This window comes from Pezoporus flaviventris, unplaced genomic scaffold (genome assembly GCF_033815535.1).
Source record: "Pezoporus flaviventris isolate CSIRO_AGI_PZ_B2104156 unplaced genomic scaffold, CSIRO_AGI_Pfla_v1 ptg000081l, whole genome shotgun sequence".
NCBI classification, from domain to species: Eukaryota; Metazoa; Chordata; class Aves; order Psittaciformes; family Psittacidae; genus Pezoporus; species Pezoporus flaviventris.
In genome coordinates, this window is record NW_026892629.1 from 148,166 (window position 1) to 219,566 (window position 71,401).

General features: G+C 41.1%; 2 protein-coding genes and 2 long non-coding RNA genes across 8 annotated transcripts in view; 3 read left to right on the top strand and 1 right to left on the bottom strand.

Moving 5' to 3' along the window:
- Positions 1–435: 435 nt before the first annotated feature.
- Positions 436–845, bottom strand: LOC133280354 (uncharacterized). The gene is made up of 2 exons (XR_009747131.1): positions 524–845; positions 436–487 (listed from the first exon to the last, which is right to left on the bottom strand). It is a non-coding gene; the product is annotated as an uncharacterized LOC133280354 (long non-coding RNA).
- A 6,844-nt stretch (positions 846–7,689) lies between these two features.
- Positions 7,690–14,455, top strand: IL22RA2 (interleukin 22 receptor subunit alpha 2). The gene is made up of 6 exons (XM_061474885.1): positions 7,690–8,835; positions 9,730–9,880; positions 10,724–10,902; positions 11,856–12,025; positions 12,441–12,619; positions 14,118–14,455. Exons 1-5 carry the CDS (start codon positions 8,724–8,726, stop codon positions 12,594–12,596), a joined length of 768 nt encoding a protein of 255 aa, XP_061330869.1. The 5' UTR covers positions 7,690–8,723; the 3' UTR covers positions 12,597–12,619; positions 14,118–14,455.
- Positions 14,456–37,379: 22,924 nt separating this feature from the next.
- IL20RA (interleukin 20 receptor subunit alpha) lies at positions 37,380–58,842 on the top strand. Of its 5 annotated transcripts, none has more exons than XM_061474859.1 (7): positions 37,380–37,442; positions 50,749–50,878; positions 52,594–52,772; positions 53,446–53,621; positions 55,219–55,363; positions 55,926–56,065; positions 57,409–58,842. In XM_061474859.1, exons 2-7 carry the CDS (start codon positions 50,805–50,807, stop codon positions 58,333–58,335), a joined length of 1,641 nt encoding a protein of 546 aa, XP_061330843.1. In that variant the 5' UTR covers positions 37,380–37,442; positions 50,749–50,804; the 3' UTR covers positions 58,336–58,842. The 5 variants fall into 5 exon arrangements, with proteins under 5 accessions (XP_061330843.1, XP_061330848.1, XP_061330844.1 ...); XM_061474864.1 differs by having other exon boundaries at positions 37,384–37,442; positions 50,749–50,864; XM_061474860.1 differs by lacking the exon at positions 37,380–37,442 and adding an exon at positions 37,647–37,752.
- Positions 58,843–65,509: 6,667 nt separating this feature from the next.
- LOC133280339 (uncharacterized) overlaps positions 65,510–71,401 on the top strand; it is an 8,331-nt gene continuing 2,439 nt past the window's right edge. Inside the window, exons 1-3 of the long non-coding RNA XR_009747126.1 lie at positions 65,510–66,691; positions 67,117–67,179; positions 68,790–68,935. This is a non-coding gene — a long non-coding RNA (uncharacterized LOC133280339). The remainder of the gene's footprint in view (positions 66,692–67,116; positions 67,180–68,789; positions 68,936–71,401) is intronic.

The window sequence follows — 71,401 nt, forward strand, 5'->3', positions numbered from 1 at the left end:
TTCTGGATATTCATGTATCATACCTTGACACAGGATATCGAAGTGCCAAACATTTACAGGTTCAAAATCAGTTAGTATCTGTGCCTTTTATAGGCATACCAGCAGCCCAGTATGACATACGTGAAAGGTTTCACCACTTCAGGCTCTCTCAGGTAATTTTATCTTGTTATGGCTGCTCAGTATTTCTCCCTTCCTGTCTCCTAAAAAATGATTTGGGGGATGATGGAATATAAAATTCCAAAACATTATATCCTGCATAAGCGAAATTGTATCACAAAACTTCAGCCTAATACCTGACAGCGTTTCTAAGAATTTCTTAAGTTCTCATTTTTGCATGGACATTGTAACTTTTTACTTTCAGATCTTCAGTTAACAGTGAAGTATTGTGGTGATGCTGCGTGCTGGCACAGAAGTATCAAGTTGGGCTTTTATGGGTTTTCTGCATAAATCAGTAATTTAGCTTAATTGCCCTCTGGAAACAAGATATCTTGTGTCTTCGTTGCTTCAAACCAGGGCACAAGACATGCATACTTGTATGTAGTTTTTCACTTGTTAATATGGCAGGAAAAGAAACTTGCATGAGAAGAGCTGTTTATTTTTCAAGGCTAGAAATAACTGGTTGTTCTGAAGTGGTGCCATGTAAACAGTTTAATATTAATAAATAAAAGCTATTATACTTGGTTCAAATGAATAGTTTCACCATGTCTTAAAAAAAAAAACCCAACAAAGAAAACCAAAACACCAAACCAGACACAAAGCACCTTTCATCTTACGAAAGGAGTGAGCTGTATAGTTTTCTTTGTTGTGGTTTTAAAAATGCAGTCCTTTAATAATGAATTCCTTGTTTATTAATACACTTTCTATATTCTCTAAATGGATGCAGTCACTGGGCTAAGTGGGACCTCCACGGGTCCACAGTTTATTCTTCTCCCCCAGAACTGCATCGTTCCTGCTACCCATTTGTTTAAGGATTCCACAGTCCCATCAGGCAATTTATTATAGGCGTTCTTTACACCTAGAAAGTATTTTCTGGTGTTTAATGCAAGTTTTCCTGACTTCAGACACTTCATTATCTACAATGGACCTGCTGAACATAGTTTCATTTTTGTCTGAAATTTGTAGCTGAACTACTTGTAAATACTGTAAATAATAAATGCTTTTATGTTGAATTAAAAAAGAATTTCAGAAGACAAATGTGTGTGCTCGACTTTTTCTTACTTTTTTTGTACTGAAGACTAAATCCATTTTTGAAGCTTGCTCAGTTCAAGTTATGTATGTAGCATATGCTTAAACATGATTGAAAATTAATAGAAAACACTGTTGAGGATACGTATAGCATGTGTTTAATTACATGTAGCTAGTCACTGTATTCTACTAACCAGAGGTACTGGCATAGAGGAGAAGTAATTTTAAACTAAGTTGGTTTCTCATTTGTCAAGAAATACTTTGGGTAAAATACCACTTGGTCCAGGCAGCAGTGGAAGTCTGACTTTGAGGACAACAATTTGCATCCATTTGTTTTGAAAGAGGTGATACTTTTGCCGTACTCTGGTAGGGGATCTTTGAGAGGTACGAGGGCTGACACACAGGAGCTCTGATCTGCTGATTCTGGCCACATCATTGGCTTTGCAATTTCTTTTTTGCCCCTTAGTGTTGTTGACGTAGCCTACAAGAACTTCAGTTCTATTGCTTGAGCCTGGGGCCTCTCCTCTAGTTCTGTTTTAAAATTGAGGGTAAGGATTAAGTGGTCACACCATTTGAAGAGATTAATGGCTACAGAGCAAAGAAAGGGCTCCCTTGAAACTCACCTGTTACTGTATTTTAAGTTTAAATGATCACAGAAGTCTTGCTTGTATGGTGTTTACTTCCTAACTATGAGCATGTGCATCCTTACACATATCTTGGAAATCAACTATTTGTCTTGAAGTGTCATGCTAGTTTAGTGTTGTGGTTTAACCCCAGCTGGCCACATAGCCACTTGCTCACTTCCCACTGTGGGATAGCGGAGGAAATCGGAAAAGAACCTGTGGGTTGATTTAAAGACAGTTTCATAAGTAAAGCAAAACCTGCACACGCAAGCAAAGCAGAACAAGGAATTAATTCCACACTTTGCATGGACAGACATATGTTCAACCATCCCCAGGACAGCAGGGATTCATCATGCATGGTGGTTGCTTAGGAAGACAGGATAGCCAATTATGCTGGAAGCTAATTTTTCATTTATTTCGGGGCAAAGCAGTTTTGTTTTCTGCTGTACAACCACAGCTTAAAAGAGGACATGCATTACATGCAGAGCAAGTGATGAGCAAGCAAACCAGGTTCTTCTGCCAGGCAGCTTGCTATGTCTTCTGCAAAATTAATTCTGCAGTTGTCAAAATACTTGCAGCATGCGTGCAGTAGAGCAGTAAGCAATGTCAAGTCTGATCTGGTTCTTTCCTGTGCCAACATCTCTTGAATAGTGCAGACTCTGAAGGGTTGCTTAAACAACAAAAAATACAAAGTGAAAGAATAAAAATCTAGTATTTTCTTTGGGGTTATGATGGTTTTGTGTTATGTTTTCAGTGTTTTGGTGGGTTGGGGTCTTTTAACAGCAGCTGAGTTAATTATAGGAAGGGCGGATGGCATGTGCAGTCCCATCCCAGAAGATGGGAACTATATGTAGGGGTGTGTGCTTCTGCTGCGAGATGTGGAAGAGTTGAGGCCTGGGACAACAACAGCCACAATTGCAACGTGCTGCAGATGTGATTAAACGTGGGATTCTAACAGGTAAAGAAGGGTTGCAGAAGCTTGCTTGAGTGGCTACAGGGCACTTTGCCATTCCTTAGTTCCTTCTTCCATGTTTGTTCATCCGAGGAATCACTCTGGCCTTGTATCAGGTGTTAGTATAGTTTCTGTTGCCCCCTGCCCAGGTCTGAATAGAAACCGGAATGAAACACTGCGAGTTTAGGTGATTAATTACTAAGAATTACTTGACCTGCTGCTTCCAGGGTGTGTAGCAAAACTATCAATTTTACTTGAGATGCACCAAAGTTCATCTCCTGTAAGAAAAAGAACATGGGAAAAAGCTTTTTGTCAAGTAAGTATCACAAGGTGATCTAAATTTTTCTGGTAAAATGGTCACATTGGAGTAAACTTGAAACTAACACCTCCGAGAAGTGTGAAACCCAGTCGCACTGAGCACAAAGAAGTCTGTCCTGAAATGCTCAGCATGGTGATTCCTGAATGCCAAGAGACTATCCAGACAAAATCTGAGACATTGCTTTTTAAAAAAAGGCTCATAAAACTACAGTACATTTACAAACTCAATTTGGAGGTGGTGGTGGTGAAGACTGTTGTCAGAATAGAGCCCTGGTTTGGAGTTTGTGCCCCTTGAATGATACTGAGAATTTGAAACACAACCGCAGAACTGAGCCACAGGCTGGCGAGTGTGACAATTACAGACTTCCATTTGCAGAAGAGATGATTGAAAGGCAGTTTCTTGTTTTTTGTTTTTTGTTTTTTCCCTAGCCAGGGCTATCTGGAGCGTACATCTTTCCAGGTTTTATTGCATGAGGTAGCTACCGGAAGTGTTTGCTCCTTCTGCAGCCCAGGCTTTGATGACAGATACGGAATTAGGCATCCCAGTTCCTTCTGTCTCCTCCCCCAACACGTGCCTGCCAGCCTTCCACCCTTCTTGTGCTGTGTGGTGAGTCAGCCCAGCATGGTCTGTGGGCTGGGCTGGACAGGGCTTCAGTGGTCAGGCATGGAAAGTTCCAAACACCACCTACAACAAAATGAATGTGTGGGTTGTATCCCAGCCACACTGGTAATACTCCAGGCATCGCCTCAGCTGCATTTGGTGGCAGTGTGTCGGAGAGAGCAAGCATTGGCACTATCAGGCTTTGAGCCTTCCTTTCTTTAAGTTAGTAAGTGGATCAAGAAAGCATGAGTGATGTCTGTGTCCTACTTCTCTAGGCTTATCTGTGGCCTCTGCTGGCTAAGTGATCACCTGGCACTTTTACTATTAAGATTACCTAAGCAAAACCAACAAACTATGGATTATTCATAGAATGGTTTGGGTTGGAAGAGACCTTAAATATCTAATTCCAACCACTGCTGCCACAGGCAGGAGACCTTCCATTAGACTAGGCTGCTTAAAGCCCCATCCAACCAGGCCTTGAACACTGCCAGGGATGGGGCAGCCGCAGCTTCTCTGGGCAACCTGTGCCAGTGCCTCACCACTCTCAGAGTGAAGAATTTCTTCCTAATGTCTAATCTAAGTCTTCTTCTCCAGATTTCTTGCAGGCCCCCTTTAGGTACTGGAAGCTGCGCTAAGGTCTCCCAGGAGCTTTCTCTTCTCCAGGCTAAACAACCACAGCTCTCTCAGCCTGTCTTCATAACAGAGGTGCTCCAGCCCTCTGATCATCTTTGTGGTTTCTGGATTCACTCCAACAAGTCCATGTACCCTATATTGGGAGCCCCAGAGCTGGATGCAGCCCTGCAGGTGGGATCTCATGAGAGTAGAGGGGGAGAATCACCTCCCTCATCCTGCTGGCCACATTCACCTTGATGCAGCCCAGGCTACTAATCCCATATTAATTCCGTTAATTCCAGCATATTAATTCTATGCGTCTCTAAACTGGTAGGATTTTTATCATCAAATCATCTGCATATTATTAGGTGAGGCACCCAAAAGCTAAGGAAAAGTGGGTCTTTTCTCAATGGGCTTAAACAAAGTACAGCAGTCTTTAGTGGTAGGGAAAAAAAAAATCACAGGGCTTTGCAAATGAAAAAACCTGACAATTTTTAGGAAACTTGCCATTTAGATACCAGGCTTTGAGCTGTTTTGAGGGTTGGTATTATCTATAGTTCCTAATGAATGCTAGCTCGGTTACTGACTTCCTGGTACAATTCAGCATCTTGTACATCATTAAATAAATATTGTATGTGCAAATAAAGACTTGCTACACAGCAAGCCTTCAGCAGATCTTCATCTTAATTATGTTCCAATGCGTCACTATCAAAGTGCAGCACGGCATTGGGAGTTTCTAACTGTAATCTTTAAAATGTTGACCCGACTTTAACAGCGAGAGTCAAACAGTTTGTACCTGTGGGCAGGAAGCAGTGCAGGCACGTACTGTGCAGTGAAAGTTAGGCTTGCTTCCCCAGAAACAACTCTAAGAACTGATGTGATGCAATGCCTCTTCCCTGAAGGGCAGGGAAAAAAAATCCAGAAAGTCCCTCCTGCCTGGCTGAGGGGGTTTTCTGTGGTTTTATTTCTTTTTTTCTCCTGTATTGTAGTTTTTTCCCTGTGTGAAGTAATTTTGCCAGTCCCCACTGAGCTGGTGAAGGGCTGTCCTGCCACAAACACACCAGGAGCTGAGTCCCTTCAGCTGGGAGAGGCAATGACTGGGGAGGGGATCTAATTGCAGTTGCCAGTGATACAAACATTGGCAGAAAAGAGACTTGTCCGAGGCCCCGAGTCAAAGCACAAAAAGCATCTGTCAGAAGTTACAGTGGGGGGATCCCACTTGGACATGTGAGGGAAAAACTCATGCTGAAAGTGGTAGTGTGGGATAGAACTGCTATTAGCCCTCTGAGCACTAGGGTGCACCAGATGATCTCTAGAGCCCCCTCTTAAGACAGGTTTTGCTGCGAGTCCATGCTGGCTACTTAAAAAGAGACTGGAAACTACGTCTCCAACTGAGAATAGTCTTTCAGTCCAGAATTATATGAACCACCCATTTTTTATTGTCAGTTTGCATGAAGTGACACGTATGAGAGAGACTTGTCTGGCCTCTGCCAGTTACTAGAAGTAATCTCTGTGTGCTTTGGGAGTTTCTTCCCTTTCTTCATCTTCCCACAACCTCATTCAGGTGTGTAAGCGAAACCCACCCTCACATCCACTGCAAATATCAGAGACTGATACCTGAAAAGCCAAAGGTGGTGCTGCAGAAGCAGATCCAGGGTTAAATTTTCTCCTCCTGGGGATGGGGAACAGCTTGTTCAAAGGAAAAACACAAACCACCAAAACCAGTGAGGTGGTGCTATCAGATTGGATGAGTCAGGCAGCTTCCAGCAAGAATATATTTGACTTTCACCTCTGTGTAGCAATATCCAATCCTCAAGAGAAAGATGTCAGCTTACCCAACATTCAGATATGTTTTTATTCCAGGAACAGAAAATTCGCATGCCCACAGTTCTATGTCAGTTCACTGAAACACCAGTACTGCTGTTTCACAAAGGTTTGGATCAAAAAGATACTTCAGTGTATGCTACCTATGTGGACTCTGCTGGGGAAAGTAATACATTTGAATTTTCCATCTTTTCATAAAGTACTTTTCAGAGTATTCTTAAAAAATTTTGTTTTACAATGCACATCATCTATAGTGTTCCTCTATTGTTTTCATTTTAAAACGTACAATACACAGATTCTGCGAAACTCAAGATGTATGAACATGTCTGTGTATGTGTGTGTGCAGCTGGTACTTGTTTGACTGCAACTATCTTTACTGCACAAAGCACTGAAGAAACATGATTGAAGTTGATGAGTGGGACAATGTTATGATGCCAGTAACCTGGGGATTACCAGTGGCTGTTTCAATAATCACAAGAACTATGTAAAGAGTTACTGATTACCTCAGAGTGCCAAACCCAACTGCAGATAAAGAGCTATCAGAGTGAGGCATGTGGGAAACTCGGAGTTTTTCCATGGGATAGGCATTTCATTCCCTGTTTCACCACATGGCCAAGCTGCCTTTTCCGAGTGAGACCCATCAGTGCTGGGTGGGCTGGTCTTCAGCTCTGCAGTTGTAGGAGGAACCACCATCATCACCAATTCTGGCAAAGCTCCACACTTCAGCTCCTTACAATGGGCTGTTATGTGGAGTACGGGAAGGTGTGTTGGTACAATTCAAGTAAGCAAATACATAACCTATGACTAAACCTTGATGACCTTTTAGTCTAGTAATCGGTTTATAAAAGTTCCCTATTCCCGCACTTGAGTTCATATAATGTGATGAAATTCTAATTGCATTTGGTGTGGGGAACTACTTAAAGGTCACTGAATTTTGAAAATGTGTTGGGAAATGGATAGATGAAGAATTCCCAGTTGGTGATGGCAGGGTGGCCTTTCTGCCTTCTACCTCCATTGTGGGGTTTTCATGGTTTTAATTTTAATTTCTTTAATTCCCTTAATGGGGTTACGTAGTTAATTCAAAGCTACACAGCTAGTGTCTGAATATATCTGCTGCAGGTTTGGTGCTTGGATAATGAGATATAGCATATAGCTGGCCAGCCAAACTGAGAGTCCATGCCCATGTATCTGACAAGGACAGCTTCTTGATTAGATGATGTCCAATTTGCTGAGTATAACCAGATGTCTTTGAATAAAAAAATACCTTCATTTGAACCAGGACTTGCACTTTTTTTTTGTCCTGACAGGTGTTTTGTCTGCAGCTTTTCCCAAAATAAAGATGATAAGCAAATTTCTGTTTCTGCAGACAGGTAGTCTTCATGTCCATTATTTCTTTCCGTGTGTTGTTATGTAGTGCTGTGCTATGTCATACGAAATTGGGAGGTTCTCTTCTTGCTTGTCAACACTAGCTTGCAGAAGGAGAATGCATCCTGACTTTTGCCCAGCTGCAGTGGTGCATGAGTGGCAAAGTACATGTGGATGTCAGCAGTGGGAATCTTTTGGGGAGGGAAGAGTGAGGGGCAAGGCTAGGCAGGACTGGCAGCAGCCTCCCAGCTGCCACCAGAGGCACCATGCTCTTCACCAGCAACCGCCTTGGCTGAGCTTTCCATGCATTCCAAGAGCACAAAACCTGGCTCCCACCAGGCAGGTGCACATGTGGCATTAAAGCATTTACAAACACAAAGCAATACTGCTTTCATCAGGGAGCCCTGGCATCCCCAGCTCTGGGACCAGGCTCACAGGGGTGCACCTATTTGAATGGCAGGATTTGGAGGACAGCTGTGCTGAACGTCAATATCTGTGCAGGCAATGTTGTTGTGCACTTGCACCAGTCAGGCATAGGACTCCTGGCAGTCTGACAGTCCAGCAGAGTGGCACTTGGAACTGATGGGCTGGGCTTGCCTCCCTGTTCTGTGCCACCCTCCCAGCACCTCTCCAGCAGCCAGCATGATGTGAACATGCTGTCCAGCAGTACAGCTGGCAGAGACTTCATGGCCCTTCATTCCTCCAGTGATGTATTCCTAGACAACATCCTTCCGCAAATGCACCTGCAAACTCTGTTTGTCTGCGTATCCCCCTAAGACAGGCCAACTAATCAGGTGACATCCCATGGGTAGGTCTTTCACATGGTTACCGCAAAATTTCCTGTCTTCTTCAGCTCAGAGTGACCAGTGAGCTGAAACATAAATTTGATAGATGATAGATAGATAGATAGATAGATAAAAAAAGAACTCATAAATAAATGAATAACTATCTTAGCATGGCAAGCAAGCAATCTTGTGTGACAAATTTACAGGATAAAGTAATATTGCCAGACATCGTTTGGGAATTAGTGTCTAAAAATGAAAAAGACCTTTTCCATGCTGGTTTTCTTCATAATTAGTTCCAAACTTCAGAGTGACCACAGCTGCCAAGCAAGACCAATTGCAGATGCTTAATTTAGAGTAACTCATATGTTTCTCAGCTAAATTAAAAGAAAGCAAACCAGGCATTTTGGGAACTGCTGAAAGGGGAACTGGAATGTTTAATGATTACTTCCTCATAAGCCATGCCCACAAGAGAGATGCTCTTTATTCATGGAGCTGCTCTCCTGAGGATGAGAGGGATCATGCTTTCCTCCCTCTGCTTACTGATGCACCTGCTTCAGGAGAACATAGCTAGTAAGTAAAGGCTTTCTGCTCTTTACCTACGTAGTAGGGTGGGGGACTATGGATCTTTTACTGAATATGTGGATGAGTCAAGAAATCTCTGGCTCTTTCAGTGCTTTCAAAATTCCAGTGATTTCAAAATCAGTCTGTTATTTTGTCTTTTAAGTCTCTGAAATGCAGATAAAACAAGCATGCTGAGAATTAAAATGATTCATATCTATATTACCAGTTTCAGTTCAACTACTGCAAGTCATACCTGATTCTGTTATATGCCAGGGATAAAGATGCAGTCATATGGGTCATGAAACAAAGAAAAAACATTGGGATTTGGGTACTTCAAAGAGATTGTTAACTGATTTTGCCATTAGTAACCATCAGTTTGAAAACAGATTATCTTCAAAATGGTTAGACAGCTTTATCTTGTACTGCAGACTGGAAAAGCAGTGAATCTCAGGTTATTTTTTACTAGGCAAGAGCTGATAAACACAGCTGTGACAACACAGCTATAATCCCTGCAGGTTAATGCTGACATGTGGAGGAAAGAGCACTTAACTTTACCTACTGATGGGGCTGCTTACTGCAGGCTTTGTGAACTGATCTGAAGGGCTTGTTTCCTGGGATGTCCATCAGGCATCTTTCACAGTAGCAAAATCACTGGGAAAAATAAGGAAACATTAAAAAGCAAAAACTCAAAAAACCTCCACAAAACCAAACCAGATAAAATTGCTCTTTTCATATTACTAAAAATATTTGTTCCGTAACTATTAGGTCTGGTCAGTGTGACTTTGACAGTTTTGAACATACCACAAAGCCAAATAAGCTGCAGTAATACCTGCTGCTTTAGGTACAAAGGCTTATGTCAGTGACAAATGTGATATATTATCATTCCTTATCTTTTATTTGCAGCAATTTTAGTTTTGGAAAACCAAGACCTGCAAGATTCAATTAAGCCGCAGAAGGTAGAGTTTCATTCATTAAACTTCAACAACACTTTGCATTGGCAGCCTGGGAGGGCCAGAGATGCAAGAGACACCGTCTACTTTGTGCAGTATAAAGTGTAAGTACAGGGGGAACTCCAGCCTCCTGCTGGACTGGGGCACATCCATGCTTGACACATCAAAGGGACTTCCCGGGTGTCACAGGATATTCTCCTTATACTGGAGAGAATATCCCATGACCTGGGGAATGTCCACATCCTGCTTGGCTGCCAGCTCTCGGTTGTTGCTGCTCTTATCAACAGCCCATAAGGTGCGGATGAGCAGACCAAGGCAGCAGGGAACAAGCACCTCCAGCAATATGCTGTGCATCCTCATTGCAGCATAGAGGTGCAGAAAAATGTAGTTTGCAGAGGACTTCTGGAAGCCACTGGGTCCAACTGCCTTCCTGAAGCAGGTCTCGCTAGGTCAGGTATTTCTGCAATAGGACATATAATGTATTTTGGTGGCCCACCTTACCCACAACAGTGCTGCAGGGTCCCTCATGGCAAACTTGAGGCAGTGCTAGAGACTTGTCCTCATAAGAGGTACATTCCTATCCCTGGCACACTTGGTGAGTGCCCGAAATCGCTACTGCCTTTGAGAAGCTAGTTGGTGGAAACTGGGATTCTGCCCATCATTGAACACACTGGTTAAGCCAAAGTGGTCCCCTCTCCAGAGGGGCAAGTGTGCAATGTCTTCCCGCAGGGGTGGTAACCATATCTCTGATTTAGGTTTCTTTTAGAAAAGACAGACACCAGTAGCTCTCAAACACCCTTGAAATCAGTCTTCCCTGTTATCAAATTGAAGGGAGTTAATTTCCACAGGGGAAGGCTTGTCAGTACCGCCAAAACAGACAGCTAAAAATCTGTGTGACCCAGTCAGCAATACCTATAGCTTACATCCTTCCTCATCTTTCTCCATAGGTATGGGCAGAGCACATGGCAAAACAAAGCTGACTGCTGGGGGATTCAAAACCGTGTCTGTGACCTAACAAATGAGACCTCTGACATCCAAGAGCCTTACTATGGCAGAGTGAAAGCTGCACTGGCTGGCATTTATTCCAACTGGAGCCTCAGCTGCAGATTCACTCCCTGGAGAGAAAGTGAGTGCAATCATATGGGTCTCTGAGAATGTAACTGGATTTTCTGTGGCATGGAATATATAATTTCTGTTCACAGTTTGCAAACATGAGTAATCCTTTTCTAGCCACAAAGCAGTACCCAAAGAATTTGCGAGTCAATAGCTCTTCAGTGAAGTGTTGTGATAAACACTTGAAAGCCAACAAATTATGGATAAGTAGCCACTTATCAATAATTAAGGGATCAGCAGTGCTTGTCTGTCTTTAACCTACCCTCTTCCTCATGGAACTACACAAATTCTCTTCAGCCATTTCTGAGCTGCTAGAAGAACTGGACACAAGATAGAAAAGAAGGAAATGTTCTCTGCTTCAGGGGAAAACAAAGAAGAGAACTGAGAGCTGTGTGGCCACCATTCTCACATTTATGTGTTTCCTGATTGCTGTGTATTTAGAAAGGACATGCACAAAACTTTTTGTTAGTACAGTCATAGTGTGGCATAGTATGTTAGAAATTGGAGGACTGTTAAAATACTGAATAGTACCAGCATACCTACCAGTAAGTTCCCCATGAATTAACCTCACTGGTCAGTGCAAAATTGAATTGTGAATGTCAATGCACTTCACAGCCCTGAAGTGCAAACTGCCTTGAGCCTCCTGTACATATGGCTCAAGGGGCAGGGTAGAAAATCAGGGCAAAGAATCCAAAGCATTTTCCTTGACCAGCCTGCAGTCAGCAATGTGCAGCATTAAGAGATTCCAAAAAGTTTGGCTCAAAATGAGATCTAAAACACAGGAAAGTTCACCCACAAAATAGCCCAAGCAACAACCACCAAGAAGTAAGGACTTTGACAGTAAATACAGCATAACATATTGTTGGTAAACAAAAGCAGTAAATTGTTGAATATATTCAAATTGTGTTCGGTGAAACATTATTAATAAACTGTAACTGTGTTCATAGCTTTGGTTTTTCATCTTAGCTGTGATAGGACCTCCGACGATAGCTGTGGCTCATAGCAGCAAATCCATAATACTAAAGCTCCAGGCTCCACGTTCTCCTTATAAAAGGAAGAGAGGCAGCAAGATACCAATGACAAATTATTATGATCTGTTGTATCAAGTCTTTGTAATTAACAACTTGATAGACAAGGTAAGTGCATATTCAAATATGAACCCTTTACCATTGAAAAACCAGGAAAGTATGGGCACACTATTCTTATTTTACATCTGAAATCGTCTTCTGAGATAGTGAGAACATTGATGACTGTGCAAATATTTAAAACCAAAGTAGATTATTTTTCAGGAATTGAATTTGATTGATTTGAGTTGTAATTCCTCCCTTAATTTTTTCCTTCAACTTAGTATTTCATACTCTAAGACATAGATTAAAAAACTGGGACAGGAGGGGAATTTTCTTTAAAAATAATAAATAAATTGCAAATGCTATTGACATTGTGCAAGTCCATGTGCTGCTCTCCATCCTCTATTCTTATCAAACTTTACTCACAGCACACTTGCTAGGGTAATGTGCTTGACTGGCTGTTTTTACTCCACTCTGTCTGAAGCAACACAAGGTCCTGGTGTATGAAGGAAAACACAAGATTATTAAAATAGAAGATTTGAGGCCTGGAGTCAGCTACTGCATCATGGCTAAAACATACGTGCCAATGCTGGACCGCAGCAGTGCCTACAGCAGCAAGCAGTGCACCATGCTGCAGTGACAAGATTAACACCTCTGCGACAGGTAAGAGGTTCATCACCAGCTGAAACTGGAGATGACTCTGGGAGTCAAGAGCTGTTCCTCACCAAAGGCAGTTACCCTCAAAAATGAGAAAGAAAAGTGTAGCATAAAAACTGCCATCTCGTATGACAATATTAGCCAGAGTTCTTACATCATCTCAGCTAGTTTCACACCAGGTAAGAATGATATGGCCAAGGAGATTAGAGGAATGGTGTGGATAATTATTTGTGTGCTGATATGGTCCTCAGAAATGCCTCCTGCTTCCCTTTCTTTAAACAGTTATACACAGTATTGCTTTCACGGGTTTCTTTTGCTGTCAAGTAATAATTAACTAGGAAAATGAGTGCCCTCATACCTTAGGAAAGTGCAATTCTCATGCAAGCTCTTCAATCCTGTTCAGGAATTTTTCTGATGTATAATTTGGATGAGGCTATCCTCTCTTTTCATGGCATTCTTGCAGTGTGATGTGTTTAAAAATAAATCAGTTATCAAATTTCATGAGTTTCCACGGGCCAAATGCAAGAGCTAGCTCAACTGGCTGGGCTGAAAAATCTGTTTCTTTACTTGCCTGTATCACTAGACTGTCTTCATGTATCATATGCCCAGCAGAGAGATTTACTATCAATTCTGCCTTGCAGATGCTAAGGCGCAGAGTGTATAAAGACCTAAGTCACAGAACCAGCTATGTTGGAAAAGACCTTTAAGATCATCAAGCCCAACCATTACCCCAGGACTGCCAACACCACCACTAAACCATGTCACTTGAGGGCCTCATCTACATGATTTTTGAACACTTCCAGGGACGGTGATTCCATTTCTGGGAAGCCTGTTCCAATACCTGATCATTCTAATATACAATCTAAGTCTCCCCTGTCACAGCTTGAGCTGTTACCTCTTGTCCTGTTGCTTGCTACTTAGGAGAAAAGACCAACTCCCACCTTGCTGCAACCTCCTTTCAGGTAGTTGTAGAGAGCAGTAAGGTCCCCTCCTGAACCTTCTCTTCTCCAGACTAAACAACCCCAGTTCCTTCAGCCATTTCTCATGAGACTTATTCTCCAGACCCTTCACTAGCTTTGTTACCCTTCTCTGGACCCAAGCTAACCTCAGTGTCATCTACCTTAGCAAGCTGAGATTTGGGTCCTTCCTAGGGGTGATGGAGAAAAACTGGAACAGCATTAAAGTCTGAGCCTGTATTTTTGTTCTCAATTCAGTATTCTAATTATCACAGATTTTCTTCCTTCTGCTTCATAATATAATACACAATGTTGGTCTCTCTTGATACCTCAGTGGGTCTAGGCTAAGGAGAGAGTCAGTTTCTAGGTGATACTCCTGCATTTTTGCTTGCTTTCCCCATTCTGTGAAAAGCTGAAAGCTCAGGTTAGAGCTGGTACAGGAGGTACAGGAGAGACGCAGGCAAATGGCATGTGTTTAATTTTTGGTTAAATTGAATGCTGTCCAGTTTAAATGCACACTCCAGCAGCAATTCTCTTTCTCTTCCCAGATACAAGGGTAACAGCAGAAGGTGCCTCCCATCACAGATCCAGCTGTAAATCAACATCTTTAGTCCATGCTTGGAATACGTACTCGGTTCCTTTTTAAATTAACCTTTGTTGCATTAAAGGATTTGATCATCACAATCATTTTATGCTACAAAAAGGCACAGGTTTTTTGTATGCCCTATATTACAATTTACATAGTATACATTTGTATTTACAAAGGAAACAGTCTTGCAATATTTTAAAAAATATGGAAAAAGCAGTTGTGAAAGTATTCTGAAGATTGTTCCTAGGGATTTTCTGTTCTAAGCCTTGGAATCAAAATACAATTTATAAAATATAAGTTTCAGATATTTTATTTCTTCTAGAACAAAGGTGGCAACAAAAGATGAAAAAAGTGTCTTTTCTTTAAAATAAGAACTATACAATACAGGAGTATACCCCATGCTCACAATGTCTTCATAGTAACCTCAACGTAACTGATAGTGAAACCAGTATGTGATTAGGCAGGAGCTCATTTAAACGGAAACAGAAAAGATCAACACTTTGAGTCAGTGACAGGCAGTTAAAGGGAAGAAAGATATATTTCAGTAAATGATGAACAAATGCTGACCATCATTTGTGATTTCTAGTAGTCTTCATCTCACAAGGGAAAAGAATTCTTGGGCAAGGTCTAGGTAGATGCCCACTAAGCCACACCAGGATGAAGAGGTGAAGTGGCTTTTCCAGATTGCAAGTTCTATAAGTAATGAGAATCTTAATACTTAAGTGCATTCTTTTATTGACAATTAAGTGAGGGGAAGTGGGAGTGGGCAAAGAGGGCAAAGCAAGCCCTGGGAAAACCGGGAGCCCCTTGCTACATAATCCACATTTCCCTTAATTAACATGCACAAAGGTGGATTAGTTCAGTTTAAGTAGCAGACTTGGAGTTCACTTAAGCCACATCCAAAGCATTTTTCATGGTCTGTCACTAACACCTCACTTGGAGGCAGCGCTGCTGAGAGCTGCATAAGGGTGCTGGCAGTAGGAGTTTGCGAGGAGATTCTGCTTCAGTAAGTGAATGCTGGTCAGCCTTTAACAAAACAAAAGAGGTCTTTATGTATAAATATTTCCACCATCTGATTGTAACACATGACATGTTTGAATGACTAGATTTGCAGGTGTCTAGATGTGTGCACATACCTAGTCCTTAAACCCAGGTTGCTTTCACCACGCTTCCCTTTTTTGCTTCTTTCCCATTTTTCCAGCTGTTTTACCCATCCCATATCCCACAGTTTCTTAATTTAGATCAGTTTTTTGGGGGAAGCAGGGCTTATTAAATCTCTGTATAGTACTTAGCACTATGACAAGTCTTAGATACAGCACTGCTCTGCTGTGCCTCTTGCGCTGGGCAGAACCACAATAAAATAATCCAGGCAAAATGTTAAGAAATAGCCTTATATTTCAGCAGTGATAACTTCAGCCACTTGTGGGATATCACAGCCTGAAAATATTATCTGTAGTAATTCGAATTCTTTCTCAAATTCACTTCTCTCCTAAAGGGCAACTCATGTTGCTGTTGTTACACAATGATGAAGTTTAAAGTAACATCTACTCACCCTAGTCAGAGGACAGACTCTGACAATGTCAGATGCACAGGATGAAACTGGTTAAGGTTCTCAAATCTTATAGAAGACATGAAAAAAAAAGAAAAAGAAAAAGAAAAGAAAAAAAAAAGGAAAAAAGAAAAAGAAAAAAAAAGAAAAAAAGAAAAAGGAAAAAAAGAAAAAGAAAAAAGAAAAAGAAAAAGAAAAAGAAAAAGAAAAAGAAAAAAAAAAAGAAAAAGAAAAAGAAAAAGAAAAAGAAAAAGAAAAAGAAAAAGAAAAAGAAAAAAGAAGAAGCAGAGCCATAGGAGTACCTGAAGCTTTCAGACCTGGCTAGAAGGACAGCAGCTGCCATGCTATGGATCTAGGGAGAAGCTGGACACCTGAAAGTTTTTCAATTTGACAAAATTATAAAAAATATGTAGCATGTATACTAGGAAAAACAATAAAAGGTCTGAAGAAGTCTCACACTGTTATGTTTGCTAACCAGATTTCACGTCTTCAGCAACAACGGAGGCTTACAGAAAGCAGCACAAGACTTGCAGGAACAATGCACTTCCATTCTTACGGTACCAGGATTCATCATTGCCAATCATAATGTTCTGCAAAAGCTAATTTTCTCTTCCCATTTGAAATGCATATATCCTTTCAGCTCTGCTCTGACATGTAATTTTACTGGGGGAGGGTTTGGTAAAATGACTGGTGCTGTATTTTTTTCTCTGCATCAGCAGTAGTGGCATGCTCCACTGGGCTTGCAAGACGGGGCTCCTGAAGGGAGAGGTACTTTGTTGTAGCATATACTGGCTGGGTGGTCTGCACCCACAGCTTCTAGATAGCCCTAGTAATGCTGTAGCTTTTAAAAACAGCTTTTCTGTGCCTTATTCTGTATGCTGCACAGCTGCTTAAGTGTCCGTGAGGGTGGAATGGAGGAAGAGCTCTCTAAACTACAGCTAGGGCTTTTCTGCAAGCAAGTTATTTTGGAAATACCTGGAAAAGTGAGCTTCAGCCCTCCTTCCCCTTCCTCCTGCGGACACAAGGAGACCATCTGCTGTAGGTCCACCCCTCCAGAGCTGCCTGGGCTAGCACAGGGCTCCGCAGTGGTTGGTCCACACGCACATCACTCAGTGCAGGACACCTTTACACCGCTGGCTTGACTCCTTCTGGCTGTAAGTTTGCAAGACCCAGCTGAAAACACCCTTTTCTTGTTTTTTCAGTCACTTACAGAGAAAGCATTTTCTAACAAAATGCCAAATGCCAGGTTTTGGCTTTGATTCAGGAAAGAGAGAACTAAATGCTGACCTCTAGGGCTATTGCATAGAGTGGGGAAGACCAACCAGTGTAACAAAAGTGGGACTTGTGCAACTTATTTGGTAAGCCCTCGACTGCCACCTCACTGGGGGATATCTGCAGTCATGGGCAGGGCCCGTTGCAATTGCCTCATCTGGCCAGACTCCATGTCTCATATGGACAGCTGAGGGTCCTGCCAATGAGAAATAGGTATTATGTCTTTTAGAGTTTGCAGTTTCTGACCTTTGCTTGAAGTGGAGCCCATCCCACAAGGGCTACCCTACTTTATTTCATGACAGTTTTCTTATCTGTCAGATGGCATAAGAGCTTATCTCCCACTGTAGATGGCTTTAACTTCACATTCTACTGGCACTCAGAAGAGCAGTATTCAGCTACCAGAAATTCAAGAACAAGGCTCTGATAAAGCTGATAGAACAACAGCAATGGACCAGATGCTCCAGCCTTATAAATTAGGAGAAGATTATGCATAACCAGCTGTACCATATAAATGCCCAGTTTTATATGATGCCATGATCCTCGGTGTTTATCATATGGTCTAGCATCTGGCCAGTCCTATTCATATCCCCCATATATCTGCTGTAATCAGATGTGGACTTGAGGTTTATTTACTTGCATGACTTGATCTCAGCTAAGAACTGCTCTCATGGCCAAGGAATGGGGTGCTGTTGTGAATTGACATTAGCTTCTGTCACAGATCTATCAGACATTATCAAATATTCCAAACTGCAGGGAATTAATTTTAAATAGGTGGGGGTGTCTGTGGATTTTCTATGGATTTCAATTTTTGCTACAAAAATCAAAGATACTAAAGTCTGTCTGGTAAAACAGAAGAAAGACTAAAATATAATCCAAAGTCCTGAGACCTGCTTTGCCACTAAGGACACAAACCAAAGGTACTTCTGCAGAAAAACGGAGTGAAAGAAATGACGCCGGTGTTCATCATCATGAAAGTTACAGTCTGCTTTGCAACTTCCTTTCAGAATCTTTTATAAAATGCTTCCAAAGGAGAAAAATAAAATAAAATATATATATATATATATATATATATATAATTCAATTCCCCAAATGATTAAATCAAGGGAATGTGAAGAGACGGCAGAAACTGAAAGCAATCTCAGTTTGGTACGGCTTTATAGCACACTTATTCTGAATAACTTTCTGAAGCTGATTCTCTCACCTGCTGAAATAATGCTTCATTCTAATAAATATCACAAAAAAAAATATGCCAAAACTACAGAAGAAGACTAAATAAGTTAAATTCTTTCAGCTGCACAACAAGATGTATCATCATCATAGAATCATAGAATAGTTAGGGTTGGAAAGGACCTTAAGATCACCTAGTTCCAGTCCCCTTGCCGTGGGCAGGGACTCCTCACACTAAACCATGTCACCCAAGGCTTTGTCCAACCTGGCCTTGAACACCACCAGCGATGGAGCATTCACAGCTTCCTTGGGCAACCCATTCCAGTGCCTCCCAGCCTCACAGTAAAGAACTTCTTCCTTATGTCCAATCTAAACTTCCCCTGTTTAAGTTTTAACCCGTTACCCCTTGTCCTGTCACTACAGTCCCTAATGAAGAGTCTCTCCCTAGCATCCTTGTAGGCCCCCTTCAGATACTGGAAGGCTGCTATGAGGTCTCCACACAGCCTTCTCTTCTCCAGGCTGAATAGCCCCAACTTTCTCAGCCTATCTTCATACGGGAGATGCTCCAGTCCCCTGATCATCCTCGTGGCCCTCCTCTGGGCTTGTTCCCACACTTCCATGACCTTTTTATGTTGAGGACACCAGAACTGCACACAATACTCCAAATGAGGTCACACGAGAGCAGAGTAGAGAGGCAGGATCACCTCCTTCGACCTGCTGGTCACGCTCCTTTTGATGCAGCCCAGGATACGGTTGGCTTTCTGGGCTGTGAGCGCACACTGAAGCCAGCTCATGTTCATTTTCTCATCAACCAACACCCCCAAGTCCTTCTCCTCAGGGCTGCTCTGAATCTCTTCTCTGCCCAACCTGTAGCCTAGGATTGCTCCGACCCAGGTGTAGGACCTTGCACTTGTCATGGCTAAACTCCATAAGGCTGGCATCAGCCCACCTCACAAACATGTCAAGGTCCCTCTGGATGGCATTCCTTCCCTCCAGGGTATCAACCGAACCACACAGCTTGGTGTCATCGGCAAACTTGCTGAGGGCACACTCAATCCCACTGTCCATGTCAGCGATGAAGATGTTAAACAAGACCGGTCCCAGCACCGATCCTTGAGGGACACCACTCGTTACTGGTCTCCAGCCGGACATTGAGCCATTGGCCACAACTCTTTGCATGTGGCCATCCAGCCAGTTCTTTATCCACTGAGTTGTCCATCTATCAAATTGATGTCTCTCCAATTTAGAGACAAGACCATCCCTGAATGCACAAGGCCACCATCTCCTGCCAATTTGCTCTTTGAAGTTGTTTACCACAAAAAGATAGATTTCTATATCATTGTGTCTAGATAGATATCTATCTAAAAACAAATGACATGTGCAATGTACTTTGTGTCCTCAAGTTTTGAAACAGAAGAGGCTGGGGTCAAGCAGAAACAGTGGGAAGAGCTGAGGAGGATTCTCCAAAGCAGGAAACCCAACTGGGAGACACAGGCAGATCTGTTATTGTATACATTCTAGGCATGTGCCTCCTTGCTTTCCAAGCTGTGCTACCACCTCAAAAATGAAGCAGAGCCACAATTAAGCAAAAGCTGTGCACTCCTTTAATGTCGGCAAACACAGCACCTGTGATGCATTGGAGTAAAACTGGCCAAAATGACTTAGTCTGGGAAAGAATATTTTCCCTATTTTTTTTACATGCTGTATATTAAAGACAGCTGAAAGCACCAGCTTATATTACCAGCAACCATCTAAAGGAACATTATGTTGTTCATTTTACTGTGACTGACCATTACAACAAAAACTATCCTGCTACTTCCAGATAAAGTAGGAAAAGTAACATTTTAGAGATAGGCTGTCAACATGACCAAAGGAAAGAGCTGTGTATCGGTGATCTCAACACCTTGTGAACTGTGGCCAGATATATGACCTCTCAATGTCCAATGGTAGCCAGTCATTCTATGAGATAAGGTGACGAAATGAGCCAAACAGGGAGGGCAAACTGAAAAGCAGAGAGCTTCAGTAGATTGTCCATAAGCCCCAGCACTACATGTGAATAGGATCTATGAAAACACTTTCAGACAAATATTTCTAATGAAAAACTGGGATTTTACTGAGAATAAAACCCCACACTTATCAAAATATCTTTCATAACATTATAGGTTTCAAGGAAAAAAAAACAAACCCAAAATAACTTTCTTTTCTTTGTGGCGAAAAGTCTGTGTCCTTCATTTTCCATGCTGTAAGATTTCCAATGTGATGTCTAAATTTCCTAGAGTAGGACAGGAATGGAAATTTTCCTTGACAGCTCTGATCAATTTTTATCCAACACATCCAGTCAGAACTCGCACTCCAATCAGTGTTTCTTCTCTGAAAGCTGAATAATTCAATAACCCTCCTGGAACGCAGCATACACCTGTGATCCAAGGCAGAAGGTAAGAAAGATGTTGCTCTACACAGCCTTCAGTCTAAGAGGGATAGTCACATCAGAAGTTGAGGCTACGCCAACCACATTCTGCTTCTTATTAATTACACCCCTGTGATTTCAGGGTGTATCAGTATCACATTGACATAAAACCAAATAATCTCCCCCACCTTGGGCCAGGCCTCTCCCCTGCAGCAGGCGCTCCTGCAAATCTTACAAAATGTCACAAATTTCACAAACTTTCACAAATTTCCTGCAAATTTCACATTTCCTTGCTGCACTGGCTAGAAAAGAAGAAAACAACAGAAACAATGCCCAAGAAACTTCTGCAATGTAATCATGGGGTTCAGACAGCTTACTGAGATTTCCATGCATCAAACTGAGTACTAACTACCCACTCTGCATTTCATTTTATCTGCTGAATAGTGCAAACCAGGGTGTACCTCTATAAATAATCATGATTAAAATAAACTGTTTAGTGTTTACAATCCAAATGTCACTGCCAATGAAATTCATTTCTAATGTGTTTCAAAACTTGAGCAACCAGTGGGCCAGAAGAATGGAGTGGAAGATATTACACCTGTGTTACCTGGTTGGCAACCTGCAAGCAGGTACCACAGAATACAGAAACTAGCTGTTTGTATTAATGAATGTACTCTATCAATGATAATATTTATATTGTATCAGTAGTAATATTTTTGAAGTGTAAACTGTTTCTGAGGCATGCAACAAATCCAAGTAGGTTTTTTGTTCCTGAAACAGGTCTGCTTTTATTTTCTCAGAAAAGATAGATACATTTCTATACAGTGTTTCTCTACAGATGCTAAAAAACAAAGCTGCAAAGAACAACAGCAAAATCCCAAATCGCAAGGCAACCCTTTCTAAATAAATCAGGGAACTACAAATAAAAGTCTGACTGAATCACACATAGGATTATACTGACATATTGTGGCAAGACACTAGTAATGCAACACCTTGAACGCTTTGTAACTATCTGCTACTATCCCCCCCTCTCCCGTTGAGGAGCAGAGAGAAGTCTCAGTCCCAGACTGAGGACAAGTAACCTGAGAAAATATATAAGCAAGACCTCATCACTGGCTACTTCCAGTGCTTCCAACTATTGCTTCCAATAAGGAACAACTGAGTCATTCCCATATCTTACTACAGTGAAAAGCGGGAGAGAGAGAGAGCACAGAGCTACATCTGTGCTTTTGGAGGCCTTCAACCTCTAGGCTTTCAGCCATCCAGAAAGGTCTTTGTTTTACAAAAAATGATCCCATGATAGTGACTCAGATGAATAATCTTTCCCATATCGCTACTGCTTTGGGAAAAAAAAAAAAAAAGTCAGAGGAAAAGGTGCATGCAGACAAAGTAATTCCCAGAACTGCAGCAATGAATAAGCTATCCGGACTGAAATTCCCCTTGGCCAAGGTGACAGGCAGTCAGGCAGGACATCCCCAGCCTGCAGAGAGAATTGCAGTTTTAAAAATTTCAGCCATTTCAGAAAAGACAGCTATAAAATAACTGTGAGCATGGTCACTGTGTACCTCTTTCCCTATGTAATCTGGTCACTGAGTGAAACCCCTCCTTTGTCTTCTCAGTAAATGCCCTAAGCCTTTCATAATAAAATATTGTCGGCTCCATCTAGTGATGCCTGGTACTAATTTTCCCTCTTGTATGGACTTACAGAGTGACAAGAAGTAGCGCCAGAGAGCTACAACTCATCCTATCCAGAGGACAGCTCTGGAAAGGTTTGTTTGCATTCCCATTTTTTATATGATTTCTTTAAAAGGTGATGTGAACTGAGGTTCACCAGCCACAGTTTCACCACACCATCAGCTGCACAAGCTGGAAGACTTCCTCAGAATTACTTGATGCACCTTATTTTTGGGCTATGAGAAAAGTCTGAAGCATGGAGCTCCGCAAAGTCCACAGTCATCTAACGCAGCAAGCCAGCTGGCAGAGCTCATGTTCCCTAAGGTAAATGGAAACATGTTCCCTTGAAGAACAAAGTATTCAGAGCCTATTGACTCCAAACTAGTCCAAATTATTTCAGTGAGAATTAGTCATCTAAATACCCCTAGTTTGAGAGTGCCTTAAAGACTTTAATGTATTTATCTTTGCAGTACCCACATGAAATTGGGAAGAGCTCTAATCTGGTCTATAAAGATCTTCAGAGGCGTCTGTAATGATATACAGGCATTCAATCACCTTTGAACTGAGCGATTTGCTAAAATTACTTAGAAAGATTATAGGCAGTGCAGGGAGCTGGACCTTGTTTTCTCTGAGGACCTTAAATACGAGACTGTTGTGACACCAGCTATCGCTCAAAACCAATTGCCAAACTAATACATGAATGCCAAAATTGAACGTTAAGTATTCCTTTGCAATAAATATAATGATGGAGTTCATATCACAGTCAACAGGTCAGCCTGAATCATAGGTGCTAAGTCATTTTAAGGAGAAATAACCATTCTGGCAGCATTTCAAAAGATGCGGGAAGTTACAGAATGGCTGGCTCAGGAGCATGATGTTCCCTTCTCTTTGTCCATCCTAAAGATGGATCCCTTTTTTTGCTACTAGGAAGAAAACACTGAAAAAGCAGCAAGATGTTTTCACTAAACAAAAAGAGTCTGTTCTCTTCTTCAGCAGAAAATGCCACTCATTTACTTCTAAGGCAAGCAAAAATGTGGATCCTCAACATACAGCTTCAGGTGTTTTAAACACTGCTATGTCCTGGCTTTTTAACCTCTGTTGTAAATAAAACCAGATTCCTGTTAATGGCACTATAATGTCTGAAAGGAATCGCATGAAACAGCAGCAGTTTCGACTCTGCTGCACCTTATGTTGGTATGAATTTAGTTTTGCTATTCAGCGTTACCTTGCACTGTACTTAGCTCCTCACACACAAAGGAGCAGAAGGCTGCAGAAGAGCTGTGACTACTTTGGTGAGAAACCTGCAGTCCACAGAAATGAGCAGGCAATGCCTGTTCTGCCAGTGGAGGAAATGTTTTCTGGAGGTGAACCACATGTGGTATTATTACCTACAGTAAAAACAATAATTTTTGTGTGGCTGCTGGCACCTGACAAAGTTGTTTCACATCCCCACCACTGCCTCATGTATAATTCTCCTTTCTGTCCTGACATAAATGTCAATTGTCAGAATAAATATAGATACAAGTACCAAATGTCTTGAAGCCACTGCTGCCTTTCCCTCTCAGCAGCTTGCTGCAGAGACAGCTTCAGGCTCCATCCAGGTTCTTCAGCATGTCAGGAATACAAGAGAAGGGCAAGAAAGCAGCAGTCAGGGAGTACCAACAGGCCAGATTATAACAAGGGAGGAAAGACACAGAAGATTTCAGAGTGGGAGTATGGCAATATGAAAGAGATGGTAACAGCAGTGGGACTCCTCCCCAGCAAGTCAGGCACTTCACCTGATATTGTGCACTGTGCTAGGCATGATGCCTAGAAATCAAATATTACAGTGCTGAATACTGCAATGCTGAATGTTGCAATGTGTTTGTCCTATTTATCTCCCTGCCCATGGAGCCCTGGCAAAAGGACAGATTTGTTTAGGTCAAAGCTTACACAAGCCATGCGATGACTAGCAATCCTCTTCAGGAGGCAGACAGGAAGTTAGGTGTCTCCAGAAGAAAGCATCTTGCTGCACGTAAGCGTACCTTGCTATTTGCAATACGGATATGTGTAAGCATTAGCTTGAAAATCGTATCACTTGAAACTGAGAACCTGCTTTGAAAGCCGTGAGCATTTCAAATCTGGCCATTTAGGTACCTGAAGAGGCAAAGTGCCTGTTTTTCTTCTTGAACTTCTGTATCTCCACGGAAGGGGGAGTGCGACGACATCCCCGCTCCTGACCGACTGCAAACCTCAGGGGCTGACAATGTGACAATCTTCTGGTCTCTCAACACACCTTGTCCATGTGAGGAAGTTTCAGTGGGTGACCTGTGAATTTGAAACCTCACGAAGTTTCTCCATACAGCGGAGTCTACACGCCAACTGTTTTTCAGTCATTTTTATGGGACAAGCTTAGGTCCTCAGCTCCTCCCCTGATACGCTGAAATTAACAGTATGCAGAGCAAATGTAGAAGCTCAAAATCTGATTTCCCATGGGTGAAACCTGTTACGCTGTGAGTACACATGCCAGTGACAGAAGATAACTGGTGAAACTCAGATGCTCGTGGCGCTCGCAACTGTTTAAAAGATCTATTAGTGAAACTGGTAAAAACTTTTCCACAGCAGCAAAACCAGACAAGTAAGGACATGTCTTGAATGTAGTCCAGAAATAGTACCTAGCACAGAAGTTTTCTTGAGGTGAGATATGTCAGGCGATGGGCAAGTGACAGTATACCTCCTGTGTGATGAAAACAAACCTCGGGGACCATATAAAGGTAATAATAGTTAAACACTGGAGGGCAGGCTTAGACATGAATAAGATAATTTTTAAAAGAGAAACCTGTACCCAGTACCTACCCAGAGGTTTTATAGAGAGTTTTGTGAACATGCACACAATTCAGGCAGCCAGGTAGCTGCCTGGATACTTGATCACCTCTGAAGTAGGCGCTCTCAGCAGTCCAATCAGTCTCTGGCTTTGGTCCTTCGGTAAATGCCCCACTTTGACACGTGATTTGCTGGAAAGAGGTGTCACCACAGCTAGAAACAAGTTTATGTTTGTTCTCAGTTCCTTTAAAGTCAGCCTGTTACTCCAACTTCTTGTACTATTGCTGCTTGTTAGAAAGCACGGTGAGAAAGGAGGAAGTACAAAATATCATTATGAGATTTCCATGAGATTGTGAATGTGAGGTGAAAGTCAGCTCAGACTGACACACTCTCAAACTTTATTGTTATTTGAGGAAACATCACAGCATCAATCAAGCAGAAAACTCCCCAGGTGTTTTCTTATGGTTTTAAATCGTCCCAGCAGTCTAATGCAATGGGACTATAATTTCTCCCTGTAGGCAGATGGCAAGACAACACACAAAGCATTGTAATGATCAGTGTGAGATGCTGCTACGATATGAATTAAAGCCCCTGGACCATAAAGTCTAGGATTTCATAGAGATGAACTACATTATGGACTACATTATGGACACACGCTTTCAGTGCGGACTCATCAAAATTACCAGAAATTAAGATCATGCTTAGCTGATGGGCATTTTTGAGGTTGATCTGTCACTCAAGTAGCTTTGTTGACATCTAGCTGCTTTCTCTTGCGGGAAGCCCTGTCAGGCTGAGTCCTCTGGCATATTCTTTCAAACATTAAAACACATCCTATGAGTTAAGTTCAAATCAATTGAATTGAAGTTGTACCTTTGAGCAACCTTTTTCAAACCAAATGTCACACAGGGGACTAGAAGTTTCATTTAACTCCAACATGTAATTTCAATTTTAATAGGAGTCCACTGTAAACATACACCTGGGGCAGAATGTAGTTACCTAAATCAGGACAGCAAGTACGTTTTAGGTACTGAGGTCTCTGGATGCCACTGCAAAGGAGACTTTGGGTCTCCCTATAAAATATAGGTCTCCCTATACATGTTCTTGCAGATGTCCTGAATATGCAAAGGTGTGGTAAGCTGGGTATCTAATATTATCTGCTACCAGAGTGCTGCGTATTAATACTACTGTCCTCTTAGGTGGTGATGTATTTTTCTCCTGCAAGTTCTCGGCTGAGGTACAGCAAATCGCACATATGAAGCACGCATCCTTGTTCAAATACACTAAAGACTGAAGTCAACACTGCAGTCAAAATGAGTGCATGTCCTGCATCAGCGTTTAGGTGTGCTCTCTTATGCTGACTTCAGACTAGCTAGTTTGGATGCTGTTAGCAGAGTGGTCTTGAAAATGCCCCCAAAAGCTAACCACATAAGTAGTGCAGCCCATACAGAGCTCCATATTCCCATAGGCACATTGCTACAGGTATCTCACATACCTCGGACAGAAGTCTAGATGCCACCATGGGATAGCACAATGAGTGCATAGCTCTGCTCACGAGGTGTGGACTAAGCCACTGTTCTGAGGATGTATACGTGTCTTGTCCATGTCTATGTTCCTCAGGCTGATGTACTTTACACTGCTGTCCCACTGTGGCTGCAGTGCCACCTGGCCTTGCAGAAAACCTGTTCTCATGGCTCCAGTCTGGGAAAATTTTCCCCTTCCCCTGCACAAACCATCCCTGCTAAGTATAGATACTTTTGCTTACTTGAAGCAGCCATGGTAGACCAGTGCAGAAGCCAGGATACGAGACTTAAAAAGTTAATGATCTATCCATTATGCTGAATTTTATGCAGCAGCACTAATTCTTCCTATTCAACCATCCTTTTCCTAAGAGCTTGGGACAATACGAGAGACATGTAAGCCTAGCTGATTTATTGCTTTCATGCAAAAGGTCAGACTAAGGTAGACCAGCCACTGGAGTCTGTTGCCTTATAAACTTAGTAGCTGACAAGCCACTGGTATGGCTTGTCACATAATGAGCATGCCTTCAAAATATCCTTTGGCATAGAGAAGTTACTATAAAAATAACACTTGGAGACTTTCAGTAAGTTGTACTTCACTTACCTGTTTTTTTCCCAAAGCAAATGGGAAAATAGGTTTTATTACCTCCCAGCATCACATTCCTTCTGAAATGAAAGCTAAGACTTTCTGATTTACCATATCATCTACACATACATCGCATCTTCATGAGGGGGGAGCTCAGGAAATTTACCACGGAAGGTAACTCTACAGTAAGACTGAGGACAAGATTTCTGTTATTGAGTCAGAATACCCAGTGTGAACAGAAATAAGTAGTAAATATTTTTCCTTTGAAATAAACAGGCATATCTCTCACTTTTTAGCTCAAACTAGAGTTTAGGCTATTGAGAACACATATATCAGTATACACACACCCGTACAAAAAATGGCTTACTTGTGTAGTATATATAATAACATATATGCATGTAATGTAGATATGTATTTATTGTACATGAGCATACATATTCTCTGCAAACTGAGAGACACAAAAGACTCCAAGCCAGCACTTCTGAACTTCTCTCTGTAGGAGAGTTACGTCCTGACAGCAAGATAAATGAAGTGGCAGCTGTGTTTATTCTCTAGCGCTCATGCTAGTTTAGTACCCTGATTAATGATGAGTGCTTTACTTAGTCTAATTTATCTCTTGCAAGCCTTTATATGCTGCTCAGAACGCAATGTAAAGTTTATGTGCAGATGCACCCACACAACAAAATGATTCCATATTGAAAGTTAGTTTAATTCCAAAGTGAGTCCCCAAGGACCCCATCAGGGATGCAAGTATCTCAGTGTGCCTTGACTTCAAACACCCAGTACGGATTTGTTGGCCATCCACAAAAGTTACAACATTGCAGTAAAAAGGCACAGCAGATGTTGTGAGAAAATGGTGACGTCCAGTTGCTACTTGGGTAAATTTTTTAGTTCATTTGGACATTTCAGAAAAAGAAGGAAAGAAGCAAGGATACTCATAGAGAAAAAAAAACTTATATCTTGAAATCCATCCTGAGAAGACATATGTATCTAAGCAAGTTTGGAGACTCTAACCTTTACGACTCCTTTTGGCTGAAAAAGTGATTCCATCCCAGAAAAAAAAGTAGACGTGGAGGAAACTTCATGGACTGAGTCTCCTAAAGTAAAAAACAAATGATGGAGTGCTTTCTAAAAGATTTTTAACTGTATTTTCACTTTTAGATAAATAAATATTTTATGGGATGAAAGTACTTGATAAAACAGCATAATGGGGGATCATCAGGAAGAGTTTCAGCTCCTCTTCATGGGTTATTGCAAACCCTTTCACTAATGAAGAGCATGTGAGTGAACTCCACATGAACGGAGCACCAAAAAGCTGCAGAAGCTTAGAAACAGCTTCTGGTGCCAGAGTGGGTAACAGGAAAAAAACCCCACTTTGTTATAAAGTCAAATGCACACAGTTAGGCAGATGTGAACTCAAAAAAATCCTCAAGCTTTCAGTACCTCCATCAGAAATTGGGAATAATTCTCAAAGTGGCATCTTACAAAGCAGGAGGCTTATTAGTCACAAACCAAAGGACCCTTTATATGGAAAGGCAAAAATGAAAAACAAAGGAAAGTATAGTTCTTCACATCATAACAGCAAAGAAGAGAAACCAACTTAGACCACAACTCCATTCTACACATTTAGGTAATTCTTGCTTTTTGGTGAGATTGATGTTGCTATCTGTTTGGCAGGACACTACTGAGACCTGCAAAGGGCTTGCACATCTTATCAGCTGGCTAATTGGACATTAATTTTGAGGCTAATCTTACTCAGAGTTACAACTTCAACTTTGACTGTGTATTTCCTCTTTGACACGTATTTCACTTTAAACGTAAGCTGATGCTTTTGAGTACAACTTTCCTAAATAACACTGCTCTAGGGCAATGAATACAGATATTCCCCTATTCATTTTTATAATTAGAGCTGGTATAGTAAGCAAACACAAGATAAATTTTATCTTTAAACTCTTCAAAATTTTTGTAGCAAATACAAATTTTCTAAAGATAAAATGCATATAAAATGTGTTTTATATGACATTGATGTTGATAAATATGAGTAAGTTGCAGTTTCTGAGAGTCAGTTGTTGACATTTAAAAAAATAGGTTTAATAGAATTTACAGTGACTAATGTATTCATGCTATCAAGCATTTTTGTGGTCGTATCGATTTCTTTATCACTGCATGGAAATCAAGTAGCAATAGTGCTTGTTTCCTTCAGAAGTTAGCAGTCTGAGTTACAGCTAATGCTTTTAAAATGATACCATTATGCTTCTTCATAGGCTATTTCTTCTTTCAATTTCGTACAGCAGCAAAATACTTGCATACCTCTAAAACCTTGATTTTAAAGGTTAACAGTCTAGTACTGGAGTTAAGCAGGTGCGATAACATCAGCAGAAACTTTATTCAGAAGTTATGTGATTTACTCATTTTCTGAACAGTTACAGTGGAAGCAAAATTTCTGTTTAGGTTATTTGCTGTTACTACTATAAATTCAAAATCATCCTTTAGCCTCTGAAAAACTAGGCTGTGATTTATATGTCTGATTTCTGACCAGTAACATCATTAAACTCTTGCAATGTTAAACTTCTCCATATGCATACATTCACTGTGTTGCTGCTTCTGTGAGCTTTAAAATCATGCTCTGCTTCCACAGGCTTCAAGGGATTTACATGCATTATAGTAACAATTATTGCATGAGCTTGCACTAGAATACAGTTCATGAATTAACCTATTAATTTATTTAAATTGCCTTGTTTGTCCACAGTATAATGTCTACAATCATTGCCAATGTCTTCGCAAATTAGGAGCTAGCTGTCTTCAAGAAGTCGTGTATCATGTTCTGTTCCCAAGAAATTCAGTCATGGGTGTGACTGTCCTGAGACATCCAGCTGCAGTCTTCATGAGGGATTTCATCAGATGAAAGATGGCAACTCGCCTCCTTAAACTGGATCCAAAGCATAACCAGTATATTGCAGGCAAAGCCTTATTGCAGCTGGAGAGTTTGATGGTGAAGAAAAAAAAAAAAAAAAAAGGAAAGAAAAATCCAAGGAATTCTTTTTTAAAACTCCAAGCCAATTAGCACTCATCCAGCTACTTTAAATGCCCTAGCCTTCTATTACCTCCAGTCACAGCAAATGCAGGCTGAACTTAGGCAGTATCTCAGGAAGTCTACACTGCAACAAAAGCAGCCATCAGGGTGCTCGGCTTTGTATCACACTTTGCAGGAACCAGCACAAACCACATTCTTACCTGTTCTTTTAAATCCTCCAACTGTAATTAATGTCCTGAATTAATGGACTAACCAGGCCATGGTCTGAAAGGTGATCCCCACAGCAAGCACACTGCAAGTACAACTCGGATGCACCATGCCTACCTGTGTGATGGTCTTTCAATATACATGTCTGTAGTGAATGTGTTCTGTGTGTGGTGGCTCCAGTCTTATTGTATGTGTGATGATGAGCCCTGACAATGTAAGTTACCCAGATTTAGGCTTCTGTAATACTTAAGACATGACTGACTCTGGGTACCTAGATTAATAATTATGTGTAGCTTCCTAGCCACTTGAGCAAGGGCAAAATCACAAGATCTCCCAAAGTGAATTGGAGGCCTCCATTTGAGGAAGATATCTAAAAAAAGTGGTGTTGTCAAAATATGAACACTTGAACAGGTGACTGAAAATCAGGCTTTTTAAAGCTTTGGCACATTATCCATCGAAATGTGGTAGCACCCAAAAAAACCCTCCAGCCTTAAAAAACCTGCAGCTGCTCAAAAATTATTTGTAAACTTAGAGTAAGCCCACAAATACATGTGGGCTTACATACAGATGTCTGACCCAAACCCAGCTGATATTGCATCATTCTTCTTCTCAGGCCAGAAATGATATGAATAGTAGCAGGGGATATAGCTAAGTTTCTAGGCCAGGTGCCATAACATGAAGGGCAGGTTGTATTCTGAGGACACAGAAAGGAATACCTTTACCTCCTGTTTCAGGTGTTTTCTAGATGCATTTCTGTTCTACAAGGCTGTATCTTAAGGCTACAAATGTGTCAGACAAAAAAGTTAAGAAGTCCGGTTTGCACGATAGGCATATTCTTTACCATAACATGATCCTGGTTTTCTGGAGATTGATAAGAGTCATCCTGGGAGTCATGCTTTATCCTTGCTCCTTTGTACAGCAGGATTGTGTCTCACTGTGCTGCTTAGCTATCCAATAAATTAATGAAGAAAAAGGGGTGAAAGAAATAAAATGGCTTCACCAGCTCAGTGAGACCTATATGTCTTACCGAATCATTAGTTTCCCTTACTATCCCTCCCCAAGAGCCAGCAGAGTGATATACAGTTCATGGTCAATCCAGTCAAGCTTCTCTCAATCCCACTTACACCTTGAGTGAGACCTTCTGATACTCTGGGGATTGTTTTCTGCTAACAGGATAAATTTAGTCTCTTCAGGAAGGATGTCAGTTGTTTTCCTCTTGAGGAGGCATTAACTGATTTCCACTGGCAGAGTATCTTAACTCAGAAGCATGCTTCATATTGCACACTGTTGGGCTCAGACATTTCTCAGAGCTCTTTGTGCTTCAGTGAGTGTCCTGGGTCAAGGTCAGTTGAGGGTAATGCTGTTATGATTACTACTTCTCTGTCTAGGTTAGATTTTTCCATCCCAGTGCACTCATCTTGGATTTGGTTTTACAAAACAGGAGTGCTCTTGGCTGTGGTCAGTGCTTGGGCCTGCTGTCTGGACTATGCAAATCAGGATTTGTAAATACACTGTTCAAAATAGCTCTGCAGCTGCGACTTTGGAGGGCAGAAGGATGATTTTCACTTCCCTTATTGCAATGGTTTAACTTTACTGGTTTTGGCAGTATCAGTAGGTGGAGTCCAATCAAGATCATATGCCTTATCCTCCTACATATAACACATGATGTAATACAATGGTGAAGCAAAATCAGTCTTCTTAGTTGAATTAGAGAGGGGCAACAACTCTGGTAAAGGTGTCAGCAAGTGCGGTCACTGGAAGGCTTACCATGCTTTCTTGGTCTGTTAGTGCTTAAAACAAGAAGTTTACTTTTATGGGGATTATTGACAGCATGGTAGATTCAGTAGTCTGAGGCATTTTACTGGGAGAAAACCTTTTACTTTGGAATTTCCTTGTTGATAAAATCTAGAACAGAATGTATGTATAACTATCTCTGTACTGGCTATCTCTGTACTGACTATCTCTGTACTGTACTATCTCTGTACTTGACTGAAATAGTCAAGAGAGTGTCCTGAGGAAGACTTGCTTCAATTCAGCCATGACAGGAGACATGGGAGTCAGCTACACATGGGACGGTCTCATCTGACACAGACAGTGCTGCACTCTGGCTGCTGTGGAAGGGGACAGAGTTGACAAGGAAGCGCATCTCCATTTCCACCCTTTTCACTGAAGGGAGCCTATATTCAAAGTATCCACACACACACTGGATCTTGAACATCAGAAGTTCTTCCTTGGTCAAGTTTGCATTTACTAGCAACAGCTTGTAAGAGGCAAGAGGCAAGAGGCAAAGCATTTGCAAAAGATCCACAGATAACAATCTTCAGGGTTTAGAATATGTACCAATCTCATTCATCCCAAGCTTGTGCTTTAGGGAGTGCTCTGCAAAGTTGTATTTCTAATTACAGCTGTGTATAAGAATAATTTTTGATTGATGCTGATTTGGTTTACTTATGAGCTTAAGTTTACTTGTTTTGTTCAGTCAGTCAATCTATAAAGAGCAAAGGAAGATGCAACAAGACATTTTAAGGTGTTTCAGTTCACTGTGAGCAATAGAGGGACTTTCCGAGATGTTTATTTTTCCAAAGTTCTGGAGAAGAACACTGTTTAAACGAGATCTGTTGACCTCTTGCCAAGATTTTAGTGAAATACAAACATCTGATCCTTTTGTTTCAGCCTGCAACTGAAAATAACTGTGCTATTTTGCATACCTTGCAAACCATGAACTTTTATATAATCCTTTATATTAAATAACAAAAGTATCTTGGGAAACAAGATGATGAAGGATCTCTTTCACAAGAGGTACTTTCTGGGGAAGATGAATAACCATTGTTACACTGAAACTAGTAGCTGAGGAATAATCTATAAACTCGGAAGGAATATGAGTCATCACTCAAAAATCTCTTTAGTAACACTTAAAGCAATTTTATTTTACTCTCCTCAGCTTTCCCTTTGAAAGCTCTGACAGATTCATATATCAAAGAAGGAAAAAATTAACTTATTGTTGCCTAACTGTGTATTCCTTTCATTTTCAAAATGTGATTTTCACAATCAGAAAGGAAGAATCACAACTGAAAGAATTCTTTGGGTACTTTCTTGTTACAATTTTTCAAATAACAGCACAGAGGGGAGCAAAGCTAGCAGTCAGGCAATCTTCCCATAGACATCGACCGTATCAGAAGCACCTGCCAGCAAAGTAAAACAGACCAGGGTCTAGTAAAAGATATACTTTACCATCAGTCTTCTGCTGAGCTGAATGGTAAGAACATTGTCTCTTGTTTGCATGAGGAAAACCTAGAAGCCTGCACTTGAGTTTTCACCCAGCTGGCGGAATAGATTCAACAACACAGGACTTAGGGTTGGCAAAGCAAGTTGCAAACAGGAAAGGCATAAACCTTTGGAACATTCGGAACAAAACATTTGGAACAAAAGCCTCCCAATCTAACCCTAAATCAGTTGGTTAAACCACAAAAACTCTTACTCATGACTGCAAGGTAGCTGGTGTTCAGGATACACAAGGCACACAAGTCTGTTCCCATAGTGAGCAGAAAACACAACACCTTTCTCAGTTCTACACTTGGGTTTCAAAACATAAGTCTGATAGCATCTTTTAATATTTTCAAGCACTTTTTCTTCAAGTTCCGCTGAAGAATACTAAGCTGCTACTGCCCCATCAAATTAGTGCAAAAAAAAAAATCCAAAAATTTCCTGGAATGTTTTCTGAGGAACAGTATAAGTTTGTCTTCCCTGTGTATAATTTAAAAATTGGCCAGGGCTGCCTCCCTGAGTGTTTAATTACAATCACTTAAATAGTTCCATAGAATGATCTGATTTGCAAAGCTGGATTGTATCATGGCCACATCTCTGAACCTTCCAGTTCCTTCCAAGTCTTTTATTTACACTCCTGAGCTAAACTGTTTACAGAATAAAGCGTAGGCTCTCATTTTCTGAGGCCATCTCTCTATTTACTGGTGGGAAGAAAAGTCTTTAAAATGTTTTTTGTCTTCACTGATAGCAGATACAGATTCAGAGGAGGATGCATCAGCAGCCTGATGCTCTAGTCTAAATTCAGATTCTGTTTTGTCCAAACGGGGGGTGGGGGGGGCGGAGGGGGGTCTCTTGCTTGTGAACAATAAACATGATCGGTTGTAATATCTATGCAGTCCATCTACCTCACTCTCTGTCTATTAACACACCCAATAATAGTCACCACCCACGTGTAGTCAATGTATCACTGTCATCTGGCATAAACATGAGGCCAGACACTGCATGCCTCACTCAGGCAAATCTCCAACGGAAGCCAACAGCAACTTGGACTGAGGAAGGAGCGTGGGATTTTACAGACAGTGATGAAGCCAAAAGCTGTGTGTATTCCTGTACACATGCATACATGTGCACTGTTCCATAAAATAAACAGATTTCTCAGAAACATAAGCAGTACTCAGAATGAGAGGGAGATTGCTGAAAAGCACAGCTATGACTCTCTCATCTCTTATTATCCCGTTCCAGGGAAAGAAAAAAATGAAAGGACCCTTGCATTTCCAGTTGATGCATTTGAGCTGGTTAACACCCACAAACAACCCTGTCAAGCACATTAATCTCCTCCCTTCTGCTGGGCTTCTGGGCTAAGGAGGTCAGGTGAAGAAGCCAAGAAACATCCCAAGCCTGTCAGCAAGTTCCTTGGAGAAGCAAGCTGCTCCTCAACACGTGTCACACAGCTTCTTACCGGGAAAGATCAGAATCTCTTTCCCAAACTTGTTTGACAATGGATAGCCCCAACAGCTAAAAAGGAGTATAAATCAATGTACCAAGGACTGGGTTGTTGGGTTTGGTTTTTTTTTTTTCAAAGTTAACTGGTACATATTCTAAATGGTCTCCTGATTTTCCAATTGTATAAATAACCTCATGTCTTGAGCTACTGTTTTATAATACAGAAAAAGTTATTCAACCAATTCAGCCTTTTAGCCACTTTGGATAGCAGTTAAAGTCAGCTCTTAACTGCTCTCTTGTACAATCAATCTGGAGTAAAAGCTACACAGTTAAGGGATAATGTAGATTTCCTGTGATGTAAATAACAGAAACACTGTCCTGCTAAAATTAGATTCTTCCATCACTGATATTTTGTATGTATATATATATATATATATATGCTTTATTTTAGGAAAAAAAAATGCAGTTGAAGAAAAGGACCAAATTACATGGAAAGAAAGCTCCACCACCATAGGTGGTAGGGGCAGTCAAAGGTGACAGCAAAGCGCATGGGCAGTGCCAAACTCTGGCAGGAAGTAAAGACATACAAATGGCATTACTCTTTTTCATCAAGAAAAAGAAGCAAATGCAAAGGGAGGCACTGAAACTGAGGGACCAGTTTCACTCCTTATAACACTGACAGACATTAGGCACTTGTGACAAGGTTTCCAGTTCAGAAGCCAGGCTGAAGTCTTCCTCAGGCTTTAAGCCAATCAGCTGAGACATTTCCAAGAACAAGAGTTGGGAAATAAAAAAACACCAGACGGCCTCCTCCCCCACTTCTGCTTAAAATTCCAACTGTGTTTATCCACAAGAGTTCAGGAAGTTTTCAACTGAATGTGGACAAATTTCCAGTTAGAAAAAGCAGCGTGATCTTTCATCAAAGCACCTTTTTGGCCTCTGAGAAAAATCTGGCCATCTGAACTCCCTATCGATCCTCTTATCACTTCCTGTGTATTTAAGCCCACAAGGAAGCAGGATTAATTGCCTCGTGACCATAGCTTTGAACTTTGAGAACTATATTTTGTTTGTGGAGCCAGAACTGAGCCTGGAAACCTCATTTTCTTCACCAAATACCCCATTTCTAATGTGGATGGCACAATGGGCAAAGCCACAGGAGTTGCAAGGAGGAGTGACAGACAGCTAACCGGGAGAGAAACCAGTGTGAAGCACATAGAAACAGCATCTGGGGAGAAAGATCTAGCAGGAGCTCCACTATAAGAACAGGCACTAGATATATACCATATGCAGTTTTTCATTTCTTCTGCAAATTAGAATTAGACAATTTCCAGACACAGCCCCTCATTTTACCAGCCAACACAACCCATGCTGACCATCACTTCAAAGTGGATTGGAATGTAGTAGTCAGGTTTCAGCTTTTGCTTGCAAGATCTTTTATGCAGAAAAGCCTGAGAGGGAAATGGCATAGAGGGAAATTGTAATGAAAGAATGGAGAAACAAAAAAACTTGGCAAATGGGTGCCAAGGATGGTGGAGATAAGCTGTAAGGGAACTAAACAAATGGGAGAACAGCAAATCAGATCAGTTGGCAGGAAATTAGCTGGCCAGGTTCCATCTGATGGGAGGAGAAGCACTCATGGCACAGCACCTTCAACTGCTAGAACTTCCTCAAGTATTCAATCTGTGGCACTCCACGAGCACAGCATGTTCCCTCATCTCCTTCTGCTCTCATTAGCGGTTGCACTGAGAAGCTCCACACAAAGTCAGCAAGAGCTCTGTTTGCAACAAAAACGTGTTCTTTCTCAAAATCCCAGAGCTACTGATGTGGGACCACACCTCTACAGCCTTTCTAGTCCCACCAGAGTCAGGTGAAGAAGGGTGCTCAGCTGCATGACCATCTGTACATCTGTAGCTGTACCGTGTTGTACATCTGTACATCTACAGCTGTACCGTGTTGGCCTTCACCTTCCTCTGCAAAATAAAGAGGTACAACAACATCCCACCCACATCTAGTGGCTTCAACGGAGAGTTACTCATCAGTGCAAGCACCGAGGGGTGCAGCAGAAGAAACCCCTCGTCTGGAAGACGGAGCCACAGCGCAAGACGAAGCGTCGGCAGCGACACCCGCCTAGGCGGGACCCGTAAACAACCAAACAGCCCCCGCCTGCAGCGCTGGGCTGCTACTGTTCCTCCCCCGCCCAGTCCGCCGCGGCCGTCTCTTCCCATCTGCGCGGCGGCGGGGAGCAGAGCACCGGCGGTCCGGGAGATGTGAGTGCCCATGGGTGCTAGGCAGCTGCGGAGGGGGGCGGCCTGGGTGCTGGTGCTGCCGCTGCTCCTGTCGCCTCCCCCCGCGGCGCACACAGGTAGGTGGCGGCGCTGCCGGTCGGCCCTCCGCGGGTACGTGTCTCTCCCCGGGCTGCGGGTCCCGTCTCCGGTCGTCTCCGCGCTCGGTTCTCCCAGCAGGGCGGCCGGCCGGGGCGAGCAGAGTTGGCCCAGCTCCGCGGGCTTGTCCCTCCGAGCCGAGTCAGCAGGCCGGGAGGTGGCTTCTGTCGCCGCCGGTCGGGCCAGTGCGGGGCTGCGGCGTGCCGTTCGTGTTAGCTAACGGTGCCTGTATTTAATATTCGTGTTTCTGGCCCCCGATACTTAACTAGAAGACAAGGACTGTGTGTTTCTGTAATGTTTCTTACATCTCTTTCTTTTCTTCCTGGTTATGCTGGAAATACATTTTTTGCAAAGCTGTGGGTTGATTTACTTTCAGCTGTAAATTGATAGCATGCTCTTGAGATAGCCCTTGTTTATAGTCATTGGGGTGATTCCCAAAATGTGTTTGGCCTGTATTCCCAAAACATGTTTGTGTTTGGCAGTTGCCATGGCCAGGAGTCCTATCTGTGCTGTCAAGAGACTGATTAAAACAAAAGGCAGGGTGCGGTTTTGGCAAAGATACTGAGCTTGTATGTTGGTGTCCTGAATGACTCTGATTCACTTTTCCCACCTGAGACTTGGCGTTCCCCAGTGGGAATGAGCTTGTAAACGCTAGCTGTTAAATGTGTGTATGGTGGGTCCCCTGCTGCTGTTAAAAGCATCAGATGCTATTTCCTTTTTCACATCCCTCGAGTATAAAACTGAGCAAGGTGTTGAAGGGATTAGAAACCTACTCTGTGCTTATTCTTGTAAATGTTGCCTCCAAAGGTTGTCTGAAGGACAGAGTTTGCTCCCATTTAATCCACAGCAAAACTTCCAGGTTCAGTGAGAGCTGAACAGTAGTAAGGAGTGTTCTTCATATGTGGAATACTGTGGAGTAGCACTGAGTACTCTGTCTCACCTAACTCTTTTCCCAACCTACTCCATTATGCATCAGTGATTTTGAGTGGTTTTCAGAGGGTACCAATTTTTTACTTAACTGACCACGTTGTATTGATCTTATATAAGTCTGTTGATGATCACTACAAGTGTTTTGGAAAATATGCATAACTGTCATTTAATTGCCCTTAAGAAAGAATTTATAAAAATTTGATTACTACTTTTTTTTTTTTTATTCCAGGGAAGATTTAAAAAAAATGTCAAGGGGATTGTGTTGGGTTTGTCTCATGGTTGTTCAAGGGAGAAAGGGATCTGCACATTCCTGAGGTTCTAGCTGGACATGGTTTCAGGTTGTTTTTTTTTTGACAGCAGTACCAGCACAGAAGGGAGAGCTGTGCCTTACACTGAAGGTTTAGATCTTCAGTTTTCACCTCTTTCAGCAAAACACCTTTTGTTTTCGCTGTGGTGTGTTAGTGGGTACAAGTTCATCCTTATTGGATGACGTCTGCTGTTTTGGCAATGTCTGACTGCATTCTGTTCTGGGGCATTGCTGGCTAATGATCTGCCAACCTAACAGGCTCTCTGAGCATTGCCTGGTTTTACACAGGACAAAAATTCCACTTGTCACTGCACTTTGGTGAGATTTTTATAAATTGCTGTTTTGCTCACTGTTTAAAATCTGTAGTCTAGAATAAATGAAAAAGCACAGAAAATGGACAAGCAAATTTAAAAAAAGGTCATTGTTTAATCAAGAAGACCAAGAAATGTAGTATACACCTCTTTACCACATGGGAGAGTTCACCAATTTTTGCAAGAAACTCATAAGGATAGGAAGGAACATCCTGAATTTTGGAAGTAGTAAAATGTTAATCTATTTACTAAGCTCCATCTTAAATCCTTCCCCATGCTCCTAGTGGAGGTTTCCCTAGCGACATTCTTCTGCAGTTAGAGAAACCTTGAAATTTCTGGCCTGTGAAAATCCAGCCTCTGTCTTGCAGATCTCTACAGAAGAAAGAAAGAATGCCAGGGGTAGTACAATATATATGAGGAAAGGGAAATGAATCTGAATATTTATTTAAGGTTTGCTTGCTATTTTTGTTCAGGTGAGGCATATGATTTTGATGCAAGTCTCAGTCATTTCACTTACTGTGCTTTTGTCTGTACTGTGGCACAGTCTTAGAACTGGATTTATTCTGGCTGAAGATGCCCTGGAAGACGTGCTTCATCAGCATACCTAATGCGAGTAGAGCTAGTCCAGTCTGAAAAAGAAAAAACCTTGAAATGCATGTAGTGTAGACAAGATTTTCTCAATACCAGTATTTTCATGTAACAGACCCGCTCCTATCGGGTTGCATTACTCATTAACGTAGACATAGCCTTGGATCTCACTGGAGTTGGTTTGTGGTTATACCAACTATATTTATTATGATGGGACCTTGAAAGCTTCCCCCTCTTAATGTTTTCTGATACTTGTATAAGTTGCTTGGTCTGCATTGACACACCTGATTTAATTTACTTGTCCTTCATCTTTTACATTGTCATATTTTTATTATAAAATAGATTTACATTTTGAAAAGCAGTTGCAGACATCCCTGTAAGCAAATATCAATGTGTTTTCTGTCAGAGTTACAAGTGCTCTGAAATATACAAAACGTCCCTTTTGATCAAGATGGTGATCTGGGAAATGCAGAATGAAAGGATAAAAGGGGTCACCATGAGGGCTTTGTAGTTAAGGCCTTGAACTGGAGTTCAGTGACCGCATAGATGCCCAGACGTATTTTATCGTGTTAAAACCATCCAGGAGGCAGGCAGTATTCCAGTGCTAATAATCTACTTCCTTTCTTCCTTGCATATACACAGTGAATCCTTGAGAAGGCTTCCTGAGGTCAGTATGAATGCAGTACTTTAAAAACCTGTGTGGATGCTGCTCCTGAGCTTGAGAGGAGGGGAGAGACTGCTCTTTGCAGTTCACTCCCCATGAAAACTGGGACAGCAGAAGCAACTTGCTTGGCTTATTTTGATAGAAACAAGGCCTGAAAACCACTTTTATTCCTGTATGAATACCTCGTATTTGAGCACCAGTCGTAATTTGTGAGGGACAGAAGGGAAATGCTTGGCTTCAAGTTGAGCAGTGCTTAGATGTTTTGGTATTGACATGAGGTTATTTAAGGTATGTTTTGGATTTGGGAAGAGGCTGACCTGCTGCATAGACACAGCCAGTAAGTATTGGCTAAAGTATGAAATAGCATACTGAAGATTATTTCTTATATAAGATTATTTCTTATACAAGAAATGGAGTGTGCACATAATAAGCAGCCTAATTGCCCTGTGGCTATGCTCTGTGATGTGTATGTCCTGGGAAGTTTGAAGTGATGGCTGCACATTACCAAAATGCAGTCAGAACTTGCAGGCAATTGTCTTCTTTAATTAGCTAAATGATTCAAAGTAGAGAACACCTAGTGTATATCTATATACTCATCAAGATTGAACTGCATTCATCTATCTGTTTACCAGAGAGGGCACAAAGGTTCAGTCATAAGAGTGGCAGTATATGGGATGGCTGAGATTGGTTTTTTTTGTGTGGTATTTCCTGACTCTGCCAGGTGAAGGGTAAAAGAATACATGTAACATAGAAATAAATGAAATGTTTGATAGGGAGAACTACAGTATATGAAGGATTGTCGTGCTCATATAGTCAAAAGGCTCATCCTTATCTTCTCAACTTTAACTTCCAATCTCATGCCAGGCTTTTCCAGACAATGCTGCAATCCGCGCCCTAGTGCTTGGCTTCACTTATTATTTCCATAACTTAACAAATTCTTATTGCCTGGTAATTAGGAATGGAAATGGTTAAAGGAGGCAGTTCAGTCTAGAGAAACTTCCAGTACTGTTGGGATTTGTGATTAAAGTCCAGAATTTAGGTGTGGGTTGCAGTTCTGCATGTGAACATTTAGGTTCACCATTGTAGCTGACAACCTTACCTTTCTGTGGCTGTTGTTCTCTAGTGGCCTTTATAGTCTTAATTCCAAGAGAAGCAAGTAGTTAAGATTACTCAAGTCATTTGTGCATGTGTGGTTCCAGTTTGTTTGTTTTTATAGTTCTGGCTTGTAGACTGATTTCTGCTGGTTATTTCTCTCCAGGAGGTGATGATTATCTACAACTACAGGATTAACAGCTAAAAAAGAGAAAAATCACCCTTTTCATGAGCCAAACAAAAGCTCCCATATTTTAAGAAGCTTAGTTTTATAAAACCCTGAATTCTTTAAGACAGGCCTTTCTCTAGATAAGAATGAGGCTTCTCTTGACAGCTGTGTTTAAATGATGTGCAGATCTGTGTGCTTTATTCTTGGTATACCAGGAACTTGCAGTTTTTTATTGACTGCTCACCCTAGCTTGAAAACAGTACTGTAAAACTAGGCTAACTAGAAAGAGAAGGAAACAAGTTCTAGGACTAGAGGTATGGGATAGTTTACATATGAAGAGATTATATCTCTTTCTTATGGAAAATAGATGACTTTTCCTGTCTGCCTGACTACTTCAAGAGTATTTTAAGGTCAGTGAAGGGACAGGAGGAAGACTTTTCTTCCCTTCTTTATACCACAGTATATACCTTCTTTACACCACAGTATATACCTTCTTTACACCACCTTGAGTTAAATCCCACTTAAGTGTTTTTCAGCTATTTTCTACTCCCTTTACTGTGATGGGAATAGGAATGTGTCCAAAAGATGAGAGAAGCATGTCACTTCAGGGGGCGAAAGGATCTTATATGCTGTTACCAAGATTTAATGTGTTTGAGCTTAGCCACACTTTGTGCGTAAGAACACACATGAGTAGGTATTTACAGCTCTTATATGAAAGGGGTTAATTTATTTCCTACTAATTTCTTAAAGATGGAGGGAGCAGTTGGGCTAGTATTTATTATTCCATCTGGTTTACAAAAGACTTAATCTCTTTTTGCTTTCCTTATCTTTTCTGAAAGTACATCAATATCCTGCTCTTAGAGGGTACTGTAGTCAAAATAGTAATGTACAGGATGTGACTCAGAAGCACCAAAATCTGTGCCCTGAGAAAGCTGAGGCATGTGTAATTGCTGACAAGGCTTTTTCCCCACTGTAAGAAGATAGCAGACAGGTACAGATCTAGACCTGTTCAGCTCTCCAAGTTCAAACTAACTTTCAGTCATCCAAACATGACCAAGAGCTAGCTTCTCTGCCAGCCCCGGTGATGGTCAGGCTCCTGATCTCATTGAAGTGTGTTGGCTGTTCCCTTGAATGTCAGCTGTCCCGCTGTCCCACCTGTGCATGTTACCACCTTTAAAACCATTTCTGAGGCAGTTTTCTGTGAACTTATGTGTAAAAGACGTAGGTGATTATGCTAAATAACTTCCTCTCTACAGCAAAATCACTTTAACCTGTAGTGGGTAAATGATTCTAAAAATCATGACTGGTGATTTTGACAAAAAAATGCTTGTTGAGTACGGGAAAGGTATTAAAAATACTGCTATACCTATAATCAGGTACTGATATGTTCACAACTGAAGTTGCTGTGGTACACTGAACAGTCATACAGTGCCTCAGAACACACCAGCCCATACCTGACAGGAGGCCAACAGAAATGGGTGTGTACCCCAGGAAACCTTCATTTCTTGTGGGTTCTCTACAAGCTGCTGCTTCCCAGAGGCACTTGGGTCCTTCATCATCTCTGGGGAGAGGAATAAATGTGGGGCACAGGAGGGAAAAATGATTCTGTGAGTGCTTCAAAGAGGCAGAGATGTGCCCCACTGCTGCCTCATGTTTGCTGGGGTGTTGCTGGTGGGTCTCCAGCACCATGCAAGACCCATGCTGGCTGTCCCACAGGGGGAACTTGAAATTGCCTCTTGCCATTTGCAATCACTGGCTGAGGACTGGAAATAGGCTATTTGTGATCATCCAGACAGGGGTGGCTGTGTGACCTTGGCAGCCCAATTACCTGTGAGAGAGGTGGCATTGCAAGTTTGATAGGAGTGTTGGTCCTTCCTCTCACATCTTGGATGCAGAAGAAGGTATTTTGCTTGCATCTTTTTTTTGCGGATTACATTTCCCTCAGAAATGAAGACAAGTTCTCATCCTCCATTGGCATCACACTTGATCTCCCGTCCCAGGGAAAATGGATTCAGAATCAGTAATTTCTCTAATTAAATTAGCTTGGACTCCAAGAAAAGTAAAATCCCTTCTCTAGACAAGTCATCAGTACATCAGAGAGCAAGTAGCAACACCTGTGAGGCAATAAAAACAATGCTGTCATAGGATCATAGAATGGTTTGGGTTGGAAAGGACTGTAAGATCATCTAGTTCCAACCCCCTGGCCATGGCCAGGGACATCTCACACTAGGCCAGGCTGACTCAAAGACCTATCCATCCTGGCCTTGAACGCTACCAGGGATGGAGCATTTGCCACTTCTCTGGGCAACCTGTATCAGTGCCTCTGCCCTCACAGTAAAGAACTTTTTCCTTATATGTAACTTGAATCTCCCCTATTTAAGTTAGAATTGACAGTTGTTGCCTAATTGATAATAGCCAGCACTAATAGATGAAAGCCAAAATTAAGTTTTGCTCAGTTTATATGTAAAAAACATGTATTTTATGTAAGGATAGATTAGGAGTGTTCCAAAATGTGGTGTATCCAGATTTGACAGGTGACTGTCACACAGCATAATTTTTAGAGTATTTCAAGAAGAAAGCTTATTTAAACTCTGGGTATTTTGAAAAGCCAATGTAAGATGTATTCTAATGTCAGGTACTCTAATAAGCTTTTATTTTGTTGGCTGTTGGGTTGTGCTTGATCAAAGTACTAATACAGTGGTAATGCTAAACATGTTCCAGGGAGAAAAGGAAGTCCTCAAAACGAAACCCTGGATAGTTGGGATGTTTTTAATATTTTATAAAACTTCAAAACACCTGGTTTTTTTTTGTTTTTTTTTTTTAAAGCTGTTGTCATGGAATTGTGCCAACAAGGGGCTTTTAAAATTAATTTAGTTCTTTTTGTCAAAGTGTTTTTCATTCCAAACTTAACAGAAATTCATTCAAATAGATTATGACTCTGAAAGCCTTGAAGGGGTTGTGAGTAATCTTAGACAAGCACACCTTGAATTTTACTCACCTTGTTTCAGGCCAGTACTGATCACTCGGAATTAATAGAAAACATACAAACAACAGCTTTCTCCTGCTGAAGTGCATCAAGGAAAGGTTTTTGCAGCAAGGCATGGTTAGATAGTGTGAGCTTTACTCTTGCACTTGCAAACCATCAAGAAGAAAATTCAGTTTATTTCTGAATAAGTTGGCAAAAAGGAATTGGTGTCAGTTGCCATGGCCTTTGGCTATTTCCTAGCAAGCCTTCAATAGACTGGGGAGACTTTCTCCACCTTTCTGAACCTGGGTCTTTCTAGACTGAGTCTGAAATGTTCTTTGACCAATATTCTCTGTGGAAGTGTTTTTGTAAGTTAGGATAACAAACACAAGGCTTCACATGGAGGAGGAGAACGTTTCAAGGCAAGCTGCAACTTCAGCCCCCTTTTGCATCTCTCCCATTCTTCAGGCTGTATTTCCACTCACACTCTTTCCCCAGATGACCTCCTCAAGCTCAGCTGTTTTCAATGGCAGCCTGCCTGTTTCTTCAAAAACAAGCCCTACATGCCCAACTGTCATCCTTCTTCAGTCTTTCTCCACTTCTTCTCCCATGCTTTTCTATCTGCTCCACCACCTGGTTTTCATGTGGTATTATGTCCCTGTTTCTGTCCCTGTCTGTCTCTTCCCTGTGCCCCCTCTGAACAGGCTGTGAATGGAGTGATGGGCTCCAATTCTGGGAGGGTAACATCGTGCTTTGTGGTTAGCTCTCAAGTGCTGTTGTGACTAAAACAGGAAATCGCCTCCGCACTCCTCCCCACATTCCCACCAGCGCTGCTCAAGTCAAGGGTTTTGTTAGGCTGGCTTTAGACCTGCAGTCCCAGAGTTCTAGCAACCCACCAGGAGAAAGGCAGCTAAGCTGCAGTGACTTCTGTGTGCTTCTCCTTCTCTTCCTCGTTATCCAGCCTTTTGAGTTCAAGTCCAAAAGAATCACCACAGAGAAAAAATTTCGAGCCCTCTTAATTTGAAAAAGTCAACTAATTTAAATTGTTGCTAAGATGACTAATAGCAGGTAATGATGCTAACATCTATTCCTGGCTTTACTGGGTTTCCCTTCCTCTCTGTACCTACTGATCTCCAGTTTTGGCTTGGTTCCCCTGTTTACCACTTGGTGTACTCCCTCGAATTCCCACATGGCCAGTGCCAGCTTGCTTGAGATTGCAGATGTACTGGAAAACGAAGCCGCAACACTCTGCTAGAGAGTGCAACTAAATATGGTGATAAATGGACATTTGTTCTGAGTCTGACCATTTTATGTTCTGCATAGGCATGTGTTTGAGGGAGTATTTTTTTCACTGAGAACAGCATAACCATTAAAACAGATGAGGTGGAGGAAGAAAAGAGCAAAAATTCCTTAAAAAGTAGTAGCAGCAGCATCATAGGAGCAAGCAAGGTTTTACAGGAGTTTGGTGGAACTCACCCAAAGCTGAACAGAAAGACAAAAGAAAGGGCAATAGCTTACAATATTTTCTGAAGCCAATGTTTGGTGTCCTATATTGCTCCTAAATTGCTTGGTGCAACATTGGTGGGTCTAAGCTCCCAGTGGGAAAAGGTGAATCTCTGACCTGGCCTGTCTGAAGGGCTGCCCTCCCTCAGAGGTGTATAAGCGTGGATCACATCCATGGCCTTGAAGTGGCAGCTGCAAATGGCAAAGCACAGGGAGTGCCTGCAGCATTGCCCACAGCTGAAGTCAGCACAGCACAAAGGAGCTGCTTCCATCAGAGGTGCTCTCAAGGGCTGCTTCCATGTAAGAAAATACAACAGTAGTTGAAGCGAAAGTCCCTGGTGTTGTCAGAAAAGGAGTTCCTCTTTTAAAACCTGTAGGAGATAAGTCCCTGGTTTTACTGCTGTGGCTATATATATGTGTGTGTGTGTCTTTGTGTATGTTTATGTGTACAGATGGGTAGATAGATACCGCAACAACCAAAACCAAGCTTTGAACAGTACCAGCTTGAGCAAGGCGCATACCATGTAGGGTGGTGTATGCAGTTAAAAATGACCAGGTTTGTAAACCCAGCAGACACTTTCATAAAGAGAAGATGAGGTACCTGCCATGAAATCTTACTCATGTGAATAATCTCACTGACGTCAGTGTGGTTTTTTGCTTGCACGTGAAGGTGTTTTCAGGCTAAGTCGTATATTTTGGAGAGTCTTGCAGTAGCTTATTCTAAGATCAGGACTTGGATTTTCATTGTGGTGGTGAAGTTTGCAAGCCTAAGTTATTTTCTTTCCAGTCCAGGTGTGCAAAGTCATGAAGAAATGAATGATATTACTCAAGGTTTGATTAACAGAGTTTCCAAAGACTGTAATAAGGGCTGCAGGTTTTTTCGTGCTGGGAAGTGATGACAGCCGTTGCAGACTATCGATGAGACAGACTAAACCTAGCAAAGCAGCATGCATGATTGATTTCTACTGTCATGTAGGCCAGTACGAACTCAAAATACTCATGCTGTTAATCCTGGCTAATGGAAATAAAATCAGAACACAACTGGATATATTGTGTTTAAAAGCAGGATACTGAAATAAGCAGCTGATACGTATACTTGAGTCCTTTCCTGACTAACAACCCTGCAAGCTCTACATATGATGTGTTTTCTACACGTGCCTCCTGATACTATTGAGCACTGAATAGACAGGGAAGAGTTTATTCTTAACTCTCCCTGGAGAAATAGGGGAGCATACTAGTTTTAGTCTTGCTTTACAGATGCAGAATTGATGAATGAAAAATTTGTGTGTTTTGTTGTAAGGGCAAACAGAACCCTTCCCTAAAGGGGCAAGACCAGAACTAGAAACCAGATCTTTGCTTTTGCAGCTAATGGAAAGTTAATGGTCTTGGTCGCTCTGCCTTCCAAATCACATGGAGCTGGGGGTAGGTGGGAGTTTTACAACACTGGCAGTGTTGTTAATGATTTAGATCTTGTAAAGATACAGTCTGTGGGTTCTGTGTGCTGAGATTAGCTCACCTGCTGCAGTCAGTGTTTCTGTTTTGAAACTTCATTTACCACAGCAGAAACCACACTGGGAGGAAGGGGGAAAAAAGCAACAAAAACACCTTTATATATCACTAATTTAAAAATATTTTCATGTAACAGAAATACATGACTCTTGCTCCTGTAAGATGTGTTTGAGGAATATGAATGTTTTTATGGCAGGATGGACAAATGGAAGTTATAGGCAAACAAAAACTATTCAGAAAACCATGGAAGTAATTTCCCTTGTCTGTGGTAACCTGGCTGCCTCTGGCCAGTTCAGTTTGGTGACTTTGGATTAGCCTGATAAGCAGTACATACTTTTAAAACCTTTTTTTTTTAAAAAAAAAAAAAAGGTGTGAGAAGTGAGCTTTTAGGGATGCTCTGTACCTTTTTACGGTTGTACCTGATACAGCAGTATCCCTTCCGGATTTTTTACTATGCAGTGCAAAGCCAGATTTATTAGATGGTGTAAGAAGGACTATCAGAATAGGGCTGGCACTGACTTTGAGGTCACTCCGTCCATCCCACTGACCCAAAGCAGAATCAGCTATACTAATGTAATTTCTGGCAGATGGCTTTCTAATCTGCTGTTCAAACCTTCCAGCAGCCCTCTCGGGTGACCCATCATCATGAGCCTCTTCCCACAAGGCTTCCCCAATGGCTCTTTTCTTGTTGAAACTGAACTCTGTTCCTTTTACTCCTTGTTTGTGGTGGGCATGGAGCATAGATCGTCCTTCTCATGTAAAGATGTAAAGACGTAGAGTGTTCCCCTCCACTCCTTCCTGGACAAGGTGCATCTCTGGTAAATTTAACTACTGAGGAAGCAGACATCAGGGCTGATGGGCTTGACCACCATCTCCACTGGAAGGAGAGAGATGCAGTCAGTCTGGTCCATCCTAACTAGAAAGATAAACCAACCTAGGGAAGACTTTGTCTTCCTCTGCTCTTTGTGGCTGCTACAAAGTAGATGCCTTGCTCAGAGCCAAAGGTTTAATGAGAAGCCTTTTATGGCTTTGATTCCCAGCAATCTAAGAAAATATCTATGTAGTATTTCCTCCTACTTGGAAATTGGATCAGAAAATTTGATTGTGCCTCAGTCACTCACCCTTTTCCTACATGGATTGGCTGGTTGCCTTTCCTGGGGCTTGGGCAGGATTTTGTGACTTAAGATTTTATTTTATTTTATTTTTTTTCGTAATCTTTCATTCAACAGTTGATATGTTTCATGCACTCTCATACACTTTAGTGCTGGGATTTGGTGCAAAGAATAAGACTTGGTGCATGGGTGATTTCTCGTAGTCCACATGATGCTGGTTTTGGTTTGCTCTTCTTAGTAGCATATACATTAGTGGTTTAGGAGCTTCTCTATTCTACTGAACAGATGTGGCAAATTTTAGGCTGTTTTCTTTTTCTCTCTTGAGCAGCTTCATCTTTATATCTAGATTAGTTTTAGTGAAGCAGTTCTAGAGGACATTTATGTTGTGTGAAATGAAAACCTTTTATTTTCTAGGTTCTGTCTCTCTCATTTGGAAGCAAATGTTAAGGCAGAATCCCAGAGCTCTCTTTCTGCTACTTTCACATCCCTGGTCTTCTATATTTTGAGCTCTTACAAGATGACTGTCACTGGGTATTTCTGTTTCAAACGGTCCAGGAAATGAGACTTTCTGCATATTTTTTGTAAATAAGTAAGCTTGGCCTAAGGACTATATCTGACAAAACTTATTCTCATACTAGAAAAAAATTGAAAGACAACTCTACACAAGCTAAGTAATAGAGATAAGAGAGCAATATTAGAAATACCCTCCGTAAAGAGCTTTATGATCTGAAGATACAGATGCAGGCATATACTGGAGTTTGTTTGTTTTTAACATTAACAAACAGCTTGAGTTTGGAATACCCAGAGTTTCCATCAAGACAGTTTAAAGTAGTTGATCTCTGCAGAATTGCAAGAACATTGTCCTAATAAACGTATTAAAAAGTTTCTGCTCTTTGCCTCAAAGACAGATAGAATGATCAAGTTAATCAGTAACCCTTACATGCAAAAGCAACTGTATGTTACATATACAGGAGGATGAACACAATTACTCTAGTAATAGTGAAATACACTACAAAAAAACCCTAAGATCTGCTTACAGAAGTAACAAAGGTTCAGGACTATTCATTCAGAGAGGTTCCCACTGTTCATGTTAATATGCTTTATTTCCCCCTTTCTTTGTCTCCTTTTGATGTCTGAAGAGCTAGAATTGTATCCCTGGAGGAAGAGCTTAAAGGGTTTTGAGAAGTCCAGAACAACCACAGAGCTACTCTTTCTCTTCCCCATTATGCTCTTGTGGCTGCTAGCAAATGAGAAGCTCCTTTCCAGCTTCAGGGCTGGTCTTGGGGTTGCTCCCATGGGCACAGTCCTCATGGAGGAGGTGCTGGGGATCGAGTCCCAACTTGGAGCTTTGGATTCTAACCCTGAGCCCATGGGCCTCTGTTTTGCAAGCAGTTAAGCAATGCGATCATCTTCATGAGATTTATTCGTTAGGAGTGTGTATTAGGAAGATGAGAAACAGATTATTCTTAAAAGCCCCAGACTTGCTTGTTTATTAATTTCAAAGGGTGGAGCAATGAACAGAAATTTAGATGAGTGACCTAGCAGTATGTGTTCACTTCTGACATTCTGGAGAACCAACATGGATGATCGAATGACACTGGGGATATTGTGATCATCCACTCTGATTCTCCAGTGTGAAGTCATACTTCTGTTTGTAAAGCTCTGTATGCAGTGGACTCCACATGTCTTTTTAAAATACCTGGTTTGACTTTTTAAAGTCCGCTCACCTACAACAAGGTTCTACTGAAGCATCAAGAATATTTTTACAATTTCCAGTGTTAAATTGTTCTGATGGTCAAATACCTTGACAATTTTAAAAATGCATGTGTCTTTTATGCTGAACTTTTCTAGCTCTAGCTTCCAGTCCCTGATATTTCCATACCATTGTCTACCCTAAATGGCAAAGCTGGTTTTGCTAGAGAAAAAACATTCATACAGATGGAATTTGTGACTGCACTAGCTAGGGACACTTGAAAAAATTGTATTTCCGTGCCCTCTTCCTTGTGCTTTTAATGTTAAGAACAGCAGTATGTAGACTTTTATGGCTTACTTACAAGTTGGATTTGTTTCTTAACTTGAAAGCATGTGTATTTGCAGATTCTTAGGGATGTTGGTTCTTTCTTATTTTTTTTCTCAGGTGTGTTGTGTTGTTCTTTGCCCAACCCTAGGAATGTCCATTTTGAATCTGTAAACATGAAGAATGTCCTTCACTGGTCAGCACCAGAAGGCACAGGACATGGAGTACTCTACAAGGTGAAGTATTTGGTGTAAGTTGGCTTGTTTGTTTTATTCTCCACTTTTATTTTAGTATGTTAAATAGTAATTAAAAAAATTATCTTTTTTGCAATATATGACTGCAAAAAAGTAAAGTGTGAACTAAAATGTGGGTTAGACTTAAGCAGTATCAGCTTTAATTTTTCTCTGGCACTGTTTATTTCAAATCCAATTAAAAACACTTGTAAGGAGACTTCCTTCCTATGAAGGAAGTGTAGGATGCAACAGACTAATGCTTTCAAGGGCATTCCTGAAAAATGAGACAGAAGAATGAAGGATGGCTGTGCTGTGGATTGGCATCTATACACGTTGGCCTTCTGTATGCATTTAAACAGACCTGGCGATGTAGTATTTAATAGAATATTAACAGCACCTGGTGTTCTGTTGGTCTGTTCTAACACATCCAGCCCTACCCCTGAAATTTTTTGATCTCTCAAGTCTAGGAGAGAATCCATTGAAGTTATCAAGTATTCTAAAAATCAAGTAATGTGATTGGAATCAGGCCCTTATATTTTTAAGGTCTGCACCTTTATAGGGTATCAGGGAATTTGAGTGAGGACCAGAATCCATTTCCTTTATTCCCTCCAAGAGAGTACTGAATCATTCTAAAGGACAGTGCTGGAAGTTTGGCTTGTAAATGTAACAGTCTTTACCTCTAATATTTACACTTCTCTCAATCTAGTACTGTTTTCATGACACTAAAACAAATGTAAATCTCCAGAAGTTTCCAGTGACTGGAACTGGCTACCAGAAAAAACAAGGAGTTGCTTTTACAGTCAGAGACAGCAGCATCTTTTGCTCAGATCTTGCCCTCTGTGCTAATAGGAATTACATAGTTGACCTCCTAGAAAAGGGGAGAGCACTCAGTAATTAGGGAATGAAAGATAATTGTGTATCAGATAAAATGTTCAGAGAGCACTAGCTACACTGCCAGGTCAGCTGGTCCACAGAAGAGTCTAGTCCTAGGTATGGCTATCTTACATAAACATATCCCTGTGTGCCTCTACCTACCTAGGAAAGCAATGCCTCGAGCTAGGTGGAAAAAGCTGGTGAGTGATGCTGTCCTGCAGTCATGCAGAAGCTGACACACATCCTTACTAATTAGCAGCCAAAGGGGGTGTTCTTAATAATGTGAATTTGAGGAGCAGGAGCTTTTGATGAAATTCAGGCAAGAATTTTCCAAGGAAATCTTGATTTCTTCTACTAGTGTATAGGAGCTGGTTAGTACTAATGCATTGTTGGTAGCAGGTATATGCCCATTTTTCAACTAGAAGGATTTTGAAGTTCACTGTATTCCAATGGAGTCTTTCTTTTCAACTAGAAAAAGAAGTAACACTTAGTAATAAGTAGTCTCCTGTCCGCTCATCTTGAAGACCCTGAGCAGAATCTGTCTCTACACCAGGATGAAGCACTGACCACTCTGAGAATTACTTGTCTATATATAAATAGTTACCCTGACTGTTATCATGTATTTACAGTTTAAAGCTGTGGAGGCTGAAGCCTACTCTCATTTATTTTTCATCAAAAACTTGTGGAAATCATGTGTTTTATCTCGGCTGAAGCTGGGGATTCCTTGAAGTGCAGATTTCTGCAAAACAAGTAAACTGTTTTATTGGCCAGAATAGCAGTTTCTGTGATATATTATCAGCTGACTAATATCATGGCAATAGCTTTTATACAGCTCCTTTCTCTTTCTTTTTGAATATAGATATGGCGTTGGCAAATGGATTAGAAAGCCAGAATGCAGGAATATCAACAGAACATGGTGTGACCTGTCCAGTGAGACCTCTGACTATGAAGAACAATACTATGCAAGCGTTAAAGCCTTCCTAAATGGGATGTGCTCTGACTGGGTAGAGACCACACGATTCAGCCCTCTTACAGACAGTAAGGAAAGCTAATCACACAGACAGATGTTCTATGGCCTTGAGTAATCTGTGTGCTCAGAATGCATGTGCCTTCATAGGGGATATTTTAATTTGAACATGAGGTTAGATTTTTTTGCAGTTGTTTCACATTTATGCTTTTCGCAGAAGTAATTTGAAAAAATTGTATTAGAATTTGGATAGATGTGTGTTATATGTATGGTCTCACATAAACTGAATGTTATTTTATGTTATGGTAAATCTTTACTCAAGGCAAATAAAAGCTGTGGCCCATCCATAGCATAAAGAACTCAGATTTTGAAAAGGCTCTATTAAATCAAGCAGTAATCATACTCCAGAGCACAATATCTCTTATCTGTGCCAGATAATCTGAGAACATGTTGGTAATTTAACTTGTTTCAGCAAATTGAGTTTCAAGGTTGTTTATCCTGCAAAGTCACAGGAATTCCTAGGCAAAATTCCAAGCCAGTATTCACCTTCTCACTGTAAAGATCCTCTTCAGTTATCTGATGAAATAATTTTCTGTCAATATAAGTTAATTGTTCAAAGTCGTACTTAGACTCCCCAAAGCATTATGAAAATTTAATATCAACCACTTTAAAAAAACCTTTCATGGTCAAATCTGTGTGCCTCTGCTGCATTTGTCTGCCTTTTGTGCATGTTCATTTTTCCAGCTAAAATTGATCCACCCATGGTAAGTGTGTCTTCTACTGAGAAATCTATTTCAATCATTCTGACTGCTCCTGAGAAGTGGAAGAGGAGTCCTGAGGGAGAATCCATATCTCTGCTTCAAGTGTATCCTGGCCTGCAATACAACGTGTCTGTCCTCAACAGAAAAACAAAGAAGAGGGTAAGATTTGACAAGGCTGTGGAACTGCTTATTAAATCTGTTCTCTTGAAATGCGCTTTGTCTGGTCTGCCTGAAAAAGGTTTCATAGCCTTAGAGAAACTGTAGGATCATTCAGGTTGGAAGGGGGCTCAGGAGGTCTGTAGTCCAAAATCCTGTTTAAAGCAGGGTCAGCTGTAACCAGGTCACTTAGGGTTTGTCCAGTTACATCCTGAAAGCCTCCAAGGATGGGGACTGCAAAGTGAGTTTCACTGCTTGACTTTCCTCTTAGGGAGAAAGTAATTTATTTTTATCAAATCTGAACCTCTCTTTTTGAATTTATGTCCACTGTCTCCATCTTTCCTGCATTCAGCACTGTGAAGAGTCTCTATTGTCTTGATAGGTCATCCTGGGGACTGCTGTTAGGTCACCTCTGAAGCCATCACTTCTCCCTTCATGGACCAAACTCTAGTCCCTCAGCTGCCCCTCACAGGGCAAGTGCTCTAGCACTTGGAGGTTGAGGATCTTGGTGATCCTTTAAACCCATTCCAGTTTGTCAGACTTTTCTGTATTGGGTTGGACAAAACTGGTCATGATGTTCTAGACATGGTCTGATAAGCACTGAGTGGAGGGTGATAATCCCTCCCCTCTGTCTGCTCCCTCTTCTTTTAACAGAGACCAGGATGCTGTTGGCTTCCTTTGCTGTGAGGACATTTTGGCTGGCTCATGGTCTTGCTGCCTGTCCCCAGATCCTCTTTGGCAGGGCTGCTCCCCAGCCAGTTGGTCTTCTGGGAGTATTCATAATACATCATGACAAACTGCATTGTTTCTCATCACATCTGATGCTTCTGCTGATTTATGTGCCATTGGCAAGTAGTAGTTCCCAGCATAAGCACAGTAGGTGAGGAAGAGTTCAGTGATCAGTTACAGAAGCGTTCATTCTTCTGTTCCCATCCTCCGGGCACAGTATCTTTCTGGCAAATCTCAGAATTTCCTGAAAAGAGACAAGAAACTTTGTACCAGAAAGGTCACCTTCTGTCAAAAGAGATATTAAAATGCCAAGATTAGCAATTAGAGGTAGACAAAAGGGATTTTGTGGGGTTTTGGTCGTGTTGTGGGTTTTGCTTTTTCTTTTTCGTCAATACACTTGATGTATAGCAATTACTTGACGCCAAGGTCTGCATAGCACCTTTATTCTAAGGCTCCTATCTTTATCAGAACATCCCAATTTGAAAGATTTTGTGGCACTGTACTGTGTGCTTTTCACTGGCCTTTGGGTCAGGACAGTGCTGGAATGATGCCTTAGCTCGATTTCAACATCAGAATGAGAATGTTGCTGACTCATGGCACATAGTGCTACTTCATATAAAGCATGAAATTCTTCAGTAGAAGAATCATTGAATGGAAGATGAAGTATTCAGAGGATGTGGCCTATGAAATAACTTGAGTTTTTATTGCATTTGGGGAAAAAAAAAGGATGCTGTTGCGGTTCTTACATTATCATTCTTTCCAGAAAATTTGTGTGATTGTGACACATTTGGTACAGAAGTTCTTTACTTTTCTGTAACTGAGGAGCTACAGGAGAAAAAGTAGTTGTTTATTTTTTTAAAATGTCTTTCAGTGGTGGTTCTCCATCAGCAACAACACCTTGGTTGTGCCCTGGTTAGAACCTGGAACAGCTTATTGTGTCAGTGCCCAGATACATGTCACCACACCACTTTTGCACAGTGGGTTCTCCAAAGAATATTGCATTGCTACCTTGAAAGGTATGTGTAAACTGGCAAATTACAAAAAGAAGACGTAAGTTAGAAAACATCATGGTGATTAGGTTTGCAAGTTTTTTATGTATCCACTCTGAGAGTGAAGCATTGTTTTTTCCCTCTTTGAGCATTTGTACTGATGAAGAAAGTCTTTGCCTTTAATAAAACATAGCTGGGACCTACTGACTGGAAGGTACATCACTACCTCTGAAGAAAAAGATCTGCTTTCTTGGAGTCTTAGTGAACGGAGAATATATTTTTTTCTCCTTGAATAATGTTTGGGAGTAGCAGATCTGGGTCAGTCTGAAGTTAGTGGCAGGAGAAACTGAGGAAGGGCTTGTTACTACTTTTTAGAATTTAATGTGTAATTTAGATAATGATAATAACTTGTCCTGTAGCTCAAATCTAATTTTTTAATTTCCTGCAAATTACTTGTTTATCTAAGATATTTATATCCCATATCTAGAAAGCAATTTCTAGGTACAGAATGTGTGACGAGTGCACACATTACTATCTGAACGCATTAAAAAGTTGCTCAGTATAATGAAAGCTTATGTTTTGTTAACAGATAAAACAGGTGATGAAACTACAACAGTCATATTTGGATATGTTCTGCCTATTGCGCTAGCTGCCCTTTTTATTTCAATGATATGCTATTGTGTGCACAAGTATATTCATGTCAGCAAACAGAAGCATCCAACAAACCTGGTAAGTGTTCCCTGTTGTAGGAGGTCACTGCCAATCTTGACACTCACAGCAGGTGTGTGTATTTTCTGGGGCTCTGAGTCAGAGTCCCAGACTAGGTGCAATTTGTCTAGCTGCAAATAAAAGCTCTAGTTGGCACTGATATCACAAAAAGAACATCACACTGAGTGTTATTAAATGCAAGAAAAAGAGTAGTAATTGCAAGCTCTGTTAGGAAGTCAGCACTTAAATTTATGTAGGAAGAAGCACTGTAGAGATTTAGTGAACAAAAGTTATTATTTGGTTGAATTCAGAAACAAGAAGGGAAGATAATTAAAGCAGTACAGAAATTCTATGATGCTTTCTTGGAGTATTACTGGGTATTTTCCACTTAATTGTAATTGTGAAGGATTTAACATGTGCATCATAGAGATAATTTAATCTGCATTTCAACTATACTTTCAAATATGGCACCATTTCCTAACACCTCAAAATGCAAAACACATTCTGTTATTTAAACAGCCCAAATACACTTTATATATAAAAATGTTTGTAAGTTTCTTAGAGCTGCAAAGTTTGTTAACTTTTAGAAAGATGATACGAAGTCTAAAAAATATTCCTGGTTTCCAGGTCATGAGCCCAGTAGACCTTCCTCACAGTTATCTCTAAACAAATCACTGGACTGTAAATATAAAATTACAATAATGAATAAACATTTTGATGTTAATACAATCTGCATGACACCATGGGATGGGAGGCATAAGGGAGTTGGTTTCAACATGCTGACCTTTCTGAAGAAACTTAGAGCAGCACAGAGGTGGCAGCAGCAATGTTCACAAAAGCAGCCTGTGACAGATGGCACAGTTCAGGCTCCATACACCACTTTTCAACCTGATGTATAGCTTCCTCTCTGAAAGGAAAAGTGATATTTAATTCTCTGTAAGCTATACTGTAACATGGTACCTGACTCTGTGCTTGGGGGATGTGGTTTTGACTGCTCCTGCTCTTTACCTGTTAAAAGAGCAGAATAGGTTCTGTAACCTTTGACCCATGGACAACTCTAATGTTTTCTCCAAAGTCACTCGAGTCGGTGCTGATGGAAGCAAAACCAGAGTTTGACAGATTGTTCTGACCGTTATTTTGACACGGGGAAGATGATGTAAAGGGACATTAGAACTGGTCATGATACAATTTTACTTTAGATAAAAAAAGTATTAACACTCCTGCAGGTTTCTTCCTTGAATTGAAATAAACTTCTAATAAGGTCTAACCTAGCCTTATATTTTAAAAATACTTGGCAATGTAAAAAGCAGCAAGATGGTATTTTTATTATACTTCACACAAATGAAATTATTTTTGCTTTCCAGTTATGGCACTACACTGACAAATGCAGGGAAAGAGTTTTCATACCATGTGAGAAAATTGTGATCAACCTTATCACTGTTAACGGGGATGAGTACAAGCCATCTCGGGAATCCAATCATCTATCGGAAAGGAAAAGTCCCCATCGCTACACTGTTTACAATGGTACTGGAGAGAAGGATTTCCCGTCAAAAGAAGTGCTGGAAACGAAACAGTTGAAGCTTGAGACTTCACATGAAGAGATTTTGCATGAAGAAGAGATTTTAGCAGAAGGGGACCAAACTGGGAAATGGCCGTCCTATGGCCATCCTGGAACAAAGAATACTTTGAGACAGAAAAGTACAGAGACTGTAGAGTATGAGCATGATGTAAGGGCTGAAGACTTCAGTCCTGCTCAGGAACTGGAAGAGAACATTTCTGCCCCCAGGGGACTACTAGGTGAGCCACAGATTGCCTTGGAGAACTTGGTTACTATGAAAACAGGACAGCCATATTGCCCCCAGCTAGAGGTGAGGGCAGCAGACCCTTGTTTGGGACACAAAATAGAGGAACTGAGTTTGAAGGTGATTGATGGAGTAGATGAATTGCCAGGTGTGACCCATGTCAACTTGGTGGACTTGGATACAGGAAAATCTGGGCAGACATCCTATCCTCAGCTGAAAAAAATAACACAGGGCCTCACAGATAAAAAGGGTGAACAGACCATATTAGTAGATTGGGATCCTCACACTGGAAGACTGTATATTCCTACTTTGTCCAGTGCTGAAAATCAGGTATGTGAAAGAGCATTCAAGTGTGAAGATCCTGACAAAGAGGGAATTTTATCCAGACTGTGTGAGAGAGAGGTATCTGATGAATCATCAGAGGACCAAGAAATTTATCTCCTGCGATTTCAGGAACAATGGGGACTGCATGTAGAAATGGAAGACTGAACTGTGATTTTTCTAAGATGTTTTAAAATGTAAAATCTTGCTGACTTTGCCAAAGGGAGTGATGAACTCTAGTGGAGCACACACATCTGATTGTATTGAAGTTTTCAGAACCATCATAGTTGAACAACTTATTCATCATATGTTACTTATAGCAGTTTCTAGGTAAGATAAAAGTGATTTTGAGTTTCATTGTAAATCTCTTAGGCAAAATATGATGGTTATGAGATTATCTTTGAAAAAAAAAAATTTTTACACAGGATGCTGTTAGGACTTTCATATTGTAATTCCTACCAAAACAAATTATCAGTGTTCCAAAGCAGTTATTTTTAGCAAATAAAAAGCAATAATATGACATTTTTTTCTGGGCTATTTCGTGTATCTTGACACAATGCAGTCTTTTGCAGGACTCGCTCCTTCTACTTGTAGTGATTTGAGCTGACTTTTATGGAAGTTAAGGGCATTCCACTGTATAGTTTGTTTCTGGTTTATAAATATACTTCTACTCAATGAAGTTCTTATTTATTTCTCTTGAGGTGTGGGGTCACTTCCATACTGTGTTTTGCAGGTGTGCAACCAGCAATGCTTCTTTTAGCAGGTGTGCCTACAAGCTCAACAGACATAAGGGAGCAGAAAGGAAGAATTAGATGCATTTTAAACTGGGGGAAATGTGGCACAATGGGATTCAGTGTGATGCCTGTAATCTTACTGGATGGATTGTGTTTCACCCTCAGGTGCTTGCAGTACAATATCTGTATGATTCGTGTCCTTCACATGTCTGTTCCTCTCCAATGACTTTAAAGGCAGGCTGGTGTGACTAACTCACAGAAGTCTCCACCAGACACACCGCTGCTTCTTCAGACACGTTCCACTTGTCATGGCAGACCCAGAAAGTGTGCCTGTGGGCTTCCTTTTATTACCTGATGTCCTGACTAGGACCCCTGATACAAGTTCATTTTTCCCCCACATTATGTGGTATTTATTTATGATAGTAAATTAACAGGATATTCTAGAAATTTCTTACTAGGGCAGATGTTATTTTTGTTTTCAAAGCCTATATGTCACTTCCACTTAATGGAACAAAACAAACAAACAATGGTGTTCAAAACTTGTACCCTCCAAACTAGGTACATGGTTAGGTGTATTTCTGAAGGAAGACCTTTGCCAATATCTTTACTCTCAGGTAATGTATCTGTTGCATGACCTTGGTGTTTTCTATGACTATTCATGCTCTGAAATACTTTAATTATAGACTTTAATACTTTAATTTAATTATAGACTTTCAAACCAGAAATAACATATAGATCATGTACTAATGTTATACCTAAATACTTGTATCACACATTTGTGCGGCAGAGGAGGGTTATAGCTCAGTGTGAGAGAGGAAAAATAGTTGGAGATGTGGAAAACTCAACATTTCTACTACTGCCAGCCTCATTTAAATAATATGAAATCTTTCTTAGTATTTTCAAAAGATTTCTTAACTGACTTCTTTGTCCGTAATCTCCTAATTATCTTTTGCAGTGTGGGGCCTCTAACTCATTCCTAGTTAACAGAACTTGTGATCGGGGCACAAGATACAGAGATTCTTGCAATCATAGATGCATTTGCATGATAAATTTATGCTTTGAAATAGTAGTTAATTTGTGGGCCAGAATATTTGTAGTAGAAGTTTGCAGCACTTTCAGTGTTGCTTCCTTTTGATCTGAACTTGCATTAAATTCAGAATTGATACTAGATTATGCAGTCCTTTATATATATATATATAAATTTTAAAAGACATTTTTTGGGGGGAAAAAAAAGTAAATTAACCTGAGAACTTTCTTTCATATGCAAAAGAACTTTTCATGTTAGCTAGTCAAGTTCTGGAATTGATGAGGCAGCAAAACAATCCATTAATATAATACCAGTAAATTGTTCATAGCTTTTTTTTTTAATATCCTGAAAGCTACTCTTATTTTTCCTGAAAATCTTCTAATTATGTTAAACAAATGAAGCTGATCAGATGTGATACCTTGAGCAAGCCAAAAAGCCAGTAAGGAGCAAATACTTCCATGTAAATTTGTAGTTCTACCCACAAGGTTTCAGGTAAGAGGCAACTATAAATTACATGGAAGATCCAAGCAATAAGAGAGCTGACAAATTCTTAGTCTTTATTACGCTTCATCAGACTTTGGTTAGCCACATTTAGGAGACTTAATGCAGACAAAAGCAAGGTCATATATCTAGAAGCAAACACTACAGAGGCTATTCACAAACATAAGGCTACTTGTAGCTTTGTAAACAATGATTTTGAAAATGATGTGGGAAATTAATAGAACTACATAGCAGTAGGTCAAGAACAAAAGGATGTGTATTTCTTGACTCCTATGGCAGAGCTGTTATGATCAGTACTGGAAAAACTGCATCCCATTTACAATATAAGTCAAGCCATGAAGGTAGAAACCAAATACTACTGTAAAAGGCTAAAGTAATGCTCTTTTGAGCTTGAAAACAGGAAACCTAACTATTGCAATAAGATCTAATGGTGATAGAACTGATAGATGAAACTAGGTGTGGGCACACACAGTTTTGGAAAAGGAACTGTAATTTGTAAGTGTGGTTTTGCTCCGTAAAACTGTAATGGGTTTCTTGGAGAGACTGAAACAGGCATCTGAGTGCAGGTTACCTGTGGTCTGATGTACAGCAGCCCTGGAAAAACTACTGCACAATGGGAACAAGCAGATGGGATAGTCCTGATACAGCAGGCAAAAATGCAGTATCAGCTGTGTTCCTGGCATGATAAGGACCGCAGCCAGACTGCCCACCCACTGTGAAGTTAGCCAGGTGACGAATACATGGTGACTGCTTAATACATGATGCAAGATACCCTGTAATGTGAAGCACAGGGAAATGATCAAATTGTTAGAAGGAAAACCAAATTGCACAGCTATTGGATGCAAGCAGCTGTATTGCCTGGGCATCACAGGGCACTCTGCTCATCTCGGCTGAAGACCACTAAAGGAGCATGGGATGCTGGACAAGGCTGAGGTGAGGATGTTCTCTACAAAAGTAGGATCAGAAAGTGTTCTTGGAGTGGCCAACTGTGGATAGAGGGTAAGCAGGTGCATTTTGGAGATGCCAGTAGTGTACTAGCATCTGTGATGCTCCAGTCATTCGCAGTGCACATAGTGTAATGGTTAGGAGAGGTGGGCTCTGGGAACAGCAGCAAACACTGTTAATCAGACAGCACAGCTCTTCCTATGGATATTAACATAGGTCGAACAAGAGCTCTGAAAAATATTCTCAACGTCTAGAGAATGCACAATATGAAAATATTCTGAGCAAGGAAGTACTTCAAATTACATTATTAGCAAGTGACCACACAGAAACATGCTCAATTTCTACTGATTTTTAAATTAAATTATTAGTTAAGCTTATGCTTTAGCACTTCCAGAAAGAGGAATGAATTCCTGAATGCAGGACTACCAAAAATCTCTCAAAGTTTTTCAGATGAGAGTTAAGTCATGACTTTGTAAGGTCTAACCTGCGAATAAAGACTTAACCAAGATGAACTGATTAGAATGTGAAGCAAATGAAACTTAAAATAGAACAGCAACATGGTTCCAACATTTTAAAACAAGGACAATTGACTGTTTAACAAGGGCTGTGAAAATCGTCCAATGCCTGTAGGTCTTTCAAACAAGCATGTCTTTCTTCAACAATAATGCTAACAGATGTGTGGCATTTCTTGCCTGGAATATGCTGAATGGTATAATGATGTTCATATGCTGTCAAGTCTTAAAACTGATTAATCCTTTTTTTCCCCCCTTTAAATAAGAAATGTTGGCTCATCTATACAGTGGAGTTAAAAAACAGTCACTCCAAGCACCATATTTTTGAACAATTGCAGCTTTTATCTCTGACATGATTCAGTCTTCCAAAGTCAAAGTTTTAAACCTGTTCAGCTGTCTCCCTCTGTCCATTCAAAATACCAGCGTTCTCCGTAAAACGAAGGCACAGTAACAAGTCAATTTTTCTGCTTTAGTTTTGCATGTAGGTTTCAAGCTTCATCAGCCCAGGGTCGCATATCAGTAAGTGTAGGAAGTCATTTTCATGTTTAGTGTCACCTAGAAACCAGAAAGATTTTTTGGTAATTTGTACTGGCAATAGTGCTAAGCTGGTCTCCTTGATTTCTCACCATCTTTTCCCTTTCTCGTACCAAAAAAAAAAAGAACAAAAAGTACAGACTTCTGTTTTCTAAAACCTCCAGAATTGGTTTAGCTGAGATAGATTTTCCTGGACTAAGATAAGTTTCAAGAAGAGGGTTTGCTCCTTAGCAGCGCAGCTATGAAAAGCCTCACTCATGGAGAGAAGACACATGTTCCAGCTCTTGTCTTTTGCATCCATTTCGCTGGTGGAGCAATATCCTGCACGGCAGCTATGTTTTTCAGTCACACTCCTCTGCTTTCAATGCACATGGCTTGCCACTGCTCTTTACAATACTGTAAGGTCTCTGCAGACTTAGAAACTCGGAAAGGGAACAGTCCTAATTCTCTATCACTTGCAAGATAGCCTCACTCTGCTTTACTTGTTACCTTGACAAAGTTACGGAGTTGTTCATCTGAGTAGAAAGCCAGCACTGCTCCTCATCTCTAAAAGCAGCTTTAGTAAATGCTCTCTGCTAGGATACAAAATTGCTGCAGTGACTCCCATAGTGCCAGAAACCATTCTCATTTCACAGTAACTCATCCAGCTACTGGCTTTAGCAGCAGCAGCTTGTGCTGTAAACATGCATCATCAGCTCTGCCTTCCAAAAGTTGGCATTAAGAAACAGTATCTTCCAGCTGTCCAAAGTAAGTCAGCATGCTGACAGCAGCATGGCCCAGCATCAGGGCAGAAAATTGCTTTGGGCTTCTAAACTCTCAATGATCATGTCACTGCAAGCTGGGAGTCAAGAAAAATGTTCAGCAGGGCCCCCAACTAAAACAGCAAGAAACTCTAAAAAGTACCTGGACTCTTTCAGTGTGACAAAGAGAATAAAAGATTTAAGCATTTTTGACTGTTTTGGATTAGGAAAGTTAGCACTTCAATACCTCATTTGTGTATTTCAATTTTGGCCTTGATTTTTATTTCTGTTCATATTTCAAGCCCTCCAAGAATTCCAGTTATTAAATTCAAAGGAGGAGGAGTTGCTATCCCAGTCTTACAGACAGGGAAACTGATACATGGAAAAGCTAAAAATGGCTTGAAAGCCATTACACAGTAAGTGTTGGCTGTGGGGCAGGAGAGGACTCAACATAGGTCCCACTTCTGCAGTGCCGTGAATTAACCATGAAGGTCACAGTTCCCCTCAGCAGTATGTCACCATAGTGCAGGATACTCTGAGTTGCTGGACATATAAGGCTATACGCATACATAGTTCGGTTTGAATTAAAAAAAGTGATATTTTAAGGTAGAAAATTGGTATGTGAACCAGCTGCAGAGTCCAGAGATGACCAACAAGATGACCAGAGGTTTTGGTCTGTTCTTGCAAACCCCTTGTCTGAGCTGAGATGGGGTCCTCTCTGCTGGTGTTCAGGTTTTTTGACCGTGCCCTTCACTATCTGTGCCAGCTTCCAGGCTTCTGGTCTTTTAAGCTCTGAATAGCCATTTCACACTTAGCTGGCTGCTCTTCCTGAATGACCTTTGACTGCAAGCTCTCCAACATAAAACTTCTTTCACCAATACTTCTTCAAAACCTTTTCACCAAAACTTCTTTCACTTCTTTTTCCAACTGTTGGAAAGTGGGTTTGCTTTTCTAGGTTTACTTAATTATTCTCTATGCAAAATAAACAGAATATTTCTGTACATCTATTTCTCACCCTGTCTCTGGGAGAACTGTTTCTTAGACTACCTTGTCATGTAAGCCCCATTACATCTACAGAAAGATCACAGGGATTCAGCTTGTACAACATAAATTAGAGACTGTTTACTCTTCTCCCACTGTTCTTAAAATGTGTGCTCTGTTTGTCTCCTGATAAAAACTCGTGGTGTGAGCTTTTCCTTGGCATACAAGGGATCTTTCATAGCTCACAGATTGATGGAAATGTTTATTATTTACCCAGATCCATAAGAACACAATATAGATTCTAGTAAACTTCATAGAGCTTTCACTGTTAATCAGAGATCTTAACATGCACCCCCCCCCCCCCCCCCATATTTTATAGCTGTGGAAAAACATGGCTACCAGTCTGTTCTACTGCTCAGAGCTATTTTTGCTTTTCATCCTACACCCTGTCTCCCTGAGCCTCACATTTTTAAGCTGAAGCCAAAAAGCAGCCTGACAATAGGGCCGCAGTTATCAGGCAGAAAGAGATAGTCAGCAATTGTTCAGGGATAGCCAGCAAAATTAATGCCAGGCAGTGCAGTTGGTTGCACTAAAGATTATGTGCGTTGCCAAACAGCAAAGAAAAACAATAAAAGCTCTTTAAGGGTTGTTTTCTGTTCTACTGAATTGGGAATTTAACCATGCTGGAAATTAGTAGAGAAGCCTTGCACCTGCGCTGGGGGAATGGCAGGAGCTTTCTACCCACTTTGTTTGGCAGGATCTTGTTGGAAATAGGAGTGCCTACATCCCAGCACTGACCTACTTGGGTTCTCAACATGCAGTAATGAAAGCATATGGCAAAGGGCTCCAAATTAATTATAGCTACAAGTTTAGCCTCTGCCTGAAACTGGCATTCAAACTTCCTATAAGGATTACAAGTAAAGATACTTCTAGGGAGCAATAGGGGTAGTGACAGGAAATCTGAATTCTGCTCCTTTCTCTCAGTCTCTTGCTCACTAAGGGACTTTATTGCAGCTGCTAAGAAAGTGCCCAAAGCAATGTCACCAGCAGCAATGACACCTGCTCTGCTGAGCTTCTGGAACCAGCAGTGGGCTGGTCTGTATGCTCCTCCACTACTAAGGAAGCAGAGGTTTGTCAGGAAACTGATCCCATGGCTTTTAAAGCATGAATGTGAGAATGAGCTTTAAAAAACCCTCTAAACCATCTACTGTATTCATCTATTGATGGGTAGCCCACAATACCTTTGGTGTACCTTATACCGCTAGTTAAACATAAATTTACTTCCATTTGTTTCCTTTCTGTATTTGCGACATCCTTAATTTCTCTTAATTTCTCATCACAATTTCTCATCTTCTCATCACAAATATTTCATCATGATCTCTGGGGACAACTGTACTTTTCATTTGTCAAAAACGCAGGTGTCAGAACCACCCAGCCTGGCAGCCCTTGTCAAAACAGTCCCAGGTCTCTGTAAACACATTCCAGTCCAACACAGAGAGGTGCGGCAAGACTATCACCTTTTACCCAATTAGTAAACACAACTGATTTGTGTGGTAAAAAGACTCTTAGCTCCATTGTGCCAGCTAATAAATTTCTCATAAACAGGTCCTTCGGGAGGGACCAGTTCTAACCTACGTACACCAATATCTGTAACAGAAACCTTTGCATAATCAACACAGGCTGGATCTAAGCATGCTTCTCAAAACCTTTTGTTCTTCAAAATGCAGAGTATGCTTACGGAATAAAAAATACTCCTGTTTTCCAAGATTGTATCAATGCCATTAATAAAAATAAGCTGATTAGGTAACGCGGAGGATCCAACCCACAACCTTCCTCTAGTGCAGAATGGCTGTGCGACATGTTGGAGCTGGCCTTAGGTCTGAATAGTGTATGCTCAACTTTTTCCATTCTCCTGGAAGTGGTACATTATTATAGCGATAGCTGTTTTACCCTGCTGCTTTTGACTTGCTATTTCCTCAAGTCTGTTGAGGTTAATACCAGTTTTCCTTTCCTAGCTAACCTCCAAGGAAATATCTGCAAACTCTTGACATTTTAGAGCTTCTCAGATCCAGCATGCATCCTGGCCAGCCAAGCAAGCAAGTCATTTAGAAGCCATTGCCACATTGCCATCTTCCTTCTCAATACCAGGGGAGAGAAAGGGGAAGGAGAAAGAGATCCGTTGCTTATGACAGGGCTTGAGTCTGCAAAGCAACATGGTCAGCAGTTGAGATCCTCAGTGATTGTATTGAGCACTGGACACTTCTGCAAGGACTGCAGCATTTGGAAGAGAAGCTCCGCCTTCTCTCATGAAAGGGGGCTCAGCCCTGCATTTGATGGAAGATGCAGTCAGGATAGAAAATTGGAACTGAAGTTTTTGTTTTGAATGCCTGAAGCACTCTCCAGCACTTGATTTTCTGATGTTTGTGTGGCATTCAGCAATGCAGAATCTCCTATACTAGGTGTCATCTTAATAGCTATGATAGTTTTGAAGGCCATCCTGTAAAAGCAAAACCATCCCACCCTATCATCTGTAGTTTGTGCAGTGATCAGGTAACATTACCACTGGCTCCCTTAAAATTTAGTTTTAAGTGCCTAACAGAGACAAAACATGCGTCTTTATGGCTCCTGACTGATCCAAAGCCAAATATTCCAGTAAATGGCAATAATCAAAATCCATTAAGTGGATGGACCAGTTGTGGCTTGTTTTCCCTAGCTTTTTACTGTTATGTTTTTCATTAGTAAGAAGGCAGATCTGTTTCTTGTAACTTTGTTAGCATTTATCAGAAAGCTATCTGCTATAGTGAGGCCGTAAGAGTTCCTGGGAAATATATATAAAGACCAAAACAAGCAACCTCACTGAGACTAGGTTTGTAAATTTGCTTATCTTCTAACTTCTAGTCACCATGACACAGGGCAGATGGCTAGATTTCTTTCAGTCTGATTTGATTACTACTTGTTTTTGTCTCTTCTGCGAGAGAGCACATGAGACTCCACACGGATTTAGTTGGGAAGGACCTCATCCTAACAGTCTCACCAAGGTAATCTTGTTACTCCCCAATCTAGTGCCCTTTCTGGTGCTCCTAATTGTAAAGAAACATCAAAAGCCAGTGTACACAGCTGAAATTTAGTTGAACTAAGCACCTGACCTAGGTAGTTTGAATTTTATCTATTCAAAATAGAAATCTCATAGCAACAAGCACAGTAGAAATACCAACGTGGCCAGGTAGCTTCAGTTAGGGATGGAAAACTCTTAGTAGTTCAGATCCAGGACTGGGATTTCAGATTTAATCTTCAGGCTTGCAACCCATGTCACTAGGATTTCAGGCAAACCAAAGTATTTCTTCTTGTTTTCTATTTCTGCCTTTACTACTCTGTGCTTAGTATTTAGAAAGCTCCCCAAACCTCTCTCAGCTTTTATCTGCCTAGTGCAATACATGCAGGGACTCAGTTCCTGCCTCGGGTGGTTTTCATTCAGCTGGAGCAGAGCTGAAGGAAACAGGAGCTTTTTGGCTGCCAAGACACATTTCAACTTCTTATAACAAACACCAGGAACTGCAGGGGAAATCCTTTGATTCATTCTCTAAACCACAAAAGCTGCTTGGCAGAAATCTGTCACACTACTACTGACTGGGGAGGCCAGGACAGCACCTGAGAGCCTGGCTCCAGGTCCATGGACACCCCAGACAAGGAGATGTTCCTACCTTTCCGAAGTCCTCTCTTTCTCAGAGGCAGAGGTTGTGTCCAGGTTCTTTGTACATTAAAGAAACCAAGGATGTTTGAGTCTTCCCACATGGTGGGAAGCCCAGCCAGGGAATGAAAACCTCTTCATAATCAGAGTTGGAAGTTAAAAAGCACAAAATGGATGGACCAAATGGATACACTAAATCTGCTGCAGCTTTTTGACATTTTAAAGTTGCTGCCAGCAGTGCAGGAGGAAGTAGAGAGCCAGACACTTATCAGTCACACAGTTTCAAAGAGAGAAGATGACTGTGGCTTTGGTCATGCTGACTTAAGCTGAACCCCACTGTTCACTCCCTTTTTCCTCAGCTACACCATTTCCTTTTATTTGTCCAGGTTGTAAGAGCTTCAGAGCACAGTTCAGACCCATCTCATCTCCTCTATATCTTTTCAATAATAGAAAAAGGACGAAAATGGCAGAGTAGCAGATTCAACATGAACCTTCTGGTGTGCAATGAGCACACCTACAGAGCCAAAACCTTGCAGTGGGTGAAATCCACATGCTATTTTGGTATCTAAAAATGTAAATTAAATGGCTATCTCCCAGACAAATACATTACAATATAGAGTAATGTTAGAAGGCTAAGCTAGACAGGCTGCTCCAAAGGAGCATAAGTGTGATACATAACTTCATAAACCTGGAGCAGCCTTGGCTCTGTAACCAACCGCAAATGAGCACACACACTGCTTGGACTCACTTTCATCTGTGCATTTGTATTCATTTCCAAATGAGACCTCTTTCATTAGGCTAACTCATGATTTTTCATCTAATCTCAAGGACTGCTTATAATCTTGCCTGATTTCCATTCATCAAAATTAGTGTCTCTAGCTAAATAGTTTTAGCTGGTTTAACTAGCTCAGTAGTTTTATCTATGAGGCATATGACATTGCCAGGCATTTTCCACTACAGTAAACATCTTATTAGCACAGCCAAGGGAAACCTCAGACACATTCATCCTGCTGTTCATCCAGAAGTTCATCCATCCCAAGTGGGCCAGCAGAAACTGGAGACTGAAGACACATTTATATTCACAGAGGAGGGTCACCTTTTGGCAGGTGAGGGGAAAGAGAAGTGTACGACACTTGCTGGTTTGTCCCTAGTACTGAGCTGGTGCCTCTGGTCACACTACCATATGCAGAACAAGGGCAGCTTTGGATCTCAGGGGAAGTAACAGACAGACGTGTTTCTCAACCACTCTGCGTTTCAGTATTCCAAAAGCAGAAAGCCAAGCAGCCAAGACGTGCTCGGTGTCATTTTCCTACATATGTTTGTTTCTATGTTTTGTTTTTGTTTTTTTTTCTTTTCCTCTGTTCAGTCTGAGGTTTTGTGTTTGTGAAACCTTGCTGTTGGCTAGCCCTTGCAGCAGCTCAGCCTCATCCAGCCACATGCGGAGCACCCCCCAGTGGTTCTGGGGGAGAATCAGAAGGCTAAAAGAGAGAAAACATTTGAGCCAAGGTAAAGATAGTTCAACAGAGAAATCAAAGCTGTGCATGCAAGCAAAGCAAAATAAGGAATTCACTCACTATTTCATATCTTCAGGCAGTTGTGCAGCCATCCCCAGGAAAGCAGGGCTCTGTCACACCTAACAGCTACTTGGGAAGACAAATTCCACAGTCTCCCCTTCCTTTTCCTGAACATTTATTGCTAAGCCCTATGTCATATGGTATGGGATATCCTCCTAAGCTGGTGAAACAGCTCTAGTATCTGCTCAGAAAGTTCAAGCCAGCTCTGCTCTGTATCCTCCAAGTAAAATAAAGTGGAGCCTACCCTTGGCAGGTATTCTAATTGCATGAGTGCACCTTGGTTTGAAATAGCCTTAGAGGGTCTGTTTTTCTCTGTTATTCTCAGAGAGAGAAATCTGTGACAAATATTCTCACGTCAACTTGAAAGGGAAGTAGATTAAATGCAGCTTTTACCAGCCACCATCTCAGCCCTAAATCACACACACTAATCACCAAGACAGTGGTTGAAGAACACATGGAAAGGCTCCCAGAAAGGAACCCATACTGAAACTCTTTTTATCTATCTGCCTACAAAGCTCCCCACCAGGTTCTGTATTTTGAAGGTGGTTACTGACTTCCTTTTTCCAGATAGCAGAGATGTAGCCTGAGATTTTTAATAATACCATATGCAGTGGGTTCTCACTATTTTCTCATTTCTGAAATTGTATTTCTCAATTTCCTAAGAAACAGTGAGAGGAAAGCAAAATCCAGTAAGGATCTTACATGCAGGAACCCACCCCAGAGTGAACTCCAAACTCATTTGTTCCCAAAGCTGCTGTTTAAAGAATAAGGACAGTTAGGCGTTTCACAGGGTCTCAGGGGAGTCAGTCTTCAAGGCAGAGAGCCCATGTTAAACCACCGAGACAAATCACCAAACAGGAATGTGCAAGGGGAAATCTCTTGCCTTTTGGGGATGTCACCAGGTATAAGGAAAGATGTGGTAAGTGTAAAGAAAGGAAACCCCTACACTCAGTATCCTGAGCCCTGAAATAATACCTTCTGAAAACAGGTATACAGAGAGCTGTAGAATGGTTCATAGAATTCAAAGGAAGAAGGGTTTAATCTTCTCTTAAGCAGGATTATCAAGTAGTAATGGTATCACCAGTATATTTGAAAGGTTGGATCATTCACCCAGGAAGTGAGTCACAAAACTTAACCTCTTCCTCTGCCCAAGGAGGGATCCAAATCTATACCAATTTCAATACTCAGCACACCAGGAACTTTTGAGGCAAGATAGCAATTCAAGGAGGAAGATTTTCCACCTCTCTTGAAGAATGCAAAAGGAAGCAACTGAATAATTTTTTGTTAGCAATGAGAAGTCATCTATTCTTGTCTCTCAGTACTGGTTATGTATTTTATTCGTAAATTGCATTTAATGTAAATGCTACCTACATCCTTTGGATGCCCTGTAGGGGAACCTAACAGCCAACACAAAATTTGTGGGGACTTGTCAGTGTGTATAAGACATTCTCAGAACAGATAAATTGATAAGCCCTTAGGGAGATTTAGGAAAAAAAACCCAACAATTGATTTCTGGATACCAGTCAGGCTGAGACATAATTGAAGTGCATCCCCTGCCAAGACTCAGTCAGCGTTGCCAATTCCAAACCTATCTATCTTTTTCACCATTTAAACACCCCAGTTCCACACACTCCACACCTCCAGGCATTAAAGAAATACTTTCAACAAAGTATTTTAACAAGGAAATAGGAACCACAGAAGACAGAGACATTCCACATCAAAACTTGTCTCAGGGAAGAGTAGAATTCATAGCAACCATGTAAGAAAAAAAACATACTATTACAGTGTGAGAGTTTTGAAGGACTTGAACAACCAGACATAAACTCAGGAATAATCCAGCGATGTTAGCAAACCTTTGCTTCAGCTCTTACCAGTGAAGATGATGTAGAACACGATGAGAAGGAGGACATAGCCAAAATGGCTCAGGGGGATGGATATGCTAAACTGTGACATTGCTATCTACGATTTGGAAACAGAGCATGTAATTACAGAGAGAAA

Bases quoted from the DNA above. Each gene is read 5' to 3' on its own strand.
- IL22RA2 (XM_061474885.1), top strand. From the start codon at position 8,724: ATGCCCACAAGAGAGATGCTCTTTATTCATGGAGCTGCTCTCCTGAGG. The intron at 8,836-9,729 runs GTAAGTAAAGGC...TTTTATTTGCAG, and splicing joins GCTTCAGGAGAACATAGCTA to CAATTTTAGTTTTGGAAAAC. The intron at 9,881-10,723 runs GTAAGTACAGGG...CTTTCTCCATAG, and splicing joins TACTTTGTGCAGTATAAAGT to GTATGGGCAGAGCACATGGC.
- IL20RA (XM_061474859.1), top strand. From the start codon at position 50,805: ATGAAGAATGTCCTTCACTGGTCAGCACCAGAAGGCACAGGACATGGA. The intron at 50,879-52,593 runs GTAAGTTGGCTT...TTTTGAATATAG, and splicing joins TACAAGGTGAAGTATTTGGT to ATATGGCGTTGGCAAATGGA. The intron at 55,364-55,925 runs GTATGTGTAAAC...TTTTGTTAACAG, and splicing joins TTGCATTGCTACCTTGAAAG to ATAAAACAGGTGATGAAACT.